The sequence below is a fragment of the Sinohyriopsis cumingii genome, chromosome 11 (assembly GCF_028554795.1).
Source record: "Sinohyriopsis cumingii isolate HCF-2022 chromosome 11, ASM2855479v2, whole genome shotgun sequence".
NCBI lineage: Eukaryota > Metazoa > Mollusca > Bivalvia > Unionida > Unionidae > Sinohyriopsis > Sinohyriopsis cumingii.
Genome location: NC_142971.1, coordinates 51,284,904 through 51,356,992, shown reverse-complemented (window position 1 = coordinate 51,356,992; position 72,089 = coordinate 51,284,904). Strand labels below are relative to the sequence as shown.

The 72,089-nt window shown below is 37.3% G+C and overlaps 2 protein-coding genes across 3 annotated transcripts in view; one reads left to right on the top strand and one right to left on the bottom strand.

The window, feature by feature from the left end:
- LOC149788442 (uncharacterized) overlaps positions 1-2,805 on the bottom strand; it is a 14,531-nt gene extending 11,726 nt beyond the window's left edge. The window contains exon 1 of one of the 2 annotated variants that reach the window (XM_089975717.1): positions 2,641-2,805. Coding sequence is in view for 1 of the 2 variants with exons in the window: in XM_089975716.1 (XP_089831842.1) it covers positions 2,008-2,046 (39 nt within the window). In the remaining variant the exon portion in view is untranslated. Of the gene's footprint in view, positions 1-2,007; positions 2,131-2,640 lie in introns of those variants that run through there. The other variant, XM_089975716.1, reaches the window with a different exon arrangement.
- Positions 2,806-51,217: 48,412 nt separating this feature from the next.
- On the top strand, positions 51,218-69,951 carry LOC149788441 (translation machinery-associated protein 7 homolog). Its single transcript, XM_089974427.1, has 4 exons — positions 51,218-51,336; positions 59,466-59,521; positions 61,163-61,250; positions 69,360-69,951. The coding sequence occupies exons 1-4, from the start codon at positions 51,321-51,323 to the stop codon at positions 69,392-69,394; spliced, it is 195 nt and encodes a 64-aa protein (XP_089830553.1). The 5' UTR covers positions 51,218-51,320; the 3' UTR covers positions 69,395-69,951.
- The last annotated feature ends 2,138 nt before the right edge of the window (positions 69,952-72,089 follow it).

The following is a 72,089-nucleotide window of genomic DNA, read 5'->3' as shown; positions in this document are numbered from 1 at the left end:
GTTCGAAATAAAGACCCATATACTTGTTGAAAGACTATTATGTCGTAGAACTTGGAACATGTCTTCTTCACGACTTTAGGTCATGGTTCGAATAAATGATACACTTAACTGCAGTAATCTAAAAAATATACTTGTAAAGCGAAATCAAACGTATTTCATTTTGTGGATAATGCTATATCATTTTACATATAGGGTTTGTTAATCTTTTGAGTGCGAAAAACTTTAATTCAAAGCTGCCATTAAAAACATCGTACAATGAAGATATATTTTCAATGATTTCTTTACGGTGCTGTAAGTAATGAATGACGAAATCCATATATAGTATAAGAAAATTAGCACGGAGTGATCGAGAGGTCAGAAACGAAATCCGTATATGGTATAAGAAAATTAGCACGGAGTGCTCGAGAGGTCAGATTTCGAGCCGCAAGAGTTGGATATTTTGTGTTAATTGGCAGTAGGATGGAGCTATGATGAGTTTTTTTCTCCCGTTTTCATTGATAGAATCAAGTATCTGGATATTACGGACTTTTGTAAGCCTCCATTTCTGTCAGCAAGTATTGCGTATCGGAAGAAATACTCCACTGTATCCATACTTATACCGACGATGACTTGAACTTATGGTATGTAATACATAAAAAAGGACAGTGTCGATCGAATACCCATTGTAGAAATATACATTAAAATATTCAAATTCATACAGAAATAATGGTAACAATTTATTAAGGAAAAATGTAAATGATGTCCACAGGAAGAACAGATAGGTCAACGGGATCTCGTAGAGGTCAAGCAAGTGGATAGGTCAAAGGGATCCCGTAAATGTCGTACAACAATGGGTTTGAAATTGTCAGCCAAATGAATAACTGAATCATTAAAAAGAACAGTGATGAAAGTTGATAAAGTTAAAAAAGATCTATATTGATAAAATAACTAGAAGTAGATGATTCTCTTTGTGAAGATATCTTCTGTTGGGGAGGGGCGGAAATTATTAAGTTATTATCGAATTATGACTATAATTTATTCTACTCCACTCAATGCATTTAAAAGTGGATTAAACGCGGACAGATTAATGAGTCTACTTTGACCTATTGTATTGATGCGCGTTAACTATTTTATTGGAAGCGGAATGTTTCTGAAGATAAATTCAAACTTAACGTGCATTTTTACTTTCCCCTTTGTAAATTTTGAGAACAATTAGATCACCTTATAATAGCTATAAGCTCAATATAGGTATTAGGCAGTTTATTTTCGAGATAAATATCTATAACCTTGTCAGGTAGACACACAAATCATTGCACACTGTTGGTCCAATTTATCGTTTCATAGGGTACACATTTAGTTATTAAATGTTAACAATCGTATCTATGATGTGAGCCATTGAAAACAACACTGACCCAGACTTAACACATAATTTACGTGCCCGCATTGTAATAGTTATTAGGGATGTTATATATCTTTCTCAATAACAACGGAGGAAAAAAAAATCGATCAAAACTTGTAACACTGAGCCTCGCAATCACTTTACCTCCACCATACCCCACCCAGACCTTACCCAACCATTGCATATATCTTAACACTGTCCCCAACATCGGAGTTTTGTTTGGTTTTTTCTTCTCTTTCACGTCTATAAGTATACTTTGTTTAGTCGAATTGATTTGCCTATGATAGAAGAATTGCTTTTAAATGGTGAGGAATGGTCAGTCATACATAACTTTTGACACTAAAAGTTTAATACAAGGAAATATTTTTAAACACTTTTTACACATTATTGACTATATCAATGCGTTGAAATGGGAACTAACTGCAGTCCATCCGGACTGATCTGGGTATGTACCAGAATGGCGGCCCTTGAAGTACGAGTTCGAGCAACTAATTTGTTTGCTTTTTGTGGGTTTAATGCAATTTTTCACCACATGGCAGGATATACAAGGCGTCCGTTACATTTGGTTGAGGAAGAATTTGGGAAACCCCAAGGATAACCTCAGACCCATGGACTAGCTTCTCACTTACTCTCATTGAAGAACATGAGACTCGAACCCAGGCCGACATATATTAGATGTGATCTGTAAAGGAGAGCGCGTTAAACCACTCGGCCACCCGAGCCCCCTCTAGTAACTGAGCAACAGATGCGCCTAATAAACAATAATAATGAACGTAAACGAAAATACTATATAGTGTGATGGAAATAAATTAGAAAATTAGTATACAGTTCGTACAAATCCATCCATGGAAATCTGCAGTTAAGTGTATATTGAAATCTTTATTTCCATGAATGTGAGATGTCATATGTGCCTTATTTGTGTATAGGGTATTGTTTTAACTTCCAGATAATATAAGGCATATCACCATTTTGTACTTTAAATTTACATCAATGTTGCAAAGTACCTTTAAAATCAAGCAATACAGCAAATAACCAACATGTGCTCTCCATAGCACAAACCCAACCGACGCATATCATAGGTTTTCAAATTTCACGATATTTGCACTGATTGTATTCATCCATTCATCAGAAAAAAAGTCGGTGAACTAAGTGCATAAAAATCGAAGGTTTTTACTCTGCATCATTACAATCCTCAGGTATAAAATTCGCCTGATCTCTTTTTGAAACAAGTGTAGCAATGCTTATTTGAAATACATATTTACCTGCACAATATCGTTATGGTAGTCCTCATCTGTTCGCCACTGATCAACTCTGACGACTGTAAGTTATTGAACTTGATTATATATAGTCTGCTCATTGAATGGAGGATTGTCACTCTCTTTTGTGTCGGCATTGTTCCGTCCTGTTATAGCGGCTTCGTGTTTTGAATGTAACGGATCTCAAATTAAACACTTGACCGGTCACTTCATTTTACATCAAGTGCTCCATTTCATGTCAGTTGCATATGTTTTGGGAATTACGTTGAGATTTGGCTGACCATAGAGCTTGAACAATATTCGTTAAGGTTATACCATAGAGTTATCATTAAATTCACTTCCTCATACAAATGTCGTCTGCACGACGTTCAGTCGTTGCGGTGACAACTGTACAAAACAGACATTTTTCATTGCTTACGATCTAAATATAAAATATTTATCTTGTTTAGGTTTTGAATTATTCCGCACCAATTTAAATCTTGCTTGTAACTAACCAAAAAATCTCTAAAAATAGCCTAAATTCGATATATTTCCCTTTCTCTGTTTGACCAAGGAATTTTACTACAAATGCACTCATATGGAAATTTATGTATCTGAATTTGCATTTCTCTATGCAAAATACGAAAAGAATGATAATTTAAACTGTTTAATGTCATTTTAAACATTTTTTGATCCAGATATTCACTCTGAGAGCCTAGTTTTGCAATAAAAACTTATTGTAATCATACTCAATGAACTACATTGAAACGTATAAAATAGTGACAACTGCAACTAATATAAACCCCAAAGAGAACACTGCCACCACCACGAAATTTTGCCATCTTCTCGAATTTACTTTACACAATGAAAGCATTGCAAAATCTTAAATCTGACAACCTCTAATATTCAAGATATTACGGAAGCATGATTTTCTAATATAACGAGGAAACAAGCCTTCTGTATTTTTGGCTGACTTGCCTGACTTGTTACATTAGTATAAATGGAAACGAAATGTTAGACGAAGCGGCCAACCCTACACGGCAGTCACCCGTTTCCAAATGAAAGATTCAGATATTTTAAACTGTTACGAGTCAAAGCTCTTAAACTGAGTAACAGTAAAAAGTGAAAGACAATAAGCGTTGTTAAATTTTACAAATAATATAATAAGTGAAAATAAGATATACGAACTTATGGTATTGCGAATTAAATCCAAACAATAATGCCAGAATGAAAGAAGTTCTAGTTATTTAAGGTCCTGAATAAAATTCATTAGAAGTCCCAAATAAATCCAAGAAGTGAAGGCGACGACGTGTCTGTTATCTGATTATCCGACTTCTTTTTATTACAATCCAAACGCATACCGCTCTTATCCAACGAAAAGGGTAGTAGCGTTTATATTGGCACTATATAATGAAATATATACATATATTTTATCACGCAGAAGGGTAGAAAGTGTTTATAGACACACTACTATACACTTTCACACATTCTATTGTGTAAAGAGGTTTCAGGTTTTAGTTGTAAGCAACATTGATTTACGCAAACATACAAATAAAACACACACAAAACATATAATAAAAAGGTTTGGCAGCTGAGTAGTATGTCTTTTTTCAGAGATCTGTATGGCACAGTAATGGCACCGCAGACTGGGCATTGCTTCATCCAAGTTCTTGTAATGGAGAACTCTAATCGAAAACAGTATTCGTTGGCCTCTATCTCCCAGTCGTCCTCCTCATGGATCTAGTCTGATTGTCCCTGCTGGAGAACTTTTTCCTGGATCGTTACTGAGTTTGCATTTACGAGCATGTAAGTCCCATTCTCTCTTCTGACTTCTTTACTTGCCTCAACTTGGCCTAAGCCCGGTTGACCGCTCCGGTTGTCTAGTGGTTAGAGCCTCCGCCTCAGATGCGGGAGGTCGCGGATTAGAACCCCGACCGAATCATACCAAACACTTCTAAAAATGGTTCTAAAAGCTGCCTCGCTAGGCTCTTAGTATTAAGAGGTTAGTGTTAGGACTGGGCGGCCTGGTGGGTGGGTGGTACATGATGTTACATGACTACTCCATGATGCCTCAGTGCTAGACATCGCTATAAACTGCCACACCGTGGACAATGTAGCGATATGACTGAAATTTTTTAAAAACTACGTTAATAATCCCAATTATTCTCTCTCTCTCTCTCTCTCTCTCTCTCTCTCTCTCACAAACACACACACACACACAAATAAACACCCACCCACCCATCCACACCTACCTACGCCCTGGTGATATTTTCGACTTCTTAACTGATAACCTCTCTACGAAGGGTCTTCACTGTTTGTATGCTGAGGTGATGCATCTGGGAATCGATATCCAGCACTTCAGCCTGGGCCAGGAGATGTTCCACTATCAAATAGACTCGGGGAAATGCTTGAGTGCTCCACTTTGCAGAGCTGCTTTTCAATTATTTTTGAACACACCATTGAGATAAATGGTTATTCCGGTTGTTTATTTGTTCGATTTACGTCGCTTTCGCCATTCGGCCATGTGCGACGGGTTAATGACTGCACCGCGGGCTGATTAGTTACACGCTGCGGAAGGAAAAAGCACCACAAACCCAATACATTCATGAACACAAAGTGTGCTAATTGGTTTGTCCGTTTCCGGAGCACCGATACTCCACGGGACATACGATAGGCGGGAGTAGAAATACACATGCCCATCATTAAAGTCTGTATCTATTTTAATCCATTCTTAGCGCCACCCCAATTCCGTGCTTACACGCTTAGCGGGGCCCCTGTTAATTTGGACGAGTGGAAATATATCCACATTTCGCCATATAAGTGTAAATGTCCGAGCGAGGGAGAGGTGGAGAGGGACTCGGCAAGAGGCGACAAGCCCCAACCAGAGTACTGGATCCCTTTGCCTTACTCTAATCAAATAGTCCAGTTATTCTAATAGAAATTTAAAATACAAATGATGTGTAAGCGACATGTGCAATTAGCCAAATCAACAATAGTTAAAACATTTCCTAAATAAATTTATTTAAGTTTTAATTTCGTGTACATTTGTTTACCACCCCCCCCCCCAATCATGTGAGTAGTAGGTCTAAGTGACCACTTGCCCTTTATTCAGTCGTTTTAGGTAGATTGGAAAATGTTGAGCGGTGGGTAATGGATCACGTTTGTTTCGTAAGTATTATCGAATAAGGTTTTAAAGCCAAACAGAAAACCTAATATGCTAATATGGCAATATTAGCCTTTACAAGGGCTGTTTATTTGAGAGCCAACGTTTATTACTTGAAGAATTTGCCCAGGTGATTTGGTACATTCCAATAGTATTTAGGATAGCTACTTGGGTATTCTTCTTTCAATACTTCGATTACAGAAAAGTGGGATAGTGCACACTGGTTCAAGATTTCGTTTTCTATTTCGTGATAATTCTGTAATCTTCGGCAGATAGCCCAGGCGAATGGCATTGGGCATTCAAGATGTTTTCCCCCAGACATTTCAATATGTTGGATTCTTCCTTCTGGCGTTTGCTGATTTAGTTTTGGGTATTTCAAGCTCCCTCAAAACTTTATGGTCTTCTATGTACTGGATTGTGGAAGCTTTGCCATTGTAAAAAGCTGCTTTACCAAGTTGGTTTGCTTTGTAATAGCAGTGTTAGTATATCCCCACAAGATCCTTTCTATGTTCATCGTTTTGTTCATATTCTGATGTGTATGTAGCAGATGGTTTGGAGGAAACTGGTATGGTGGTATAAGTAGAACTCCTGGCGGGAATCTTGGGTACACAATTCTTTGTTATTTTCTTCATCATGATGGTTTCCAAGGTATTCACTGTTCATCTTTTCACATATAATAATATGTCGTGAGTTCAAATCTGGCCTTTTCTTTGAATAGTTCTGTCAAGTAAGTCGACGAACAACCGGTAGTCTCCGTGCACCGTTGCAAGAGAGTTTCGATGCGTATCGTTTCCAGAAATGTAAATAGAGGTGGTCACCCAAGTCTTATACCACTTTCTAAAGTGACCATTGTCGCTGTTTTGGTCTGGAGTGAAATCAGAACCCAACAAAACATACCATCCTGCATAATCATCGTGCCAAATATAAACAAAAGTTTGTTATGGGGCTATGGTATGGTGCGATTGACATATTTACACACACACCCCAGCTCTCTATTCATTGATCTATAATCTTAATTTCGATTGTAATGAGTCCCTGATGGATAAATTGGCCAAATTCGGACAAACATCTCCGTCGATTCCCAATGCCCCTTAGGAAATCAATTGGAAAGATTACCGTCGAGTTGCTGATAGTGATGCTAGAAACAAATGTACAAGAAGGCGGAACAAGGAATATTTCCACGGTAGAAGCCTCTAAGTAATTATAATACTGCGCAAAATAGTTAGAGTGTCCGCCTTGAATGCAGAATGTTCCCGGATCCATGCCTGGCCGAGTCATACTAAAGACTTATAAAAATGGTACTAGCACTGCCTCGCATGGAGCTCAGTATTAAGAGGGTATTGTTAGGACTGGTTAGCCATCTGTCAGGATAACGTGACTGGGGGACATCATGCTACATGTCTGCGGCATGATACCCCATTGCTAGACATCACTATAATCTGCCATCGTAGCGATGTGACTGAAAGATTGTTAAAGGCTACGTAAATGTCCAAATCACACACACACACGAAAGTGCCGATAAAACGCATTGCAACAAAATACTTTAAACAAGGCTGAATCGAGTATTCTCGCTTTTTTTCAGGCATGCAGTACCTGTGGCGATCTGTTATTGCTATGAACGGGGCCAGGTGGAAGTTGGCATCGGCATCTTCCTGTGTACGGCACTAAATCGTTTCAGTCAAGAAATAAGAGACGGGTAGAAATGTATACACGAAATCAAGAGAAATGGAACGCTCAACCCGAAACTTTATGATTAAATATATTTTTGATCACTTGTAAAATAAATTACATTTTATGTTTTCACTTACATAGTAAAAATAAACTGAGGTACCGGTAAGTTGTTTTTCAGTAAAGTGAAGATGAATTGCGCAAAATATTACTCTTCATATAGAAACCAATAATTGTTTCATTAATAAATTTACATTCATTAATAAATTTACAGAAAAATGAATACACTTGTCAAGCCGTTTTGTGGCGTTCTAAACGTTCTTGAATATATACTCAGAAATATTCATCTTTGCGAGAATTCTCTTTTAGTGAAAAACAAAACGAGTTAAATTTGTCTGTATTATTCCTAATTGCAAATAAGAGATGCATATTGAGAAAATATTACTTATTGTGAATGGAGAGAGAGAGAGAGAGAGAGAGAGAGAGAGATGCGTTACGATTTAACTGATAATGTATTTTTCATAATTATTTTAACTTGGATTGCCATTAATTATCGAATTTATTATATCTACGATTTCACCAGTAATCCTTTAATATAATATGAATAAAAAAGAAATGAGAAAAGCCGAATGAGCACTGGCCGCACATTTAAAAAAAATACTTTCCATCTCTTTTAATAATTGGATTGGATTTCTCTCCATAGTGTGAAACAACAACTAGAATTAATATTTTTAATCTAAGTGAACAATTTTATATTCTGAATGAGACCAGAGTAATAAATTAGTTTTAATACGTGTGCGCGTTGTTGACGTGAAAATTGTCAGGGTAATGAGAATGCTAGCGTTTTCTCAGTCATATCTAGTCCCTATTAATCCGTAACATTATTGTTAGCAAAGCCGAATTGTGAATACGTGTGGAGAGAGAGAGAGAGAGAGAGAGAGAGAGAGACTTTATCCTACTTAATAAATAGTGGAGATACAGATTGAGTAGTTGCACGCGTAGTTATTTTTATCTACAGTCTATAAATTAACTTTTAAGAAGATGATTTTTCTTTTGCTACGGAGCTGTCGATATATCCAAGTGACTCTCTTTTGTTATCCGTGTGCAAGGACACACGTTGATCCACTTCGGACATTGTGCACCTGGCGATACCTTCGTTTGGTTTCGAGTAAGGGAGGAAACTACCCCATTCCAAGAATAGGCAAATAGAGATAAAGACAGATAAATTAGATCGAAATTTACTTTGTTTGAGTACTAGTTCCAGAATATGGGGTGAATCATGAGTCCATATGGAAGAATAGAAAATTGTAACAAAGGACGATTACTCATTGGTTTTCTTTTCAATTTTACGATATGCTACTTCGTTCACTATTTCCTGTCAAAACCTCTTTCACTCAAAAAATGGAGAATAAAAGCACAAAGGCTGTTTTTAAAAGTACACCAGACAAAAACATGAATAAAAATCCATTATATAAAATGGGCATTATCTGTGAAATTATTAGTTATGTCAGAACCTTTGTTTACCAAGGTTGGTATTTTGCTTCAGATTCGTATATTGAGGAAGGGTTAGGAGACTTGTCCTTTTGTTCAGAACTTAGGGCAAAATCTGAGGCGTATTGTGAAAATGAACTCTACACAAACTATCAATGATCAGTTTTATTTAAGAAATGTATTATCTGAAATATTTTGGGTTTTATGGAGAGATAATTGATTTAATCTTTGGAATCAACTCTTTTATGCGAAATCGGAGTCGATTTAGTATATTTATAACATCATAGCGTGTCCTTTTGTTCAGATCGTTGGACATGACGTTATCTTTGTAAGGGTAAAAACTGTAATCTTTTGTTTTCGTAAATGCAGAATCAATAGGGCTCACCATGTTTTGTGTTGAGGTTTAGAACTAAGTCTTACTCGGTTAGAAATAAAACTGATCAAGGTATAAATAATAATAATTCGAAAAATTTCACATCAGCATGGCGTTGGACAACATACTGGTACTGACCCTACACAATTTGTTGTGTTTATTTTAAACTCGTTATTCCTTGATTTTCCTGTCATTGTAAAAGTTCAAACTCTTTTTCTTTGCACGTTTTGTTATTCCTTTACAATCATTCTTATCGCCTTCACCAACTTTGAATAACACAAATGTGATCTTTCCTCATAAACTCCCTAATGTCCAGGAACTTTCTTATGCATTTGTGGAATACAAACTGGCCATTTTATAATATGGATAGTGAAATAATACTTGATTTCAACCGTTATGTCACTGGAAAAGCGTACTTCCTTGATATTGATACAAAATGAGCATGTATCAAGACAGACACATAATGAACGTGTATCAACACAGTTGTACAGTGAGTATATATCAACAAAGATACACAAACAACCATACGTAGTTTCATTCCATCAGCGTGCTTATTTTTTAAAACTCATTTTTGTTCTAGTGGAATTCGTAATCAACCTCTTGCGATAGTGTAACACTGTAAATCCACTGACACAGGTTTTTGTTAATTTTATTGAATTCAGACTGCCTATAACTGTGTTATCCTCAGTAATTGTTCCCCTGGAATATGACAAATATTTCTGATTGTTCAATGTCTTTTCATTTGTACATATTTTAACTATTGTCATTTTCCTCATATGTCCATCTGTTTTTCGTTCAATTTGATGAAGTTTATCTGTAAAACATTTACTATCAAGTCTATATTGATTTATGTTAAGGAGTTGAGCCAGGACTTTTGATAGAACAATGCAAGCATGTCTTTGTGGTTTAGCTTGAAACCCAACAGTATGTAATGCTTTAAGTTATTGTTTTGAATTACATAGTTATCTTATTTAAAAGGTATATTACAGTTTATGTGCTGTTGGTTTTGTAACTTTATTATTAACTTTATTCTTATTTATCAACGTCTCAACAACTCTAAGCGATACATCCTTATCGGGAATTGTTTTCTCTGCGGCAAATTTTTTAAAATTTTTTAAAATTATTTTTTTAAAATTGAAATGGTCCTGCACGTGTACTGCTGTCTTCAAGGTGCAACATATAACTGGCATAATCTGTGATTTATTGTTTTTATTTACAAAGTTTCTACTCATTTATTTGTTCATTAGTTACACATCTAAAAAAAACAGTCCCAGTATGCATTAGCTTAGAGCTTTTTGGAAAAGAATGTTCGAATACATAATGAAAATCCTTGACCTTGGCCTTTCGTATGCAGCTATACAACACTCAGCGACGTAGATGTCACCATGAGACCTCGCCTGTCCTTTGTTCCAAGTAGAAATGATAATTTGATTTCGCATACGTGTATGGCATCATTCCCAATCCACCTCTGACTCAATTCTTATTCATCAGGAACATTTCACACTAGGTCAGCAGTTCTATTCAACACCGGAAATATTAAAACTGGCAGCAGTAGCTAATCCTGGTGTTCCATAGTTTGTAATTTGTAACAGAGACGTCTAATTTCCTCAAAGTTGTCACAGCATCCGAAAGATAGCCTCCACGACATAACAGTTATGCCGATCTCTACGATTTTGAACGCTCATATGTTTGTGACATCTTGAACATAGTGATATTAATTAGTTTATGCTTAAATCGTCAAGTGATGAGTAAAACGGTTCTATTCGTTGTTTAGCTACCTCTTCAAGTATTCAAGCCATCATATTCATATCGGAAAATGTCTATCATTGAATATATAGGTGTCATTTCTTTAAACCGCTTTATAGTTTCAACAAATGTATCATCACTATCATTTTAGCATCTGTTTTATAAATAGTTCCATAAATCAAATTCTGCATCAAATCCTGTCTGTTCTTATATCTGTTCTGTGCTAAATATGACATTTGCTTTTATCTTTGCAATATATAATCTCTCTCTCTCTCTCTTACACCAGACAGAACGAAAAGTGCTATACCTGGATTCTATATATTAGTGTTTACTATTTGTTTTGTATATGTAAGCTGTTGAAAACTTGGTAAACTTATTCAGTTTACGCTGTTCCATCCATCTGACCGTCCTTCCGTCCGTCCATCTATCTATCTATCTATCTATTACATAACCATTTAACCTTCCATGGCTGATCTAGTGTTCTATACAGATGTTCGTTCTCTGATTCGTATCGCACGTATGAAATGTCCGTATGGCACACACAGCCTAGAAACTACTTGTACGGCTTAAAATATTCAGTACGAATCAGCTTATCGGGAATTATTTATTGCTATGTACGTGAAATTATTTTAAAATGTGACACGACATATTTCTAATGTTAAGAAATCCAGTCATATCGGGTGAAAACGGCTTTCGCCTCAAAAGAATAAGGGGAGGGTGAGTACCGTAATTAGCGACGTGCAATTTACGGGATTTTAGAGTTAGGTCAGGTTGACAATAACATTTTAGGAAAGAATAATTGACAATGAGTTCTCCGATGAAGCCAATGTGCAATGTGATACTAAACACGTGTGTGTGTGTGTGTGTGTGTGTGTGTGTGAGAGAGAGAGAGAGAGAGAGAGAGAGAGAGCATGTACTTTGCCGCTTCAGAGTTTCAAAAATATAGTCAGTGGAGGAACTTTCAATTTGTCTATTAATATTGCATAGGAACTGGATTTGCTCGGTAAATGTGACGATTAAACCAACGAAGAATTGCAACACAGATGTAGACGTATCACAGAGAGCAGAATCAGTTCTAAATGTGATGCACATTTAGAGGAATTATATCTTGTTAGAATGTTGATGGGACGTCTTAATTACTAGGGCACGCTCAGGGAAGTGTAGGTTTCCTTAGATTTCAAATTGTGTGACTCTTCAAGTAGAAACTAAAAAGAAGAAAACAGAATGATATAGCTTACAATTTTCTTGTCAAAAGTTCCAAATGAGTAGTGCCCGCTTGTTTGAAAAAGACCTAATCTTCATTTTCTTAAAACTATATCCTTAAATCACACCTTTAGGTTGAATGCATCAATAATTTCTTGCATTAAAATGGAAACATAAAACTATAGCTTTAAATGCGGCAGCTTTCTGTATAAAATTGAATGTATATAATTAATTACTCTTTGTCTGCGAAATGTTCCCAGAAATTTACTAGGAAGTAGAGTGTGTGAATTTAGTAAGTAACGTGTACGAAAAGAGTCACTTAATGGTACGAAAACTATATTTCGTTTGAGAAGTAAGGAAAAAATCCACTTGCCCATGACTGCAGTTTAAATCCACTCATTGTTCAATACATCATTTTTACAAATTGAGAGCTAACGAGTAAATAACCATATCTGCAATGCGAATAGACCAATGACGCAACTGCACGGTAAAAGCCAAGCTCCGGTTACGTACATGGTGATTTTTCAGATGGGCATACAATATCTTTTATAAACGCTAAATGCCTAATTCATTTTCCAAAGTATACATTAAAAAAGTGAACACAATATGTGAATAAAAGAGGATATGTAATAAATAAAAAAAACTACTTAATTCTTTGTTCCGAGTTGGGCGAAAGAACTCGTTTCATTCAGCGTAGAAACATACGTATGAGCCGTACGGCCTCGAGATTCCTATGTCGTATCAAACTCGTTCTTTCCACCCACTCGGAATAAAACAGAGAGAGAGAGGTGATATCCCTGGATTCTACAGGGGCTGCTTGATACTTCTGTCAGTCAGGATTGATATTTAATACAAATAATACTATCATAAAGTAGGATTAAAAAAAAAATAATATTCATACTCTATGTAGATTCAAGCACAAGTCCGCGGGTAAACGGTACCCATCGCCTTGTTTGCTCGCACCAGTGCATATTCCATCACGACAACGCACACATCATCAAAATATGATGCTACAAAGTCGGTGGAATATGCATCCGCGCGTAGCAGACACACTCATGGCGACCCGATAATTAATTGTCATCTATCTACACAATCAGTCTGGATTCCTGTGAAAGAAATCAAGGTATAACGGGTTAATTATAGAGATTTAGAAATATACAGGTAACGTTATGGAAAGGGCTATCCCAGGATTCTACTGGAGAATGCTTGATAACATTAGGCAGGCTATAATACAAAATAATAACATCATACAGGTTGAAGAATTTCTTTCATAGGATTTCTGAATGACTATATACCATTTTGCTTCGTGTTTTTATGCTGTTACTTTTAGATACACGACTATGGCACTATTTGATGCGTGCTTTGATGTAGCAGTCAAGTCTAATTCATCTTTCAACTTGGGTATTACATCCATTTTTAGTATGATTAAAGTTTACATATGATGAAGTCTGTACGAAATTAAATCCAGACCTTTCGAATTGTGATTCAACTCTATCATCCTTTACCAAAATTGCTGAGTTAATAACGTTGTAAAATATTAGGTTTTACATCTTTACTGAGAGAAGACAGTTGTTTATCAGCGTTGTTTTTGGTCGAATATAATGTGTGTCTGTTTGTCCTGTCTGGTGTGCATTGTGCATGCGCAATAATTTATTGGTAATTCTCTTGATCTGTAGGAAATTACTTTAGATCTTTGCGTTGTTTACGGAATCTACCATTATATATTTGAAACAGACAGCAGGTCTGAGGTAGTGAATATTGACTTGTAGTAAATTAGTGTAGATTAAAGACTCTAAAATACTACCTACTTGTCTCTCATAGTCTTACATATCCGTTGAAAATAGGTTTTATAGAATGTGGTATGAAGACATGCACGTATTTGACAAAATGTAGACAATGTTAAAAGAAGAACAAAAGCGTAGGTGGCGTAGCCTCTTCACAAATATATTACAATTACTGAGTAAAATGTCAGAATATGTCAGTGCTTAATATAGTAAAACTGTTAATATAAAAATTTGTTAGTGTTATTATAGACTGATATTAGAATGTACATGTGGAAGGCCACAACAATTCTGTTTACGAAAATATGGTAGAATGTTTTGGGACTACAGAAACTTGCGTTTATGAGCATCAATAATAATAATAATAATAATAATAATTTAATAATAATAATAATAATAATAATAATAATAAATTTGAGCTCTTTGCCTTAAAGTTAGGTTATTATTAAATCGGAATAATTATTCATATTATCTTCAAATTGATTTGATTCTTTGAGAAGAAAAAAATCACAATGGAATTGTGAATAAATATTACAAAATATCAGTGTCAGCTTCACCTTAGCGGCGTTATTGCCTTGAAACTAATTTTGAATTCTACCTGTCTTAGCATCAATAAAGCAAGTGCAGCGCATTTTACCAATGTTCATCATTTGGAGAGCGGAAAACTATACTACGGGAACAAAGCATTTGCTATGCAGACATATGAAATCCGACAATACATACACATAACAAAATAAGTGTTCCTAGTTCGCCGTAAGAACGAGTTTCGTATGGCGTAGGGTGACGTCGAGGCCGCCAGGGCGACTCTTCTACATATGCACGATCAAACCAGTCATTGCACTCGGTTCGAACAAAACAAATTTGCGGTTTTTAATTTACTGCATACCTTCTCTTTCATGCTTTCCAAATGTATTAATTACCGTTTGTACTGTCTTATAAGTAGAGTCAAACTGCAGACAACAAAGACCCTTCTCTGGCGTAGCATAATGCGACTGCAAATCAGGGTATATGTTGTTTGTTCTAATGAGTACTCCTAACAAACTGCAAAGACCTAGATCTGCCGGCGCACTATGCGACGGTAGATCGGGCTCTGCGCTATTTGCAGTTGGATTCCTCTTATAAGTGAGTACAGACGGTAGAATCCAGCATACATCCTAGCTAACCTGATGACATAAGTATGCCTAATACTGATGTAAAGACAGCTACTCTGGATATAATAGCGCCCCCCCCCCCCATTTTAACAACACTCCTTCTTCACCAATATAACCTTACTCGCCATTTGAATTTCACCTAGTTATGTGAACTCTCCATTTTAAGTCCATGGTCGCCAGAGTGGGTTTTACTTCATCAGGTTAGTAAGTATGTGTGTTGGATTGTCATTAAATGTGTAAGATCCAAATAGTGGCCAATAATGTTAAATTCTCATTATTCCAATACCATCCCATGTCATCTTCACGTTACGGTCTTACATGTCCAATGTATTCCTTAAAATGACAGTCCATGGTAAATATTCACAGTGCTTAAAAAAATTACTTTGTTAAACCGGTGGAAGTTTTTTTTTGTAATTAAAAAAAACTCATTAAATTCCCCTTTGACATACTATCCAAAGTCAAGATAGCAAGAGAGTGGAATTTTCCATTCCGCAAAGGGGTCTCGAGTGGCCGAGTGGTCTAACGCGCTCTCCGTTACGGATCACTGCCATCTCACCTCTGTCTGCGTGGGTTCGAGTCTCGGATTCGGCTAATGTGGGTATGTGAGAAAGCTTGTCAGTAGCTTCTCGTGGGTCGGTGGTTCTTTCCGGGATTTTCCCGGGTTCTTCCTCCACCATTAATACTGGCCGACATGTGTAGCCTATCGTGTGCTGAAAAATGGCGTTAAACCCTAAAACAACAACAACAACCATTCTGCAAATACAGACCAACGCCCTATCCTCAGCTCTCCCTTTCCCCCACACTGTTAAATTCTATTTATCCACACACCGACCCAAACCTATGGACCTTTTAACATTAATACCGCTTGTCTCTATACCGACAAAATCCAATTAAATCCAATTTATCCGCATACCGACCCTTACAATACTTATGGAGATGGAGATTAAACAGCCGTATGGAACGCCAGATCAACTTTGTAAGATTAATGTACTAAGTGCATTTATTGACAGGTACAGGTTGTGAACGATTTTCCTAAACTTGCTTTGACGCGAATTCCAAAAATGTATTGACTCCATCTTGAAAGAGATATCAATCAATAAATGTACGTGGGTGATGGTGGATGCGAGACCCATCACAATTTGTCACAAATTATTGACACGATTGCAAAATTCTGCAGAAAATAAACTGAGTTTGGATGCGATCTCATCAAAATGTACCGAAGCGAGTTACATCACGTATGGCCAGAAGTTTCCATTGCAATGAAAGAAAGATTTTGGACATTTATAATTAAATATATAAATTATATTTTCGACTTATTCTGTTACCGATTCATGGGCAAATTATCCAAATTTAGAGGATGCAATCACATCGACCATACCTCCTTCAAAACCGAAAAGGACATATTTTCTACTAAATATTGGGTACATATATAGTTTGCAAATGACTTCGACCGTTCTAATTTTAGCAACAAAATTACGGGATCCGATTTATGATTACCAATAAACATAGACTACTTTCACAAGAACTCGCTTGCAATAATACATGTTCCTTTGGATATAGTTTCTATAGTTTCTGTTCTAATCACAAAGTATTTAATCTTTTTTGATTTTACCCGAAATTGTATCTACTTTGGAGGCACAGTGCCATCTAGTTCTCTGAATCAGTATCGCTTTGCAAACGAGGAGTGTGTGTAAGCAAATCTTGAGTCCCAGCACTGGCTACAAGAAAATTGAAGACTACTTAAGCATTATTTGGCATTTCTCTCAGGTTTTCTTTTCAAAGTTAAACTGTACTGCGACATGAAAAGAGAAGACAGTTCAATGAGTATATGTGGTTAGTTCGCTATGACACATCAAAAGGACAAATCAAAATATAATTGGCCAATTAGTTTTTCCTGTCAGTAAGTGGTTCTTCGCTTGTAGCGGTGAATTGTGTCCAGAAGGACACTCGATTTAGTAAGCAATTTTGATATTTCCTGTTAATTGTCCTAGACTATATTCACCTAAATTCTGAATTGTGCACTTTTGAAAGATATATATATATATATATATATATATATATATATATATATATATATATATATATATATGAGTGCGTACTTTGTTCCTATAGAAACATGCCTTATTTACTTTTACCTCAAGATGTTTCAAAGATTGCAAGGACAAGAAATTCGCACTATGTAATCTGTTTTATTTCAGGATGTACAACTCGTCAGCTTGCATGAAGGTGTATTATCAAACGCACGTGCTACATACACGTTACAGTATCTTGGTCTATTATTTTAAATTGTAAATCGGCAATGTAGCTAAATTGCTAAATACATTTTGGAGCGGGTGGGTTGGCGGGAGTGAGGTTCGGGTACGGTGTGGTAGGCATGTGTTGGTGGCATTATGCGTCTGCAGATCTGGGTCTCTGCAGTTTGGTAGGAGAAATCAATAGAACAAAGAAGATGCACCTTGCGACTGCAGACCAGGATATTTAGTTGTTTGCAGTTTATGTCGACTTATCAGCTATTGTAAGAGGTAAAAAGAAAAAAATACCAATAGGGATCAATTTACCAAGCGATTGTCTTTTTCTTTGAAAAAAATAGAAACATTTGCAGTGAAAAATTAAGTGCTAACAGCTTATTGAAAAGCCTGCGTTTGTATAAATGTTTGATACAAATGTTCCATCGGAGCGTAGGAATTTTCTGATGCCAAAAGTGGAATTTTAATACCCAAGACCGATACATTTTAAAGGATTTTTTTAAAAACACATTCCTAAAGGAAACACGACGGTTGTGGTCAAAATGTATTGTGAATGCCGACACAAATTCAAATCAGCGAAAAGCCGATTGAAAATTTCCTGACCATCAAATGCAGCATAAAAGTTAAGTTCACGCTGAAGAATTCATTGTAAACTTTAAATGACAAAGAATGGTGGTCAAGACCATAGATGTAATCGCAATACATAGAGTCGGAATGGTTTTCTTAATGTAGGTGACCAGGTCAAAATAAAAAGTTCACTGTTATCCATAGGACTGAACCATGCGGGACAAAAATAGTGGTAAAGTCCTCCGTTAAAATGTTACCTAAATTTGTGCTTTTTTCTTCTTTTATAATAAAATATTGTGAAGTTGGGAAAAGATACCATACCTATTTTCTCGACCTGAAAACGGATTATAGAATCTGTTCACGAAGCTTGGTCAATCAGTGCATAACGTCCTGTTTGCAGGATGCTAACCTTGACCGCTGCTTTTTGATTATGGTGAATGAATGAGCATGTAATAATGGAAATACGGGAATATTTGCCAGTTTGTGTGCAATATTATTTCAGTAGTAGGTCCGATGGTGAGCACACGATCCTAACCACGTAAGAACGTGAGAAAGTTCTTTCTTAACAATTTCCACTCACACTTCCATTTCCGGTCCATGGCCTTAAAACCTGTCTTCAAGAGGAAGAAATGTTAAGTACCCATCTCTTGACATTCACAACTGAACTACTTCAGATGTAAATAGAGTTTCTGAGCCTCAGTGGTCACCGTACCCAGTTCACGACTAAGCATGGAGATCATTAAACGCTGAGTTTCAATTTGAGAGTGAGGTTTCACTCGCAGCCCGTGAAAAGTAACGTTACAAACGTAAAGACACACAATATCAAACTTAAGCTCAAGCTCGGCGTTGGTATGAATTCCAGTCCATATGTTCACTGTCACAACTCTTTCTCTCAATTTGCTTCTTAAAGAATGTACACATCAATACGCATCTGTGCATCATCCATATTGCGAACATCATTGTCCGTCTTACAGCTACGTTGTCCTTCAATCTCTCTCCATGAGCCATTCGAATATTGCTGGCGCATTGTCCAGGCTGAAAGACAATATGGTAAACTCAAAGAGGCACTTTTTGAATAGAGAAAACAGTTTTCTGCTATCTGGATATCAACACAAATCTCTCATTATTCCGAGCAAAGATCTAGTGTTGAAAACCATTCAGCGTCTTCCAGTTGAGCAAGAGATGCCTCCGTTTTTGAACGTGGATATGCATCGTTCATGGTGACATCGTTCAATTTGCGGTTGTTCACACAGAAACTTGAGGTCCCGTCCTTCTTTGTGACAATACCATGTGCTAGAAAAAGGTATCACATTATCCCAGATGATTTTATCTTCGACTTGACTAATCACTTCCTCGTTTGCATGTATTGGGGTTGTAATCTCCTGTGTTTATTACATGTTTCTCAATACTCGTGGGCCAAAGATCACGACTTGAAAATGCAAATACCCCGGAATACTTCCAAAGCAATTGTTTCATTTTCTTTGCTTACTCTGGTGATAACTCAAATGCTTCTTATTGAAAAAGATCAACGAGACAGGCTGTTAGCTTGTCTTCCAAACATATTGTTTTCTGCTGTTGGACAAGAGACACACTAGAGTGAGTTAAATTCGCTTAGCTCTCTTACTAGATGCATTATTTGCGCATCCTTTGACTAATTCATCATCTGCGTGTCACCATTTACTAATGTACAGGCCACCAAGACCCAACGACCCGTTCGAGGTAAGCTTAAAAGCGAATTCTACAACCAGGACGACGGGACAGAGACTTCGATATTTATTTTGAACTCCGTCAGCGGTGTGACAACCGACTTCAAAGCAAAATCGGGCTATGGGGAAATGGGAACCAGAGAGTGACAAGTAGGTGTTAAATTATTGAAGGTAGTTTTAAAAGAGACCAGACCGTATCCAGTCAAAACTGAGAGATCCAAATCTAGAGCTGAGTCTAAACAAGCAGCCGCTTATGTTCGAACTAAATCCATTTTTCAATCAGTACATGTGGGAACCTCACAAGTAGCGTATCATAGAGAAGTTGAGAGCCATTAGACTATTCTCCGAGCGGCATAAGTTGCACACTCGTTAAAGGCGGGAAGGTAATTCAAGCTTGAATTCTAGGTTTGGATTTGTGAACAAAGGCTTCTTGAGGAAGCTTTCCGGGTGGGTGTTAGAGTTTGACACCAAAGGATGGGATACGAGCAAAGAGACGTGGAGAGCACGTGGTAGGCTTTCATAGTCACGTCAGCAGTTTGTGTGGAGGTGCAGTGCCGGAAGGAGCACATGATAGAGAGCACCGAAAGTGTCAGAGGAACGGATCCGGAAGTGCCAGGGAAGCACGTTGTCAAGGGTAACCGAAGTTCGAAAGAGAAATAGGAGGCGGAGAGGGATTGACAGGTGAGTAACAGAGACAACACTGAAAGAGAACACTCTCACTTAAGATCTATAAGTTCATGCGATGGAATAATAATTGGCAACTGTTAATAAGTCATTGTATGTTTTCGAAAAAAAAATTGCGATTCAGAAATTTGTCGATGAAATTATTGAATACATTTGCTATATTTTATAAACTGTTTATACTTTTCACTTTGAGTAATTTATACGCCTAGACCATCAGCATTGCTGACTGGGGGCTCGGAGCTATTTAAATTTCAATTGTCCACCATTCTCCGGTACTAAAAATAATACCGTAGGAGACAAATGACACAGCCCCTCAAACTGGAGAGGTGCCTGAGATTCCGAATATGACAATCTCACTTCTGGGCAGCACGTTTGCAGCAATTTGCCAATGCTATCGTACAACATTCCAACTTTTCTTCGTACGAGACAGGCAGGTTATTAATTCTAATTTTAAATATGTTATTACTAATATCAAAAGAAGCACCGCTGTTCTTCGTAAACCTATGCCACCGGTGACATCCGTCTTTACTATCATTACTTTGCTGTAGCAGGTATTGATGCCCATAAAATGGCTAAAATTTGTCTGCCTTAAAAGTGTCAACATGGTACCTGCTGCAGAGGCAAAATCTTGTCTAACTTTGACTAGCAGAAACAGGTTTTTGATGCGAATCTGACACTAGAATTTCTCAGACACCTGTGTGACGTCGCTAATGCTACATACGTTCTTGCCTAGGAAGCTACAGATTGGACTCCAGCCGAGTTACGTCGGTTGTTTATTAGTGACGCCGGTTGTTTATTATTCCTCGACTTCAGTTTGGATGATTGTTACGGCTGCAACCCTAGTGCATGTGCAATCACAGCGCTGCGTTTTTTTTTATTACTGTCCTCTTTGTCATGCTTAATTCTGGACAACTTTATTACTGCGTCCCTTTGCCCATATTTGAATCATTTGTCAGTGATTTAAAGTAATAATTCTTATAATAATCCCTACTAATGTTATTAGATGCGACCTTTTCGCTCTTGGATGACTTTTTCAACTCACTTAATTCACCACTGAGCTCTCCAATCATCTGTTTCAGTGAAACTAACTTATCCTCAATTGCCATTTATTCTGATACTTATTTCTCTTCTTTAGCGTTGGCTCCTAACTGGCAATAATAGCTACATCAATGTTTTTCTGTGCTATCTAAGGCTGCGTGCTTGTCGGCTCCTCTTTAATGTGGAGTTGCTTATCCGAATCTAACAGTACGTAAATAAAAGTTTCTTCGTCTGGAACTTCATTTACTTCGAATGGTGCTATAGGATAGACAATACACAGAAACCTGTTTTTCTCAGTAAAAGGAAGAGGACTAATGATTAAACCCTCCTCTACTGTGTAAGCGGGGACCAGAGGAGGGCGTTGTCATTAGTTTTCCCATATGTCACAGATATAAATAAGTACCCGTCATGCAAATGTGTGATCTTCATGCGAATTAAGTTTTTGAGTTTCTTCGATTTCTTCGGCGGCTGTCTAGATTTTTGCGCCAGTTCCTGACATAAATGGATAAGAGATTATGGCTGTGTACACTTATACCTCGTAGAAACTTCTAATATGGTTTGAAAGTATTATAAAACAGGCTAATATAAAGTACGTCCGGGGGATCCAACGAATGGACTGTCAATCTAATTAAAATCACATCTCCACTGTCATGCGTACCACGGGTGTAGTCCACGTCTATTTTTAGAGCATTTTTCTTATCTCATTTTGGTAGTGATGTATGCGTGTGTGTTTGGATTTGTAACGTAGTTTTAACAATTTTCCAGTCATATCGCTACGACGTCTGCAGTGTGATAGTTTAAAGTGATGTCTAGCTTGGGACATCATGTCGCAGACATGTAGCATGATGTCCCACCCAGTAACATTATCCTGACGCCAGGCCGACCAGACCTAACACTAACATCTTAATGCTGAGCGCATAGCGGAGCAGCTGTTAGTACCATTTTATAAATCTTTGGTATGACTCGGCCGGGGTTTGGAGTCGCGACCTCCCGCATTTGGTAGTGAAGAAATAGTTAGATTTAGGCATTCTTGGTTTTGATTTAATGGAAAATGTTTATTCTTCAGAATAGGATCATTTTTTTGCGATAGTTTGTATATTGGTGGCAGTACACATTGCATAATGAAGCATTGCTGCTGGTCCAGAAGTGAAATCATTTACCACTACAGTTGTTATGTTTACGGTCCAGCCTCTCAAAATAATGTGGTTTAATCTATGATTTGAACACAATGGAAAGTTCAGTACGGACAAACAAATATGGGAATTATATAGGAAAAGTAATTGTAATCTAAGTCCGGGCAGTGTCATGGCCCTAAAAGGTTAAATTAAAATCTCAGTTTTATTATATAAGGTAGACACGTGAAAATTTGTACTCTTTCTGTATATTGACCTTAAAAATACAATTATGTATATTGACCTTAAACATATAACTATAAATAATTGGGTTTTTAAAATTCATTTTCTTAACAATTTAAAATTTTAAAATTTAAATTTTTTAAATTCTGTAAATATGTCCATATTTATTGTCTCTATAGGTTTGATGCTCATCATGATCATCATGTACATATTACTACACCATATGCAAGTTCGAATTGTGGATATTGTTTGAATTCTGTCAGAAAAATATCTTTCCAAGTCAGGACGAGGCCTTTATTCAAAACACATGAATACATCTTTCTTGTTGATATTGTGCCATTAGGCCATTTACAGTGTTTATCATGGGACCAATCGGTTAATTTATGTGTTTATGGTGTGTTGACTATGTGAGTAACATATATCCGCTTCTTTGTCTTTCAGTAATTGTCTACAAATATAGTTATATAGTACTTAATGAATGGATGGAGATGAAATCTCCGTAGTAGAACCTACTTGCTGAGTTGTCTACTAAGCCATTTTAAACTGTCAGAGAATGAAAAATGTCTAAAGAAATATAGGTCAAGTGATAACATGCACTTTTCCCAGGTCTGTTTATCTTGTACGTAGAAAAACAAAAAACGAAGTCTAACATAATATACAAAGGAAACGTTTTTGTCGTCTGAGTCCAAATAGAAAAAAAATTGCATCTACTTATACATAATTTTGTTGCCGGTAAAGTTTTTTCTTAAATTTTGAAAGCAAAGCCTCAGTTCATACGACGCAATATTTGGTCATGATAATGCTTCCTTTTCACAGCTCCAAAAACACAGTCCAAAAAGGAATCCCTACCCGTAAAAAAAAAATAACAAAGCAAAACAGAATGCAATAAAGAGGACTCTCTAGCATCCTCTAACGAACGCAATAGCTTGGTCATTTGATCATGTGCCAAAAATGTACGTAGCCCCTACAGCAATGGTAGGGGTATCTAATGGAAACCTATGTACTAACCCAGTCCGAAATTTTCATTGCAGTTGATCTCAAGTTCTAATTTTTATTTTATTACATTGCTCCTTTTTTACTGATGCACACAGAATGAGTCAAATACGGGCCCTCACTAGATGCTGTAGGCATATTATATCGTTAACAGAGTAGGTTCAGAGAAACATTTTATTAAAATGATCTCATTTCAGACTGAAATTTGTTTCGTTTGGCACAAGGTAGAAAGAAAGAAAAAATTAAGCTGCTACTGGAAGCGTGTTTAAAATAAATGCAGATTTCTTCTCATCAGGTTCCTACAACATGCCAAACATTCAAACATTTCTCTTGAGCACAAAAAAAAAATGCATTTTGAAAAAGTACCTAATAGTATGGGATGAAGCCACGGAGAAATATAATTTTGGTCCATGGAATACAAAGTAGAACACAACAATGAACTGCGACAAAACAAAAAATAAATCTAAGTTATTCGCGGAAAAGATGTACATTATCGTAGCCTTCGGATATAAGCAATTGCTATGCCATCAACATGGTTTGTTATTATATGGATTTTTCGGTACTTTTGTTCGTATGAAGCAAAGAACTTGAAAAAAGGAAAAGAAAATGAAATAAACAAACAAAAACAACCCCACCCTTCAAAAACCCAGCAACTCCCCAAAATAACAAATAAAATACCCCCAAATTCAAAATATGTACGATAAGTGTAACTGCAGACCACATAATGGCACCAAACTTTGATGAAGCTAGTTGACATGAATAAAATAAGATACAGTAGTCAGTAGTATAAGAAAATGGGTTTCTGGCTCACCCGTCCCACTGCGTGGTCTAGTTGAGTGAGAACCCGCATATAACTCTACTACTGTGTTATGAGGGTTCTGGCTCACCTATGCTCGAAGGAGGTTCTAGCCCACTACTCATCTGTGTTCGAAGAGGTGTTCTGGTTCAGTATATTAGAGATGTGCTTTGTAGTATGGTGAAGATGTCTCGTCCGTGTTATCCCTGGAGTGCAGACACGCTGGGTCTAGTGAGAAGAGCTCTGATCCAGAGTGGGAATTAAGTGAGGAGGAGTCTCAGGAATGGTTAAAGCGTGCGAAGGAGTTGATAGGGTACGCGAATAAGGATCTGAGTTTTATGCGTGAGATCATTTATTATGGAGAGATTGAAGAAAGAGAAGAGGAGGAGTGGGCGAAGCATAATCACAGTAATCAGCGCGCAGTGCAGCTCTCAATCAGCAGTATCACATCTGAAATATATTGAAGCGTTTTCATTTGTCGGAGCCCCAGCGAAATAAGTTTTATTATTGGTTGAATTAGTTGACTCGAGTGTAATTGGTGGATCGTGCGAAATTCATAAAATTTGAGTATGTGTTTAAGCGTATCTTTGAGAAGATGGGTCTTGATGAGCATGCTGAAAATGTGTGTGTGTCTGTGTGTGATTAGGATTTTTAACCTAGCTTTTAACAATTTTTCAGTCATATCGCTACGATGTCTGCAGTTTGGCTGAGAAGATGGGTCTTGACGAAGCAGCAGGGAAGTTGAACAGACCAGTGCGTCCAGCCAAAATAAAGCTTCCTACGAGAACTTTCTCCGTAGAAGCCTCGGAATTCAAAAATAAAGCCTTCTACGGGAGCTAATTTTCATGCATTTCAGACCGGATGCATCGGTTGGTCGCGCCGGTGTGTTAGTAAATATAGCGTTCGAGACAGGAAAAATAAAAGTCGGGAAATAATTTTTTGTTTTTTGTTGCAACGTGGGGCTGCTTTTTCATGAATAAATTTGATCGAGACCAATTCGATACCGACTGCGTGGATCGTGAAGATTTATCGTGATGAAACCATGCGGCGTTGCCTGAGCGCGGCTGAACAAATTTTTAAATTTATTTATATCCATGTCGCCGTTGCACCAGGTCTGATGGATATTTCTCAGCGTGTGCGTGTCTACGCCATTGAACACCGATAAAATGTTGCAATTATCTCTAATTACCTTTGGAATCTGCGTATATCTCTGTGTCACGTAAATAACATCGGTGTTTTTGTGTCTGCCACGCGAGAATATTCTAGCCGGGTTGGTCTGCTTGTCCAGCATAACGTCATCGAATACAACAAGATTATTAACATCGCCGTCCAAATTTTCCTCGGATGGAGCTTCATTGATGTCTGTGATGAATTCGATTGTGCCTTCGTCGGTATTGTCGCTAAATTCCTTTAACACCTGGTAACAACGTTGATCGTCAACGGATGGTGCAACCAAGTACAATTTGTCCCATTTTAGCCATCGCATGATCAAATTCAATAACAATTGCGTTTTACCAGATCCTGACGGGCCGATGATTATCATTCTAATCGAATTCGATAATGCCGCGTGATGTTTCACTTGCTCGCGTCGTTTCGTGGCTGAAAAATCAATTACATTCATGTTACTAAAATACACGGATCTATATTGTGTTAAGTGTCGCACACACACAGCTAAGATAAATCCAACCGAAATCGTTACACGCAACAGTAGGAACGCAATTGCAGGAGAATGCGAAGTTTGCAAGACACGCAAGTTCAGATTTGTAAAAAAAAATAGAAGAACCGGAGGAGATATCGCAGCCTCCTTGACAAATCTACCTGGGACCCCCTGGGCAAAATATCCCGGAGAAAAGCATCTGCCAGGGTATAATTATTGTGGACCCGGAACGAGGCTCGATATCAGACTCGACGATAATGACCAACCAAAGCAAGGTGAAGATCCGGTAAACGCAATCGATAACGCTTGTTACTATCACGACCTCGCGTATCGCAGCGGAGATTTACAACAAAGGCATCTCGCTGATATCAAGCTAATTCACGCATTAGACGCGATTCCTAATAAAAATTTCAAAGAAAAATTGGCAACTTGGCTGGTAAAAGGCGCGATGAAAGGTAAATTAGTATTCGGTGCTGGTAAATAAATATGGAGCAAATATATTATTCTCCGCGAGGATTTTGGCGAGGAAAATCAGCAATTGCCAAACTCGCCAAAGCCGCTAAAGTAAAACAATCCGTCGCTGAATCGTGGCTATCGAAACAGGCAATTTGGCAAATATATCTTCCTCCGCCTAAGAAAATACCATACACAAGTTTCACCGTCAGTGTCCCTAATGAGGTCCATCAAGCGGATCTTATGTTTCTTCCTCACGATACCGTCGACGGCGTCACATATAAATACGTTTTGACCATCGTTGATATCGCTAGCAGGTATAAAGAAGCAGAGCCATTATCGAATAAAACAGCAACGGAGATCGCTAAGGCATTTAATGAAATTTATTCACGATCCCCGTTGACATGGCCAAATCTTCTTCAGGTTGATCCAGGTCGAGAATTTCTTGGCGCGGTTACTTCATTGATGAAAAAGAATAATGTTAAAATCCGACGCGGTATTGTAGGTGTTCATCACAATCAAGCTATCGTCGAAAGATTCAACAAAACGCTCGCAGAACGATTATTCGGATACCAATACGCGCGTGAATTTATTCAGGATAATCGGTCTCACGATTGGGTATCAAGATTGCCTCATGTGATTAACGCGTTAAATAACGAAGTAACCCGAACAATAGCAATGAAACCCGCAATTGCAATCACAAAATCGAATATACCACTAAAGCGAGATTCCACAATTCAGCCTGTACTAGGTAGCGTCACAGTCAGATATTTATATAAGGAAGGCGAGGCTGAAGGAGGCAGAAAAAGAGCAACCGATCCAACCTGGAGCTTTACAACACACAAAATATCCGCCGTAACAAGATCGTCAGGAAGACCAGCGATTTATATCCTAGATTCGTTAGCGCCTCAACGCGGATTTACCAAAGAAGAATTACAAATAGTACCAGAAGATACTCAACTACCGCCAGCGTCACTTATGTAGTTTACTCGAATTCGTCCTAGTTGAGATAATTTTCTTACTCTCGACACGGCTAAATATACCAAATTTGACCAAGAAATTCTGTCATCGACGATCCAAACTTGGCCATCTACGGTCAATCCTTGCGACGAGTGTATCGTTGTTGCGTAACCTAATTTCCACGGTGATTTTTCTGCATTTATCGCGTCATTAACAAGACTAATATCAACAAAGATAATATCGTTCAGAACCAAAATCTTTTCCTTTCCACATGGCAAAGTAATATTAATATTTTGTCGTCGAGTATTAGCGGGCCTATAGCATAATGGTACCTGCAGCGTTGGAAATTTCTCGCAATGCAGCTTGAATAACATTTCCTGAATAATATCACGAACAACTTTCCTACTAGCAACGATCAGATGATCGGGACGCCACAAATTTAGAAAATCGCTCATCGGAGTCTCGTCGATTATTTTCCTCATAACGTCACATTGAATCTTATTCGGCTGTAATCGAATTAATTTTTTGAATTCGGTCAACAAAATATCTGTCGATCTATAATCAGCGTCGATTTCCTCGTAATAATCAACGAAGTTTCTGAGCCACTCGTGAGGTGATTCGCCATCAATAGGATTAGGTTGGCCATGATCGCCGCACATTATTACGGCGGTATTTTTCCCTCCCAGCCAAGATAATATCGATTTTAAAATATCTAAATTCACCGTGCAAATCTCATCGAATATAATAATCTTGTTGACATATTTGTCTCCCATACGCACCGAGTCCCATGATCCACCGCTGTATTTGAAACAGCTATGGTATGTGCAAGAATTAACGCCACGCTGCTTTATTTCTCGCGCTAATCTATGTGTCGGAGTCAACACGATCATATCGGAGTTCGCAAATAAATTTATTACTCGCGTTGTTTTACCGCTACCACCAGGACCATTTAGGTAAACGAATTTGCTGCGTGAAATTGGGTCAAATGCAGATGCGGCTGCCGATATTTCCAAAATCGAAGATTTTTCAAATTTATCTCGATGAAATTCATCGCGATCTTCAACATCGGCGTCTTCGCAATAATCTAGAATATCCTCGTTTTTTATCCTCCAAGTTCCCCAGGAGCTACCATCGGTGATTAAATTTTCCAGCCTACACTGGTATGTTTTATCGATATAAAATGAATCCGTTGCGACTCTTACCGCGATATCAGAAAATTTGTTTATCATCGAGAGTAAATTTATACTAACATGAGCGAGCATCGATGATCGTAAATGAGTATATTGCGCTGATTCTCCGTCAAGGTAGCTAATCACGGTACCTAACTTTGCTCCATCAATCATAATATTCTCCCTATTGCAAAATATTCCTCGTGATACCGTATCGGCGATTATAAAATCCATCTCCGCATCGTTGATAAATAATCTAGCGTGCCGGTGTTTGTGGTCAACGGATCCACCTTGAGTAAATTTACCAATTATTTTTCTTCCTATATCTTTCGCGTTATCACAGTCCGTCGGTAGCCACACATCGGTCTGTTTTCTGTAGGATATAATCGCCTCGCTCACTGTCAACGATACTAACATCGACGAATCTAGCATATATCTCAATAACACCGTAGGGACCCAGCGACGCTGAGATAAATGCCTACCGAACCAAATATAACAAATTTTATGTAGATTTTCAGCAAACTCGAACGACGTTACACAAGCGAATCCGGTCATGACAAAATCAGGCAACGGTCCGTTAATTGCTACTCTTGTCATCTCGCTGGTAGGATGGCCGAATTTAGCAAAATAATCTGCACAATCGCCATATCCAAGAAAACTTCCAGGATAACACGCGCTCATGTCAACGGAAATCATATCTTCGAAATCGTACTTGGTATTCCACAAACCACCATGGCCGTATTCGATACAGCTAAGTTGAATATCAGTAAGAAACTCGTTCCTCGTAGGCTTCCATGAGTTCTTCTCTCTAGCGGCATGAGCGGCAACAGACGGAACTGTAAAGCAATTTGTCAGTAACTGATCGGGATTCGACGAATATTTCACCGCGAGTTTTCTCATCGACTCGTGTAATATCTCATCCCGGTAAATATCACCGCATGGCAAAATAAATTGATCATATCTTTCTTCACTCGAGAATAACCATATCGATATTGGATCAGACGCGCTTAATTTTTTGATAAATCTAAACATGACATCGGAATTATTATTCTCCGCAGAAAATTCCGTGGGATAAAATTTGACAATACGATCCCGTGGAAATATCATTACCGATTGCGACCACGCATGTGAATTATGATCGACAATCTCGATTGGTGCTCCTCGGGATCTATACGGCGATGAATATAACATTTCTCCCGATAACGTTTTCACCGTGATCGGAAATTTAAGTTTTTTACTGAACGCAGCTACATCGTCCACCGATGCACCATCAGCGACGGTCTTCGCCCACGCATTAATTTTATTCAACCTCAACTGGGTCAGACCAGATCCACGTCAAGCGTTTTTCATGTGCTCGATAACACGCTCGGCCACGCAATTTATCATCGGTGATTCTTTCATCGCAGGTAGGTTTTTTTTACATCCGGATTGTTATTCAGCCGATAAATTCCATAAACAACAGCGCTGGCTGGATAGGATCTAGCATAATAAGGACCATCGATTCCCAGTAATAATCCGGGTTTGGAATTTTTATCAAGAACAACGTTTTTCTTACCGCCACGCACTGGATCTCGTTTATCGCGAATAATCCAAGTATCGTCAGGCATTTGTGCGATAAATTTTATTCCAAAGATAAATCGCTCTTCTTTGTGCTCGGTTTTTATGTGCTCGATTATTTTCTTGGCTCGTTCCAGATTCATCGTAGCATCAACAGAATTCGTTTTCCAAGTCGACCAAGTGTGAATAGCTCCATCATCGAAGAACTCTTTCTTGGCTCGATCAACCTCAGGAATAATATATTCTGCCTCATCAAGATCAAATATATCCATGATTATATTTTAGACATATGTTTAAATTATAATGCATTGCAAATGGATACTAATCGGTTCAACAAATAATTGTGACAAATCCTGCAGAGGCGATTATTGCGGCGCTCATATACATGCGATTCAGCGTGGCAGCAAAGGACCACAGCGATGTTTAGTTTGCCAAGTTGGCACGCGAGGGAAAACTCGGTTGTGTTTGGCTTGTGGAGGAAAGAATTATCGAGAATTGCGGCGATATTATGAAAAAAGATCTTCCTCCGTGATAACATGCGAAGAAGATTATATTAATCGATTCAAAGCAAATACGATTTAAACAGATAGATATTACTATATGAGTCTGAAATCAACGATTCCTGAAACAACAATGACATGCGAGTTTAAATCTCATCCTACGATCACTGGATACGAGGCGTCATCGGATGGCGTTGTCAGGCATATTAGAACAAAGAAACGTGTTGGTAACGTTGGTAAATTTGGTTACCTCAGATTTACTGTCAACAAAAGCAAAATAAATTATTTTAATCACAAGTTTGTGTTCGAAGTTTTCAACGGACCTATCAGAGTCGGCCTTGTTATCGACCATATTGACGGAAATAAACTTAACAATAAACTGTTAAATCTTCGCGCAGTGACACAAAGTGAAAATTGCACATCCGGCAATACCGGCGGACAGCGACTAGCTAAGGCGGTTAAATCGATAAATCGAGAAACAAATGAAGAAATTGTATTCACATCGATGAATGCTGCTGCAAGGTACTTCGGTATTAATTCAGCCTCGGTACGATGTGTAACAGAAAAAATAATAAACGCGACATTTTCCTACCGATTTGATGTGTGGATCAACTTTTCTTATATTCCAATAATATCCGAAGAAAATTAATTAAATATTACAAATATAATATAAATGAACGAGGAGAATATAAACAATATCATCGAAGCTATCGAGGATCTGAAAAAAAAACATAAATTTATCCTCAGATTTGGACGCAGGTAAAATCCGGTCCGAATTTGAAACAATTGTTCAGGGGAAGCTCGAGTACAGGTACACGCTACCGTCCGAATACAAGTTCATAAAGAAAATCCAGATTGCGATGTACCAATCGCTTGCGACTGTCAGCGATGATCAAATCGAGGATTTCGTTAAATTATCGACGCTGGTAGAAAAAGTTAGGTCGAGTTTATCAGACGAGTATGAGTCAAGAAAAATTACCAGCTCGCGTGTCAGGCAGCTAAAAAAGCTGGTCGATGAAAGTAAAATTAGCGTCAAAGATTCTTAAGATTCTCAAAATTAGCGTCAAAGATTCTGAAGATTTTATCACAAAAAAAACAAAAATTTCTGATTTTTATTATTTTTTTTAATATTTTACTGAAATTGCACAATTTTCTTATTTCTGACTACCATTTACCCCAGCAGATTTGCTAAATTATATAAATTACTCAATTTGACGGGTATTTACCCCAGCAGATTCACGAAATTATATAAATTACTCGATTTGACGGGTATTTACCCCATCAAAAACATAAAATTACACAAATTTCTTAATTTCTCTGATTTTTATTAATTTTTTTTATTATTTACCGAAATAATTTATTTATTGAAATTGTGCAATTTTCTTAATTTTGACGGGTATTTACCCCATCAAAAACATAAAATTATATAAATTGCTCAATTTGACGGGTATTTACCCCAGCAGATTTACGAAATTATATAAATTACTCAATTTGACGGGTATTTACCCCATCAAAATTAAGAAATTTACTAATTTTGAAAAATTTCCTGGTTTTTATTTATTTTTTTTGGCCATTTTTCTTTGGCGGAAAGATTACGATCTCACCAACAAATTGATACTCAGTGTTTCTCCGCGTATATCAAGCAAATTTCCATTCTGGTCCGTCAGTTTGAAATTTATCTTCGATAATAATCGATTGTGACATCGCAGATAAAACGGATTTACTGGCTCTTTTATTATCAAAAAACCCGGAGATGCGCTAGGTGAAAACGAATATAAGATAAATCCCTGTTGTGCCTGCTCTGACACAGACGAATCCACGTTGTAGCTACCTTCGACGACATCCGCGTGAAGATAAATCGCGATAACTTCCGTTATGTTAACGATACCTGGCGAGATATGCCGCCCTTGCCCGGCAGGATCATTATTGTGTTTGAGAATCGATTCTGATTGTATTTTTTTAGTCCACGCGGCATGTAATTTCGGAAATAAATCATCGATGGTATCAACGACAGATTTTCTCATTTTATCAACGTCATAATCGGGAAATTTGAAATTTGGTAGCGTTTCCTCGGTTAATCCGAATACTGTCATGAATTTTTGTTTTTCTCCTGAATTTCTGATCAACGTGAAGCTGCTAATAGGAAGAACATAATCGGCAATTGATATATCGTCGATTATCGCCCGAATGAACATACCGTGATAATATTCAACATCATTCGCGAGTTGATTTAAAATCTTCACGCGTTCGATAATTTCGCTACATGAACCTGATTTATTTAAGATGCATTCATGAAAGGATTCCCGCAATAAATTTAATTGTAATTTATGTTCTTGAATAAATTCGTCGAGGGTTCTTCTTATCAAGATACCGTCTACGGGGGTTATTGTCCTGTTAATATTGGTAGCGTCGAAGATTTTCACACGGGGGGAATTTTAGGAAGAGGCAACCACGAGAGAATTCTTTCGTCCCTAAAAGTAAAAGCGAACATCACCAGGTTAAATTTGTGGTTATTCATGAGATTAATGGCGCTGTGGATTATAGGTTTATGTCTGATATCTCCGTACCATCCCTCATCAGTAGTAAAATCAGATTTTTTTGGCTCCGGTAGCTCTGGAGGAGCTTCTTCGTGCCAACCTGGAATAATAAAATCTGGTTTTTCTGGTTTTGCCAGAGGTGCGATTTCGGGTCAACCTAGAACTGTCCTAATCGATGACTGGTAAATATCGACGATATATGGCGATTTTACTTCGATTATCGACGACAACGTTGGTTCGTGTGCTAATATTTTTATTCCTGGCTTATCATCGCCGGTTATATTTGATATTCTACTGGTAAGTTCCTTATCGATTTGCTCAATTTCGTAACTGCCTGTTGGTATGCCAACGACGATCCAATCAGGAGTTCCATCGGGACGGTTTTTATTGGCAAAAACAAGCGAATTATTCGATGATAATCTACCAAATGATTTCGATCTAACATTGGGCCAGCTGTTATAGACGCGTAATTGTGACAGCGCAATTTCTTTAACGCTAATTGGTATTGGAAAATCGATACTAAATTCTGGCCTGGTTGAGCTTGCCGATATCAGCGTTGTTATCGGCGGTGTCGTGTTTGTCACGATTTGAGTTAGTTCCGACATTATTGATATTCATTTGTTCAATCTCAGAGTAGATATTTACCATCACAGAAAATTCTAGATCGGATATAACGCCGTCGTTGAGACTCTCAGAAAGCAACGACGATAATTTCGAATACGCCTCGTTGACCTTGGATAGTTTACTCGTGTATAGAGACAATTTTTCGTTTGTGCATGAGGATATTTTTTTTGCGATAATATTGAGAACACCGGCGATTGTCGTTGTCGATGAGATTATTATCGTTGCTGCGATCGGCGCGATTGTTGTTACTGCGGATAAGATTATTCCCGCACCGGCGACTATTGCACTTACCGCGTACACAGCAACATCGATGGCAACTAATCTACGCTGGTATTTCTTTATTTTTATCTGATATTCGTCGAGGAGTTTTTTTTAACGAATCCTGCCATGAACGCGCCTGATTGTATCGGTAATCCGATGCGGTCATTTATTAAATTATTTAATAACCAATTGTTCCTCCGATTAAAATTCGAAAATTACAAAATAGGGATGTGGTTCTGTCACGTGTCTGCCTGGTGGTGATAGCGTGAATGTATATTGGAAGAAATCATATACGGGAAATATTAAAAATCCGGGATGATATTCATAGAAGCCACGTCTGACAACCACATTGAAATTTACCGGGGAAATAACATATATTCGATATATACCAAAAATTGGCGCGGTAAAGCTAAATGTGTTATTCTCGGGTGTCCATGTACCTTTTTGTGTTTGTACCACAAATGGTACATTGCAGGGAAGATTTTTTGTTTCTACCTCCGCTGGTATCGAAATACGCGCTAATATTCCAAGATTCATTGACGATATTTTTGTGTTAATATCGCTAATTTTTGTAGTTGCGTCGAGAAGTTTCGTGTTCAAGTCTCGAATTTCTCCGTCGTACAATGATATATCTATCTTTTGAAGCGCCAATTCACGTACTACGTTAATATCATCGTTGATTTTAGTAATATCCTCGTTGATTTTTTTCGTTTTCTCGCTGAGATCATCGTGTGATGTTTTATCGCTTTTCTGACTCATTACGATATTAATTTCGGTAATATCGGCAAGAATATTAGTAATATCCTCGTTGATTTTTTTCGTTTTCTCGCTAAGATCGTCGTGTAATGTTTTATCGCTTTTCTGACTCATTACGGTATTTATTTCGGTAATATCGGCAAGAATATTAGTAATATCCTCGTTGATTTTTCTCACTTTATCGCTGAGATCGTCGTGCGATGCTTGATCGACTTTTTTCTTTGCTAGTTCGTTTGCGGTGGTGGAGATATTATCGACGGATGTTTTTATATCCTCGTCAATTATTTTACTAAGTTTACCTAAGGTATCGTCGAGTTTTTTAAGATCGTTATTTAGCCTGTTAAGTCTCTTTGTCAATCTGTCCTGAAGATCATCGTGTAATGTTTTATCGGCCTTCAGAAGCAACGTTGCTAATAGCTCGTTGTCTTTTTTTTCCACATCCGCGATATTGGCCTTCAGTGGTAAAATTGCTAAAAGATCGGTAATATCAGCTATAGATTTCAACACCAATTCTGATTGGCGAGTAAATTGACTGATATGATCATTATATTCGTCTCGCTTGATTATATCAGTTATTTTGACGTTGCTTGTTTGTAATCTACCTTCGCGGCTCTGAAAAATAGCAACTTCGCCAGGATCTACCTCTGACAGCGATAGAAGATTATTAATATCATCCCTGGTTGCGAATTTTGATAGATCGACGTCGGCTACTTCCTTCTTCCTGTACAGGAACCTTCCGTAAATATCAACCATGATATTTATCTACGGCGTATTTAAATACGATCCTATGATACGGACCGGATGATTTTGAAATTGCGTCGAGGACATTAATTGATTCAGGACCACATATCGGTGGATCCATTAACGTCTGCGTCGGAAGTGTCGAATACCAAATTGGAATATTTAACTTTGACACGTAATCGATAAATTCTTTTGGTGGAGCTAGTCCGTACGAGTCAAAATAAACAACTTCGCGAGGATTAATCGCGTAGGCAACCCAGTGTGTGCCAGGGCCAGTATTTGAATCGAGATTTATTATTCCTGTCTCGGTGGAATTTGGTTTTTCTGGTAGTTGATCCCGCATAAATACGCCTCTGAAAAATTTTATTTTTTTATTTTTTGCTTCGCTGAGTAAATCTAAATTCGAATAGGGCGTCCCAATTTTAGGCCGGATCGGTACCGAGGAGGGCGTCCTAGATAGAGGCCGGATCCGTACATGGGAGGTTGTCCCAGATAGAGGCCGCTTCCCTTTTTTTTACCGTATCGCCCTCCCATTATACCTTTTGCTAGTTTATCGCCTACGGCCCCTGCCCCGCCTAATCCTATCGCTTTTGCAATTGCCGGAAGAGCACCAAGTACCAATTTAGGAATGGCAGCTAGGAAAGGGAGAAATCCACCTACTTTGACCATGTCTCTGATGGCTCCTATACTAAGATTCACATGAACGCCAGAATTCGCTGATTTAGCTTTGGCGAAGCGATCACGTTGATTTTTAGTTAGCGATAATTTATTAGGTCCACCCTGAATTTGATCGTTTTTTAGGGTTAATTTCAAACCGCATCGCTTTGATATCGCTGATTGGAGCTTTTTCATCTGACCCTGGGTCAGAGTTACGCTGACGTGTTCGTATGGCATATTAATAATCGTTTAATCTAAATTTAGAAATCTAGGTTTTGTTACATTTTCTCGACAGGAGCGTCGATGACTCTCATTCTGCCACTGATGCCTTCCAAGATCATTGTTCTATCGCTGAGAATCACCGCGATTGCCCTGGCTGGTCCAGCTGTGTTAATTCTGGCCTTGAAATGGATATCAACGACGGATTGTTTTACCAAATCGAGATGTTCCAGGGAAAAATAGTAGATAGGATAAAGTTTATTAAAATCCAGCTGCGATATTTGCAATCCAGTATCGATATTTTGATCGCGACCCATGAAACTTAGCAAGCGATGATACGCGCGGGCCGTTGAGTAATTTTCAAAATCAATTGATATTTCCTCTGATGGTTCTTGTTGGCCATTTACTCTCAGTGATACGTTTGTTGCCCCGAAATTATCGAATATCATGTGACTGTGAGTTTGATCGTATCTATTTGCGGCATGAAGAGCCACGAAGATGTGTTTGGGCGCCGAGACGCCCTGCTGTGACGCAATTCGCCAGGTAAATATTCCGTTAATATTAACGTCGATAGAGTCAGTCGTGGTTGTTAGCCAGGACATGACAGACTTACCACCTTGATTCATAAATGACAACAATTTTTCTTCCTCAAGCATCGATGGAACTATCGCTGTCATCCACAAAGTAAATTTGGTTAGTAATATTTTGCCTTGATCACCTACTTCTCTCCAGATGGCTCTGTCATTACCTGCGTCGTCTCGAACGAAAGAGATCGTATGTTTCGCTCCTTAAATAACTTTCCTGAAATGTCTGCAAAATCCAAAAATGTGAGATAGCGGAATTGCACAGGAAAATTTTCGATCGTCCCCCCTTAACATAGCTTTCCGCGTGGCAAATCCAAGGTTGTAATTATCATTGGAGTTAATTATCATGTTTTCGACGGCAGCAGCAACAGGAGGATCAGCGCGATTATTCGGTTGTCTGATGACATATTGGAAATGATCAGCGTGATTAGAGTTATCCTTGGCAAACATCATGCTAGGACCGGCTGATCTGGTAAAATCATCCGAGTATCTAGCTAGACCTATTATCGTCGTTGCTAAATCAACGTTGCCCGTGATTGATTCGATTTCTCTTCCGTCGATAATGTAAGTGGCGCTCTTGAATAACGCCATGATACCGTTGTTAACAAATCCGACTTTAAAATCTGCGCCATAGTCGGTATTATCCGTCTTCTTAATTTCCCCAACAAATTCGATATATGCCTCAGACGGAAGAAAATATCTTGTTGTATCGTGAACTTGAATTTCCAAGCGACTAATCGCATTTGGTGTCACTGCGTCGTACGAGAAATACTGGAAATCACGCACGGATGTATCTCTACCTACAGGCTCGTCCATGTCGAACACTTCGTTTGACACTTGTGCGAACATTTATTAATAAGAATTTCATCTAAAACGAAGACCGCTGCCTATGAAACTTGTATTTGCTACTTCCCTTGCTACTTCCTTTGCTAGATTTGTATTAGCAACTTCCTGTGCTAGGTCATTTATTTTTTTATTTGCTGCGTCGTTTATAGCTTTACTAACCTCGGGGGGCATTTCGCTGGTGCTAGGTAATTTGACAGGCTGCTTTTTTTTACGCATTAAGTTTGATATTTTACCTTTGACAAAATCGAAGCCTTTAGTTGCCAAATTACCAATACCAGAGATGACAGTCTCGCCAATCTTTCCTATTGATTTTGACGCGATTTGCTTAGCTGCGGGTCCTATTTTAGGGACTACTCGCGTGACGAGGCTTTTAACGATGTCGCCGAGTCCATTGCCGTGAATATACTTGTATACAGGCAATCGAGAGTTAACTATGCGGACCTGTCTAGGTCTGCGCTGATGTTTGTGAACAATCATGTTATTTCAATTGTGTTGTTTTAATCGATGAGTTCGTCAACGAGCTCCTTGTAAATGTAAGAATCAATAACACCGCCGCGGAATAATCGCCGACAAATATCTGAGGCCTCGTTGATTATTTCACGAGAATTGTTTCCGGCTCGTTTTCCTCCGATTAATATTTCGAGGCGAGATACATCGTTGACAACGCTGTCAGGGCAAACGGTATATCCGCTTCCTGTTTTTGGTTCTGGCGATGAATCACCAAGCAACGATGTTAATATGTCTTCCTCTTCTTCTTTTTTCTCATATTTTTTTACTTTATCCAGAAAATTTATGTAACCAGAATCATTAAAATCGACGTATCTTTTCTTTGAAGTAAAATACACAGCGGGAATCCATTCATCTTTGGTATATTTTTCGAGAAATCTGGGAGATAAATATTTTCCTCTTTCGTCGAAACCAAATTTGGCTGCCTCAATTAAATTTCTCTCGTCTTCCAATTCCTTGAGTCCTTTTTCAGTAAAATGATCTTCGGGCGCAGTTCCTACAATTCTGGCTTCCGACTCTGCGGAAAAAGATGCAGGAGGTTTATCGATGAATTTTATTTTGGGTCTTTCCTCTATTTTCAAAGATGGCGTCACCGGAGATTTAGGTTTTCCTTTTTCCCGAGGTTGTCTCATATTATACAAAAACCTATCCCGTGCAGATTTCTCAAATCGAATATAAATCGGGTCAGACTTCTTCGCCTGGGATGAATTAACTCTAGCTCGGTATATATTATTATACCAAATGTCTCGCGATTTAATTTTTTTAAATCCATCTTCCGTTAAAAAACTCGCCCTACTGTTAAAAGAATCTTCCGCAAACGCACCAAGTGCATCAATATTATCACCAAACAATTTAAATTGTTTTTCCATAGTATTCCAACCATCATCAGTAAATTTTTCTTTTATTATATCTCGAGGCTCTCTCTCACTCTTCTCCTCTTCTTCTTCTTCTTCTTCTTGCCGTGGTTGTCCTTGTGGCGCTATGTCCTGCTGCAATTGTTCTCCTCGCGCTTGTGCTTGTGCTTGTACTTGTGCTTGGCGAATTTGGTCAAGTCTATCTGGCACTAATCGAGTATGTTCCTCAATATCTTTCACCATGGGAACAATTCCAAGTTTCCTGAGTTCCTGATCTTTTTTATCGCCATATGCGATTCGCTCAGCTGTTTCGGTGACTGGCTTTAGCCATTTCGACGATATCTCGGTAATTCCATATTGCGTATCTTCGTGTGCTCGAACTTTTTTCTTAAATAATTCCTTTGCCGGGATAAGTTTCTTTACTGCCGCTAATTGTTCTCGCGTTAATCTAGCAGAATGAGGCTCTCCAACTGTACTAGTTTTCGAACTCATATTATTTTCAAGTATATTATTTTAATGCGACGTAAAATTGGCCAAAGCAGCCCCACGTTGCAACAAAAAACAAAAAATTATTTCCCGACTTTTATTTTTCCTGTCTCGAACGCTATATTTACTAACACACCGGCGCGACCAACCGATGCATCCGGTCTGAAATGCATGAAAATTAGCTCCCGTAGAAGGCTTTATTTTTGAATTCCGAGGCTTCTACGGAGAAAGTTCTCGTAGGAAGCTTTATTTTGGCTGGACGCACTGGTCTGTTCAACTTCCCTGCTGCTCTTGACGAGCATGCTGAAAAATGTAAGACCGTCTCTGGAAGAGCTTGATGGAGGAGTATGATACGATTATTTTAGAGGCGCTAACGTATTCAAGGAAGCTGAGTAAATCCACTAGCTGAATTGTTTAAGATAGCCAAACAACTTGACGAGTGATTTTTTTCGCTTTGGTAGAGAGGAGTTTTTCAATCCCGAAGACGTCCTGCCTTGTTTTTTTTTTCTTGTAATTGACGTCCGTAAAAAGACCCTTGGATTGGTTTTACTGATGAATCTTTGAGGTGTAGGTGACTGGAATGGTTTTTTGAACGGAACAGAAGACGAAAATGTCTTCCGTCTATTTGGAAGTGTATCCTGTTTTGAAGGTGGATTTTTGTCTGCTGACTCTGACGCGATCCGCTACTTTGAATTCGGACCTAAAAAGAAAGCCTCTGCGACCTGTTGCTTTTGGTTTTTGGATGTAGCTTCTGCTGGAGTCATTCGAATGCTTCGATGCCAGGTATGATTGCAGTGGTCAACGACGTCTGGGAGGAAACATAAGTATCGGTTAGTATTATCGCTGTTGAATCTTTTCCACATGTGATTTTTGAGAGTTCTGTTAAAACGTTCAACGACAGAGGCCTTGAAATGATTATGAATACTGACCAAAGTGATTTTTTAAAAGCGAGTCTGAGACGATTTTCTTATAAAATTCACTTCCATGATCTGTCCAGAGTTTATGAGGCTTTCGTGTACCAGTGATTTTATCCAGTGCTTCTACAATAGAAGTTCCTTTTTTTGTTTTTGAGAGGAATGACCCAAGCATATTTACTAAAGACGTCTATGACTGTCATGATATAATGGAAACGATCGTTGTACGCGCTATAATATCTCATATCGACGAGATCTGCTGACCATATCTCGTCTATGTATCCGGCGATGACTCTACGACGTGGAAATTGCATGGGTGAAGGTTTATGCAGTTCCTCTGCGAGATCTTCTGCTGACTTTACACCTACTGCCAACTTATGTTTAGTGCCATTGATGCCTCTGACGAGAGCTCGGTCTACACGTTCTCTGAAATATTTAGGCTTGAGTTCTTTTAAGTTTAAGTTCCTCACCATGACTCGTCGGGTTGATCTCTATAAAAGATATCGTGGTGCATCGTGATGGAAACAACATCTTTTATGGTTCCTGAACTGGCAGCGGCTGATGGTGTTCATCCAGTTGTTGTTCTAAGGGATTCCATGGCCTTGCATATTTATGTCCTGTCAACGTCCATCCACCACGAAAATTAGGAGGCTCTCCGATGAGAGCATGGACATGCATAACTCCTCCGAGAATTTTTCGATGTCAATATCCTTTACAGTCTCCCACGCACTGATTTGTTTCCACGCGAGGGTCATATCAGCTCGAATAAAGCTCGCAGTGTCTGCATTGTTGCATTTTGTATATAAAGTCATGACACTAAGCTTTACCCGTAACGATGTATGCTTTTATAGGACCGCACACGGCAAATCTCGACTTGATCATGTGCCGATGATTTTTGGTGACCACCTCGATTGGGTCGACAATCTCCGTTTTTGCTTTACACTTGTACAGTCTGTTGCTTCTTCTGGTCTGCATGACCAGCTCCCGCAGTTGGTGCGACGTTCTTTCTCCCTGTCTTGGACTTCTTAGAGGCTACTTCTCCAGTTGTCGTTATTGCAGTTCTCCTCCAAAATTGGTGGAAGCGAAGTTATCCTAGCTTGAGCCCGAAGGCTCCACCCTGAAGCAATACTAAGGCCTAATTATTTAACTGCGTTCAAGGTCTGGGAGGGAATTATCACTTTCATCCTTAGCTTCATTATCGCTGTGCTCTGCTATTTCTCTCTTTTCTTAGCTGAAGACTGGAATAATTAACAAAACTGTCTGATTGGCTGTCTTGGATTTTCGTTGTTTGAGACCAGTCAATAACGCCTACACGGCAGGTTTTTCAATTTACCGTTGTGTGGTAAGAAAACAAGTGTGGACACTCGACACTTAGTGCGTTCAAAGCGTGTTACTGGATTGATCGTCACGTTGGAATGGAGCCACACACCGGAGGACACTCCGGCTACGTGCAAGCACGCACATAAGGGGTTCGATTAATGCGACGAGTAGGACAAAGAGCCATCCACTCATGTACCGCATGCAATTCTATATGCATGCTCGTACGCAAAGGAGGAAAAGGCTGGCAGAAGTCGCCAAATGTCACGGGAACATTTTTGAAATGCCAAAGTAATACCAATAGTCGAATTCTGCCCGTTTATCTAAGTCCGACTGTTCCCTAATACCAATTGTCTGTAAGCCACATATTGTAATTATTGTCACCGTAATCCTAAATTCTCCTACCCTATATGGTATTAGGACTGTGAGTGCAAAGTGTACATAATTTATTGGAAAATACGATTAAAAATACAAGATCTAGGTGTCCCATACAAAATGTGCGGTCATTGTCGGATACATTTGAGATAGTTTTTTTCGAACGGTGGACTGGTCGTATTTGTTTCGTATACCAGTGATATCAAAATGAGTTTTCAGGCCTAAATGAAGGCCATAATGTACGAGTTAATTTGATCGGTAACCATGAAAAGTGCTGTCAGACCTCTAATGGCAGGACCTGGAATTGGCTAAGATGTTCTGGTGGCATGAACTTCTTCTTTGTTCGCCTATTACTGGTGCTTGAGGCAATGATGCTTATCATCACCTCATCTTCCCATTTTGTCCGGTATTGGATGGGCAGGGCCTGGATGCTGAACGCTTTAATTATCTCGTTGACAATAGCTGTAATTAGAGGAAGTGGACAATGGCAATATTTCTCCCCTAGTGAGCTAATATCCCCGGCATTGTGGATGAAATTAGTTTCCTCCCTCTTTGTCAACTGGCTCTGTCTTCTCTGCTTTTTGGAAGTCTCCAGAACAGACTTTAGGTCCTCTGGGTGTTGCTGAGCTGTCAATCTATTTTCCATTAGGACGCCCATCCCTCACTCCTCACCTGATAGCAAAGGTATTCCACCATCTGTGCCTTTTGTTTGCCAGTGACAGTCAGCTGCTGTTGATTCATAGCCGCTGATTTTCTAATTGTGTAGGGGGCGTTTCCTTTTCTCTGCTTCCAGGTTCAGTGGTCTTAGAAGCAGCAGTTCTTGTTGTTGTAGTTGTAGTTGTTGCTGCTGTTGTTGTTGCTGTTGATGATGCTGTATATGTCGCTGCTCTCTGTGGTTAATCCCATGTTTCTTCCGGAACCATTTTGGTCTCCTCTTTTTTCTTCTCTATCTCTTACTTTGTTCCTCTATCCCTTGATGAGTAGTAGGTTAGAGGGGGGCAAAACGCCCCATTTAACAACTGTTGGTAATTTATGGCATGATTTACATGATTGCGTTCGCATTTGGACAATTTATTTACAGTTTGCTTTACGTCTAACATAATGGAATGATGTTTGGTTACAACGAAGAAACTGTTTACGAGAAAAATGAAAAATGGTAAAACTTTATAAAGGGGCATTTTGCCCCTATGGTGGGGCAACAAGCCCCCTCCAGGGCATTTTGCCCCACAATGCATTCGACATCTGTCAAAGTCTGTAAAACTACAGGGATACTATTGAACTGTTAAATCAAGTATTATTCCTATATATACACATTTTATATATGGCAAATATGCTAAAACTACATACTGCTGCATAATTCAAATTAGCACAGCAATGCGTATAAGCAGGTAGCTACAACAATGCTCAAATCTAAATAGTCCCTAATTTCCATAATTAATGAAGAAAAAGACAAAGCCCAAAAGTCGTGAATGCTCCTGGAAAATTCTTTATTATTCACACTTAGCACAGAAAATTTGCATATTGAGGGTGGTGCAACATGATTCATGGCACCACCTTGAACTTTTCTTGCACTGCGACCAGGAATCTTCTATTAAGGGATCATCACTTCCTCCATACTCAAATTTGCAGTTTCCACAAATGTTGTCTTTATTATATGTTGTGTTTGCTGACAAGGCAAGATCACGTTTAGCAACTGACTTTGGACACGAAGCCTTTTTTCCCTTTTCATGGTCCTCTATACAAGTTGTCTTCATAGCCTTAGATGGTTTTCTACCTATCTTTTTGTCCTCTCTACATGTCTGCTTCTTTTTCGTCTGCATTTCTTTCTGTTTTGAAACTTTGGTTTCATTCCGTTTACTCCCACTTGCCTATACAGTCCTATAACATTTGCCTTTTGTATTTGTTATCATCTTTCTTTGCTTTTCAATAAGCATATATTTATATAGTGATGATGTTAAGTTTATGGCTGATTCTGCCTTTCGCTTTCTTGTGCGCTGACCGTTTATTCTAAGCTTGGCGAATGTTTAAGCAATATGTTCATAAATGCCGAATCGTCTGCACTTTTACATTCGTTATCAGATACCGCCAAGGTAACACATTCCGTTCTTCCAGCAAGAATAGCTTCGTCAAACATTTTCCGATTGCCTGTCTCCTCGACGGTGATGGCAGAGTGATGTGTTTGTTGATTATCATGTGACTGAGTATAAATTGTTTGGCCTGTCTCTGGATTACCCGACCCATCCACAGTGGCTGTAGAACTACCAGTTAACAGAAATTCAACCGTTTTGTTTGGTTCAGTCAATGTTTTGGCATTGTCAGAAAAGATCATAACCTTACTAATCCTTCGTGGATTTCACAAAAGAAGTGAAATGGTCCAGCCATTCCAAGAAAATATGACTCACTGTCCACCCACTTGGGCTACACAAACCTAGTGATCCGGCTGGTGCGCCATTCATCAGTGATGGAACCATTCGTTTACGTGGGTAGATAAATGCTGGCGATGCAAAGGTACCGGCCGCATTCATGGCACATATTACAGTAATAGTTTGAGCACGTTCACCGCTTGTAACGTTACCAAGCGATCTAACACCTTTTGATGCAATGATGTTTACTGGCTTGTGGACAGTACTAAGGCCCGTTTCATCCATGTTCCATATTCTGAGACCATCAGCAAGTGTTGCGTCAAGAGATTCCTTATATACGTGGTAAAAATTAACTAACTGTGACCGGTTAAAGCCCATGGCTCTGATGACACTGGTTGCCTCTGGAGTTCTGATGGCTAGATTTGGATGTCTTTTCATAAAGCCTTTCAGCCAATCAATACCTACTGCATTGCCTTGAAATGGATGGTTTTTTAATATTCAGATGAACCGCTAAGTCGTATGCCAAACGGACTTCGTCAATTGTGGTAAGTCAAAATAATGCCTTTTCCATGGACTGGATGTGCTCAACTAGAAGTGACTCATAAACAGGCTTGAAAACAGTAGTCTTACTTTTCAGTTTTGACACTCCAGATTGAGAAACCTTCAAATCTCTATGTCTACTCAAAGTTTTAGTTGGAATTCCATAATGCCTGGCAGCAGCTTTCAGTGAAATTCCAGAATTAATTGTTTCAAGAGCCGCTTTTAGAGCTAGTGTCCCATAATTTCCTCTATCAGCTTTCCTTCTGTAAGTTCGCACCATCTGAAAAAAGTATAGAATAATTTTAGGCATATGAACGGTTAGTTAAAAAGTGTACAACATTTAAACAGTTATGGGGCAACACGCCCCCTGTAGGGGGCGTTTTGCCCCTATCGTACAGTATTGACAATTTAATAATAGGCGGAATTAACAATTGCTGAGAATCATGAAATATTATACATAATGCATCTCTATACTATGTTGTTTAAAAACATACATACCCTGTTTTCTTTAGGTAGTTTCAGTCAAAAATACTGCAAAAAAATGGATTGAACATTTTTACAGGAAGATGACAAAAAGTAATATTCTTGCATAAAAAAGATGCGTGCGGCTGCATCCAACAATGGCCGCCATTCACAAGGCCTGTGTAACCTGGGCAATCTTGCTGAATAAAGACCAGGCCATTTTCTAGTTCAGGGTTGTCAGGATAGCTTGGGGCGTTTTACCCCACGGAGGCATTTTGCCCCCCTCTACCCTACTCACTGATAATACTGGGGCTGTTGGTATTGATCTTTGAAGTGGGATTTGAGGTCTAATAGAATGAAATTCGGGTGGGGGGCAAGATGTCGGCTGGATCTACGTATGTTATGTTTTACTTCCTCTGTTGAATCGTCATTCTTCCCCCCTCTTCCGTTCAAATCATCTCTCTTGTATTTTGTTTGTCCCAAATCAGGAGAAGGGTTTTTTCTTCTTCATGAGCTCTAAAGCTCCAACCCAAAGTGACCGTGAGGCTTACGCCCTTCAGTGCGCTTATTGCATGAGCGGGAATCATCTCCGTCGCTAATTCCATTTTTGCATTTACTCTGCTGCTTGCTCTATTCTTTGCCAACTTTGACAAGACTGACTGATCATATATTATGGTCGTGTATGGCCATTATGCCTAGCACGACTCGTTAATGCCAGAATAGCTGGCGTCTTAGTTAATCGTATGAGTATGTGAGCCACTACCCGCCACTTTAATATGTGTACCTCACACTTCCTAATTGTAATGTCTGAACTCTGCAAAGGAGGGAAATGGGGCAGGAGAGCCGCTTCGACTCCACAAGGAGTCATTTCCTGATCCTTGGTTTTATTATTTATTGTTTGGATCCCCTGTCCAAAAAGGAAATTGTGTCGTCTTGTCGCCAATTTGGTATATGTGTATATTTGTACTATTATGGTTAGTAATTAGTGTAAATTTAGGAAGGAAACATTGTTGACGACGTAAGCTCGAACTTCCTTACATTTTTTGATGAAGAAGCTAATCTTTTACACACATTATTGGATTCCAAGGAGCTGTGTAGGAACTGCGGGTCAGGAGGTCATGAAATTTCCAGGTACTTATTGCTTCTGTTTCTCTAAGATAATAATAAGCAGCGGTTTCACAATGGACTTTTGCTTTGAAAAGAAGTCAAGTAAGTCGTTGAAGTAAGTAAGAAGTCAAGCAAATCTGTTTCAAGAGAGTTTTGATGTGTTACATTAACAGGGGTGTCGAATGGTCCCTCAAGTCTTTACAGCACATGTCCAATATTGTATGTTTTAGGATGAGTATCCAGCTTCTTTCAGATAATCATTCAACTTTTCTTCCTTAATCATCATTATATATTTGTCCTTTTGTGTTTGACTATGATAATCTTTTTGACATCCATGACAGTATTCTTTGGTTCGGAGTGTGATTCATTCAGCCAAGTACTGAGAAAACATGAAACTAAGTGCTGTTGTTGTTCTGGCTATCTTGATACTACTATTTGTTACTCTTCTTCTGCAGTTTGAGGTGGTGGCAGTGATTGTTGCAGTTCTTGTTATGGATGAAAAATATCACCCACTTGTATGCATGTTGCTTCCTATTGCATGTTTTCAATAGTCCAGGATTACTTCTCTCAGACTGTCGGTTTCAAGGGTAGTATCGAATTCTGCATACAAGATCACGTTGACTGTTCTTTAGGGAAAGTACGAACTGATGTTCCACATGGAGGTGACATGATTTTAAAGGGTAGAAATAACCCTTGTTACGAGTCTATGCTCTTAAAATAAGTAACAGAAAAGAGTGAAAGACAACTAGCTTTGTAAAATTTAATAAATAATTGATTTCCTTAGAATACTAAGTGAAAATGAGAAAAAAGAACTTACGGTATTGCGAATTAAATCCCAAAATAATCCAAGAATTACAGACACAAGTCGTAGTAATTGAAAGTCCTGAGTAAAATTCAGTACAAGTCCGGAAGAAATCCAAAAACTGAATTCGATGACGTGTATGTTATGGCTTATACAGTGTTGATGTGTCAACGGTCTTTAGTTGAATCACAGTAGTATAATTCCAGGTTTGTCTTCAGTATAAATTCCAGTGAATTTCTTTAGCCAAGAATTTTATCAGAACACTTTTGTATTTCCAGAGAAAATAATCACTTGAAAAAAAATTTGAAAGTGCTAGATGTTAAAGCACGAATGATTAAGTTCTCACAGTCACAAGATTATATAGTTCTCTACTTGATCTCAGTTCAGAATTAGCATTTTCTGAAGAAAAATAAAATCTAATGGAAAATAACCTTCTAGAATGATCCTGATGTTTACAAACAATAAATGGATTATGCATAATTTACTTGGAGACTCCAAAACTTTGACCCAATTAATCATATTTACTTCTTATATTAATAAAGATCCAAAATATGAAGCCCATACACAGAGAGAATAATTTCGTTATGTATTAGTTGTTTACATAAATTGAAATTTAAAAAAATGAAATAAGTTTTAAAAAACCTAACGAACAAACAATTAAATTAAACATACATAACACCCTCTTCACTTATGCCGTCATGTTGAATTTTAAATGGACAACATGTAAATTTTAAACTTGCTGATAGGTTTCACATGATGAGTCTATCTGACTGGAAGGGTGAGACTGTAATGTTGACTCTGTCTGGCGGCAAATGCAACACTGCAACATTATGGGTCTGTCTGGATAAGGGGGTTCGAAACACTATCAACATATTGTGGCTGGTGGTATGGATAAAGGGGTTCGTAACACTATCAACATATTGGTTTTTCAGTAAAAACGAAAGATCTCGATGTAGTCGATCAGACATACTGCTCACTGTCCTTTTCTGGATTCAACTCAATTCAATAAAAATCGATGTCTCTGCATTCAATATATACAATGCCTTGTTTTAATATATCTAATGAAAATTAAACAAATATAAAGAAGGAACTCTTGTATGCGTGTGATCAGAGAGATTAACTCCAACATTTACAGAAGTATTGAGATTATGAAAGACGGTGAACTATATCATATATGTTGCCTGAAAACAGAAACGACCATGCAAAAATTGCGACCATGTTACTAAAAAATCTCCCGTTTGATTCGAAAATCCAGCAAAGCGACAATGTTTGGGACCCCTTTCGACAGATTAGAAATTATTAATTAATGTATGAAGTGAATACGTTTTGCGCAATTTTATATCCTTGATTCTTTTTGTTTTAAAAATCCGTAGAGGATATGAACAAATTGGAGGGTGTGCGAATGCTATAGTCGCACATGATGGATTCGTCATACTACTTACGAGAGAGAGAGAGAGAGAGAGAGATAATTGAAGTCTAGTCTTATTTTACAGCTTTACAGCGTCGTGAACCTTGCAAATATGCTAATGATTCATGTTTGGTATTCGTACTTGGAAAGGAAGGCACAAGCCCAAGTCCTTGTTCTTCATATGTTTATGAATATGCGAGCTGGATTAATGAAAAAATGTCTGACAGTTTCTTTTGCGAACATTCCTCTCTCTCTCTCTCTCTCTCTCGCACAAGATCCTATCTAACGTGTAAGATTCACAGCTTCGATGTCGTATATGCCAATATATATATATATATATATATATATATATATATATATATATATATATATATATATATATATATATAAAGAAAATTAAACAAGGCAGTCGTAATGCAAGAATGAAATTCTGTGACTGCAGAGTTGTTTAAAAAATAATCTAAAAATTAAAGTACACTTCCTGGTATATTTTGGTATGATGCTGCAATACCAGCGATGAATTCTTCTACAGCTAGAATATTCTGGTTGTGTTTTAAATCTACCGAATACATGCTTGTGTTCTTTAATTGCGCGCGCGCGCGCGTGTGTGTGTGTGGTATTGTCTCCATCCTGTTTTGTCTCTTCTTCTTTCACTCCACTGGTAAACGTGTCTGGATGATAATTTTGCTTGAGAGAGAGAGAGAGAGAGAGAGAGAGAGAGAGAGAGTTTTAAATTTAATTGGCTTCTAATTGTGTTTATTCATTCGCGTTGATCGATAATGCAGTCTACAGGAGCAATGTCTCAGAATGAGTACCAACTATTTTGGTCAGTAAAGATTCAGAGACACTTACGCGCTATTATTTTTCCTCTCAAATTCAGTTCATAGAGAGGACAGTAGAAACATTAGATGCATTTGAGCACCAACATTCTGCTGAAGAAACTAATAAACACCTGATTATTTGATTACATTTATTGTAAATTAAGTTAAATCAAGTACACAATAACAATAATACGAATTGAAATACTTGCACAATACAGAAATCTATTAATATTGATTATCTAAAATGGCAATGAACAAATATAAATACTGTATTTAAAGAAATATCGTTATCGATGTCAGCTCAGTTAAATATAATTGAGTTCTCACGTGTAAAAATGCCGATAAATTAACCTTGTCACACGTTTATACAAATATTTCACTCCAATAATAACCCGTGGTCTATGCTGTTAGCGTTTGGTGTCCAGACTGTATTTTAAGTTTTCTTTCATTCACGCTTCTTTGTCTCTGTACAGGCGCATTTTTACATTTACTCTTAGTGGTAATTATGTCTTCGATCCGTCGGCTGAAGTTTCTTATTTTAGATTCACTTCTGACAAATTTCAGAATCTGAAGTAATGTGTCAGCATTACCCCACCCCCAACACAATTACTTATTCAGTGGTAGTGAGAGGCCTCTCTCAAGGTCATTGTACAGGAAGAAACGGTCTCTACTCGGGCGAATATATTCGAGTCTCAGCTGAATGCTAGAATCCTTAATTTTTTTAAATTTATATAATTTTTATGTAAAAGAATTCAATTGCGGATAAATTATATCACCATATCTATCTTAGTGTAATTTAAGTTATATATCGACGCCATCCTTTACTGTAAAGGTTTCAGTTGCAAACAAAACCCCAATTTCACTCATAAATGCATACAATTTAAATCGTCTTTGCGCTTTTATTGCATTATCTAAGCAAAGCAAAAATCGGTTTGAAAAGAGATAACATCTTCGTTTTATATATGTATTACACAATTGTTCCGATAATTGCTTTTGTTCTGATAATTATCTTTATTCTGGTTAATGTAGTGACTGTTTTACAGCCACCACCACCCCCCCCCCCCCCCGAAAAAAGGAAAGTAAACGATGTTACGTAGTGCAGTTAATAAACACTCCGGTATTTATTAGGTTCTGCCTTCTGATATTATCATTATCTGTGCGTTTGTCCTCATTTATACAACTAAACCGGAAATTGAGCATGCGCGCTAGGTCAAACCAGTCGACGGCGGATTTTGAAAAGAAGAACGCACAGTTCATATTTTCTCCAAAATGTCTGGAAGAGAAGGTGAATAATATTCACGTTTGCTCTTTGATTATCATCATTTGGCGCAGAAAGGGTTTTTTAAAGTAAAAAAAACCAAATGGGTCATTTTTTCAGTTAAATTACTTTTTTGTGACCGTGTGATTGCGTATGAAGATCACGGCCAATCCTATTTTTGCGGTACATTATCACGGGAACTCGTATTGTTGCTTACACTTTACCTGTCACACATGTACTATATAATAACTGCAAGGGAGGATACTATGTCTTACTAACCAAATAAAGTCCTTGTATGGCGTCTTCCGATGTCGGTTGACATCGGAACGATTTAAAGTTTCAGGAATATCTCCTAGCCCAACAATGTAAGACATGGCACATGTTGCCTTGTTGGTTTTGTTTAAGTGCTATGCCTTACTAACCAAATAACGGCCGTGTATAGCGTGTCCCGATGTCGTAGTAAAAGTTTCAGGAATATCTCATATTTGGCAACATATATTAACATTCTTCCACTAATTTATATGTAATTAATATACTACTGTGCTGTCATTTTCATGTTCCGTTGACATACATTTAAATTTGTTGCAAAGCGACGGTAGTCGAGGTATGTCGAAGTATGTTTAAGTAAGTTCATTTGGCAGATGTTTCTTGAAGGAAATGAAACGTACTTTACAGTTCCAATAGGCATAATATATTTTTATTTGTTTTGTTAAAGAATAATATTTTAACTTAACCCAATTTTGGCATTCCTGACTCTCATTGCTTTCCAGTCAACTAAAATGTAGGCCAACGAAACTTTAAAACAGGTCCTTTCTTTTGTGAGAATTTGAGTTTATTAGAGAAATGACATCAGAGTAAGTAAAGTCTGACTAAAACATTAGTAAGACATACCACTTAAACAAAAACAACATGTGCTATGTCTTACATTGTAGGACTACCCACATGGATACTCTTCACAAATTGATACATATTTGATATACTTAATGTGTATTTTTTTTTATCCTGGTGGAATCAAAACCTCACACTAGCAAGTGGATGCATTTTCATGTTGACACACATTTGAATTTGTTGAAATGTGACGCTAGTCGAGGTATGCTGAAGCATAGTCCTTATCACCCCATTTTTGATATTTGACATTTATTTTGGGGTATAGGGTCAGAGTCCATTCCCTATCAAAAAGTTGGAATTTGCTGACACCGTTTGATGTCGGCATGGAGTAGGTGCTTACTAGCCAGCCCAGCAAACTTGAACGACCTATCATCAAAATATATCTGCATGAAATTGTTAGGAATATGATTTGTTTTCATGGCAATGACTGCGCCTGCTTTATATGCAAGTGAAGTCCTGCTGAATGGAATAATGTCCTCATTGGTTAAGAGAAAATGAAGTTCTGCATTTATTTATAACTTATTTTCAGTGGGCCAGTCAGAAGTCAGTATTCCATTCAGCGTGTTGTTCTTGCATATTAAGCGGGCCGATCATGCCATGTCGAGCAGTAGTGTGGAAAATGGTCTGCTAGTAGCGGAAATATGGGATCAATTTCTCCGAGATGGACATTAAAAGTTGCATTTCATGGAATTAAGTGGGTCCACATGTTACTTCAGACTGAAACTTATGCCCAACATAACAGGGTTATCAGGACCCCATTATGGATCACTGCCATCTCACCTCTGTCTGCATGGGTTCGAGTCTAGGATTCTGCAATGTGGGTATGTGAGAAAGTTTGCCAGTAGCTTCTCATGGGTCAATGGTTCTTCTCTGGGTTTTCCCAGCTTCTTCCTCTACAATTAATACTGGCCACCATGTGTAGTCTATCGTGTGCTGAAAAATGGCATTAAACTCCACACCAACAACATCAGGGTTATCGACTTAACAGAGTTTGAGACAAGCAGGGAAATATTAGTATAACAAAGAAGGATTTTTTCGGAACCAGACCAAAATGCTTGTCACCCCTGGGTTCTTGAGATTAGTGAGGTTGAGATAAGTGGGTTTCACTGTAAATTCAGATTCTTATACAAGTAAATAAACCTGTTTACAACTTTCATTTGTCTACATTTCATTTAGCTGGAAAGCGATGGATGCCCAGAGTGGGTTAACCTGAATTATTATTCTTTAACAAAACAAATAAAAATGTATTATGTCTATAGTGCCTATTAGAACAGTAAGCAATGTTTCGTTTCGTTAAGAAAAATGTGCCAAAATGAACCTACTTGAACAAACTTTAGCATACCTCGACTACCGTTGCATTTCAATAAATTCAAATGTATGTCACTGAAACATGAAAATACATCAATTTTCTAGTGTCCGATTTTGATTCCACCACGATAAAGACAGCACATTAAGTACATTCATTACACACAGATTTGTTGAAGAGTATTGATGTGGGCTGCCAAGTATGTGAGCTATACAGCCAACAGGAAAATTGCTGTGCAAGGCCGTTATTTGGGCAGTAAGACATAGCATTAAAACATAAATAACATGTTATACATCTTATGTTGTATACCTAGAGCAGCTGGGTGAGATTCATACTTGGCACTTTTTTTTTGGGTGATTTATCAGCATATGTCTGAAAGTCTCAAGATACAGATCCTTAAACAAATCAGGCGTGCTTTAATATCAGTATCGAGGAATTTCACTCTAGAAACACAAGTAAAATAGCATTTATGTGTCTCGTACAGAATATTCTTTTGACTTGCCCACCGTGTTAGTTCATCTAAGAACTAAGGACATTGCATTCTTTGGAAACAGATCATAGAAAATATGGCATGCTTTGAATAACATGTGGAGTATCCAAATATGGTATAGCATGTTTTATTTGGAAAGCAGTTCCTCACGTTACCTTTAATGGTGGTCAAAGTACAGTTAGTTTAAACATACCAATGTATTTTCCCTTATATAGGCTTGATAACTTTATCGTTAGCAAAACTTTTTGAAGTGAGTGGTGGCACAGTACAGCTTGGCATAATCATAGCTGCCAACCGTCACGAATTTGGCGTGAATTTCACGACTTTTTCAGCGATTTACGGATTCATGTCGCAAGCCAGAAATTCATGAATTCTCCAATTTTCAATTATTTTAAATCTTTAATAAAATAACCGATTTCCTGTTAAGCGCTAGTTGTGATATTGCAGTTGCCGATATGGTCCGGTACTGCTGGCTGCGATATTAGTAGATCTACAGCCGATTAGTACAGTTGGCCCAGTGGCAAGCATTTTAGCCTATTTTAATCTATATGTATAAGGTAGTTTTACAAATGCTTTTGAGAAAAACTGGGTTCTAACCGGAATTTTGCTCCACGCATGTGTCACTAACACTGATATGATTTACCGTTCAGCATCACATGTAAGATCTTGAAAATGTCTTCACCACCAAGGATAAAGAAATGTATTGCTCAAAATGTGAAGTTTAATTTGGAATACATAAAAAATTGGCCGAGCATTCTGCCATTAAACATTGATATTCATCATGCTTTTTGCACTCAGTGTGTCATCACAGAGATGATGTGCGGAAGCACATTGGTTGCAAAAAACACATAGAAGTTGGGAAAATTAAAATTCACAGGTTTCAGCTCTGGAATATTTTAAGCCATCGGCGGAAGACCTGCAAGCTACCAACGCTTAAGCATTATTTGTGAGTTTTCTTGTTGAACACAATCTACCTTTATCAGCTGAAGACCATGCTAAACATTTGTTCTGACCAATGTTCCCAGACTCGAAAATTGCTTCCATATTTTTCTGTGGAAGAAACAAAAGTGCTGCAGCTCATGTGCATTCCTCACAGCAACAGTGACAGTTAAAGATTATTTTCTTTAGTGAGGAAAAATAAGACAGACTTTAGGGCCTCCTTTACTGCAGAAAATTTGTCAGAAATTTTAGTCAACAAGATCAACCATCAGGCAAGAAGTCTGAACTGTTTAAAAAACAAATTTACGATCAAGTTTCATGTCTTGATAAATAAATATTTCTGCATATATGTAGTGTTTTAGTTTTATATTGCGATCTTGATATAGTGTAGTATTGACGGATGGAGTTATTGTCATGGTATTTTTCACTAATTCATGTCCAAATTCACGACTTTTTATCCCTATTTTCACCAATTGTGAGCCTGAAAGGTTGGCAGCTATGCATAATTCGTGTTGGAGCACCCACTTTTTATTCAGTGAGATTATTGGGTCACTTGCTTATAATTAATAAACCTTTTCTGAACAAGCATTTAAATGCAGATGATAAGCATAATCCCTCTTGTATTGATCTCCTGTATTGAATAGTTTAAAATGCTATCTTGTTTGGTAATAATCCATGTCAGAACAGAACACTAGTGCTACAGTGTAAGACATTGACCCTGATAATTGTGTTTTGACAGTTGAGCTCCTACTTCCTAAATAATGGTGCTGTGTAGCATGTTATTATGTAAACTAACATAGAATTAAGTCACATTTTCGGGAATATCTCACACTTGACAGCCCATATTGACACTTTTCTACAAATAAAAGTCACAGTGTTTTATTTGGACTTTAGTTACTCATATTTTTTCTAATAAATTTAGATTCTTACACAAGCAAATGGATGTGTTACAAGTTCTATTGGCCTACATTTCAATCATCTGGAATGTGATGGAGGCTGGGAATGCCGAAATTGGTTAAAAGGATGATAACTATCTTGAACAAAATGAAGCTATGTAAACACTTTCTATGACATTAATTAATTTTTATTTGTTTCATTCAAGAAACATACTTCAGCTTAATCAGATTTCCCAACTTCTAGCTGCCAACAAAATTAAATATCATGTTAAAGGCATGGACAATTGTTGTGGTTTTAACATCACAAATAATGACAATTATAATGATTATCAACTGCCTTTATTTTTCATTTGTTTATTAAAAGGCTAAATATTTAACAATGAATGAGTATTACTATTAGCAGTTGGTTGACATTGATGACACAACAGTTCAGTCATAGTGTTTTAATTTATTGCAAGAAAAGGAAAGTATTGTTATTGGGATGGCTAGGGAAGCAGTCTAGGACTGCTTTCTTACCTTGTTTCTAGTCCTGGATGTATGCATATGCTAAACACATTTTCATATGCAATGTTATTTTGGCCTTATGAGGTCAAAGGACCACAGCAGAAACTAAATATAGTGAATTTTAACCAATAGGAGAACATGGATGACATTGTAATTACAGTCACATGTCAAAACAGATAATCAGCTGCACTTAAACAATTACATTTTGTATTTTCTAAAACTTCACCAGAAAATGATAGATGAGACCATTTCCCCCAGAGTTTTTGAAACAGCCTTCATTAATGTACACAAGAATACATGCACATGTCTTCATACCACGGTTTTCATCTGTTTTTAGCAACAGGTGTCTTCATACCATTGTGTTTATCTTTTCAAATGATAGTAGTCAGTGATGTTTTGTACAAGTAACTTAAAAACTACGTGACTTTATCATAATGGGTTAATTCATTATATGAATCTCTTGACTGTTACTGTATTGGTGAAGTTTTGGAGAGTAAAAAAAACTCTAACGAATTGCTTGTTCTAGTGGCAGTTGATTAACTATTTATACCTACATTTAATTAACAATAATTTAGGTTCTCCTATCATTTAGAATAAAAAATACATTCATAATGACCAAGAAGGGTACATAACCCAAAGTAAGATGGCCATATTTGGATGTCAGAGATCTCAGAAACGCTTAATTACGCGTACAGTGTATTTGGACACCAATTTTTTATCTGGGACGCAGAAAATCACTGAGGCGGGAGTCCTCTGTACGCATGTAATAGGCGTGTGGCAAAATTTATAGACTTGCCAGTCCTGCTTCAGCCACCTGCTTTGTGGGAAAATGTGTTGATCAGCTAGCTGTGCTGATATTTAGACTGACAGAATTCAGTGACCACCATTATAAGAGTACATCAAAAAAGAACATGATGCAATAGCTGGGTGGCAAGTTCAAAGGCTTTGACTGGCGGCCGGGGTCGGAAAATGTACTGATATTTACAGTGATTGAATTCAGAGTCAGAAAGACCCAGAGATGTACATGTGGTCATTTATAAAAGTACATCAAATAAACAACTTTAGCTTCTGTTATTGTGTTCATTTCTGAATGTATCAGAATAAGTAGTGCACGTGACCTCAGAATCAATAAATTTTGATAAGTATTTTGGGGTTAAACGGCAAACTTACGCAGATTGTAACGAGATTCAGAAGAGTGTTAAAGCTGCTAGAATTGATAGTTCGGATAGGACAGTAGCTGAGTGTAAGAAAGTGTGATTCCTAGCTTAGTGTTTGGAATAAGTCCTTACTTGGATTGAAATAATTCAGTATCACTCTGATGGATCAACAAGAGCTATTTAAGAGGTACATTGACTGACCATAGTTTCTTTAAAAATGCCCCTCGCCTTAGCCAGGTTAGTTCTAGTGTTGTAGCAAAATGTATTCAACAATACATCAGTAGCTAGACCTAGTTTTGATATCAATTACGTTGACAAACAAATACTTGCCCATTCACAAGCATATGTTTTGATAGCTGATTGACCATTAACCCTTTTCCGAGTAAGGTAGCAACTATCAGTTTCCTGCATGATAACCTTTAATGATAAAACATACAAACATGTATTTTAAGATCAGAATCGGTAATCTGGATATATATATTAACTGCCTCTTGTACACTATTTCGTGATAAAATTAGTTTGAAACTGTAAGTGAACCAGTAGGCCTAATAACGGGAAATAATGGCGGACTTTGCCAAGTCTGGGATGTACCAGTTTATTAGATTGTCTTTTTTTGTAAATCATTGGGCAGATATTTTCAGAAAAATATACAAATCATTGAAAGCAAAGCCATGGTATTATTTTATTAAAGATTTAACTTTAAAATGCAAATTATGTAGGTCAGAAATGTATGGGACAATTTTGTGTTGTGGGATTCGCGAGATGCGCTTTAAGGTCTATGCTATTTCCGACTTGACACGTATTTGTGAAAATACTGGGAAAAAAACAGTAAATCAGATACTATTTAACCACTGCCTAATATTACTACAAGGACATAGACAAATAAATAAACCATAAATTTGCAATCCTGTCAATGGCCTGTTGTCATGAAGCTATATTATATTAAAGTGAGTGATTACATTATGAAAACCTCTCCATCTAAAAATAGATGGACTCACATCTGTGTTGATTCTTTAGGAAAGAAGGGACTGCAACTTTTGATGGTGGGACTCCTATTTTTACTGAAATGGGAGTCCTGGACTCCTAGTTTTAAAATCCTAGCGAGACCTCTGGATGTGTATCAGAGTATTTCCTGTTGAAGATACTTGCACATTCAATTGCATGCAAAGGCTGCAGTATGCTGCACCATGGGGTACAACACTAGCTACTTGACTGGGTTGAGTGAGCATCTTAAAAATGATAAAATACTATCACTCAGTGCATATTAAAAAATAACAGGATCAAGTCATTGTTGCTTTCCTAATAGAAGGCAGAGATGAAAGTTTTAGGCAGCTTGAATTAGTAGCATTACATCTGAAGACGTCAACAGTCAACCCTGATACTTGTGATGGGAAGGAGCAATGTTTTACTGTCAGGAAGAAAATAACAAGTGGTTACCATGGGTATTTGATAAAATATCACCCATGTACAACTCTTTTTAAAAGATGGGTTGTTCCATAAACTTAACTGTATTAGTTGCATAACCCAAATGATAATCTTTTGGCTGGTCATTTGCTATGGACACAAGAAACAGAAGAAATTCATTGCTTTTGTGTGGTTGTGACTTGGGGGGAAAATCTAAAGGACTTCAGACTTTCCTAACAACATAAATGTTACTGACCTTATCACAGGCAGTAGATAACAATGTGCATATAAAAGATGCGATCTAGTTTAAAGTCTTTTTGTTACATTCAGGCAGTTCTGTGTTGTGAAGTCTTAAGCCTTCCAGCTAAAGGTAAAATTTTCAAGAATATATAACATACTTGGTAGCCCGTATTGACCTTGTTGTACAGCTTAAAGTGTAATTTTATTTTGTGGGACAATACTTACTCTATCTTTTCATGGCGCAATCGAGTAGTAGTGCTTTCAAAATCCATTTATGTGGAATTGTCCCCATAGTTGTGCATCATTTTGTTGATTTTGTTTTCTCATTGCAGGTGGCAAAAAGAAGCCTCTTAAAGCTGCAAAGAAGGAGCAGCAAGAGATGGACGAGGTATATAAGATAAAAATAATCACACCCATGCACACAAGATGTTTTGATGTGATATTTTAGTTTTCTTTGGGACAGAGTGAAGCTACCCAATTTACATAGGACTAAAAAGAAACAGCATACAGCTGCCAGGACAAGTTTTTAATTCTTGAAGATATTTGAAATGTTTTCCACATCTCCATGCAAATACTATAATATTTTTCCATTTCAAGTGAACTGCTTGGATGATATTGTTCCAGCGTGATGGATTTGGAATCAAAACACCTTAAATGGTTGAAATATTAAAATTGATCCAATTTTATACACAGTTACTCTGGTATCTGAAACCAACCAAACTAAAGCAGAAGCTGATTCAGTCAACTAAAAGTTGAAGTGCGCTAGTCTTTAACTGCAAGCAACATGCCCTGGTCACGTGGGTTAAGATGATCTGGGATTAACATCAGCCAGACTGTGCTCCAAGTTGCATGTCTAGAACATGTTACTGATTTGGAGAACAAGCTCATTCCATACCAGATTGACCAAAATCCAAAATTCTTCCCATTTAACCAGGACTGACTTCCATTAATTACGCATGCTAGTGATTAGATGAAAGAGGACTTCATAATTTGCAAACATTTCCAAGAGTCATTTGCTTCTGATGGTACTACATAGAGTATGCTGATTTTCAGCACTGTGCTTGCATGGAATAAGGGCAAAAACACGCAGAGATTTATGGATCAAAGCATTGAGAAACATAAATGAGATCTGGCACAAACACAGTTATAATGTCTATATTGATCACATAAATTGTTCATTATGCTTGGTGATAGCCCACTTGGTCAAGCCACCCATTAGAACCACTTCTGTTATGAGGGCAAAAATTTAGCATTTTGTGATTTATGTAAAGTTTGAGCCTTGGGAACAACTGAACAGTGAACTTGATTCAGATGAGACTAATTTGTTGCAATCTTGTGTAGGTATAATTTTTTTAATAAAATCATATTTTGTGTTAGTGATGGATGGCCAGGTAGTAGAGCTACCTTAAATTGGTGGGGCAGGGTAAAACTGTCTAATGAACAAGGGCCAAATTTAGGGGTGTATATCTCTTCAAATGTCTGAGATATTGAAATTCTGAGTTCAGATTCAGATTCTCTAGGTCACAAATATGCAGTATAATAAATTTCTCTATAATAAAAGAGGGTTACCAGCATTTGAAAACCATCCATTGTAAACAAATTTATAAGTGAAAAAGCTGTGCTGTCCCTCCCTATTACAGTTAGCCATAACTTTGTAAGTAGTTGGAATTTTTACTGAAATTTTGCATGCATCCCTCACTCACATAAGTGTACACCTAGAACAATTTAATGGAGATAGGAGATGGTCACCTGGAGATCTCGGGGTTATTTCCATGTGCTTTAATAATGATATTTTGTAAATTTCAACAAGCACTTTTTTTATTGCACAAAATGTGGCAGAAGAATAAAGACCAAAAGCATGCAGTGGTCCTTTTCTATTAATAATTCATAATCCTGCTGCTGTGTAAAAGTCACATATATTTATGATAACTATTTAATAATTTCAGAGCTCTGTGGCTTCTCCATCATAAGAGGTACATGTCTAAGTATGCAGGCACAGTCTGATTACCAGTGCTCTTATGTTTTTCAGGAGGATCTTGCTTTCAAGCAGAAGCAGAAAGAGGAAAAGAAAGCTTTGGAGGAGGCCAAAGCCAAAGCTGCACAAAAAGGACCCTTGGGTAAATACCAACAGTTAGTTGAATTTTGTGGGTATACATACAGTAGTCCCCCTCTTATAAGGCCACCCCTATTGCTGCAGGGAAGTGGCCTTATAATGAGGGTGGCCTTTCTACAGGGGGATGACAAATGCGAATAGTAAATACATATGAAGAAAGTCACAAGTACATTTAATTCTAAAACATTTAATATTTTCATTAAAAAATCACGTGATATAAATGTAAAACAAACTGTTTCATCATTTTCAAAAGACTGTTATGAATAACCATTGATATAGTTTTAAAACTGTCTTCATAATTATGTTACAAATCACATCATCTGTCACTTTGTTGGTAACAGTCTAAAATACAAACCAGTCTTGTCACAATTAAAAATATCCTTGCTGTCATATCCCCTGCATATCTCGTTTAGTCTTTTGTTCCAATCTTCGACAACTTCATTATTAACATCAGCTGATTCTCCCCTAAGGACAGAACACTTAATATTGTGTCGCACTTGAAATCTGTGCAACCAACCGTTACTTGCGGTAAAGTCGTCATATCCCAATTCAACTGACAAAATTGTTGCTTTTTTTTTTGTCATTCAAATCAGGATACAAACATCTCATGGCTGAAACAATCTTCCTTTCTCCATTCATTCATACTTCCCACTTCTGCAGAATTGTTTCCTTATCTTTCACGATATTATTTATCTGAGTCTTTCCGACATTAGTTTTCTGCAAGAATCATCGAAACCCCCCTTCTTGGTCAGTTGAATTGATTTCACTTTCTCTTCTGAACTGAGAATTTTTCTTTTCCTCGATGACATGTTGATCTTTTTGCAGTAAGTTATTCATGTTGCCAACTACAGTACTGATAAAACAACTTTTTATACATCTAAACAAATTGCAGCGTGTTTATAAAGGAAGTGATCTTGTCATGTGATTCGTTAGTTGCAGTCTGGTACCCTATTGTTTATATACATTTCTTTACACTAAGTGAGAGAAGCCAAAACGGCTTCGATATGTACCATTAACATCACGCAGATTTGACCTCGCGTCTGTTTTGATTTGTAATTTTGACAATTATTGTCAGTAGTAATAGTCACTAATTATCAAAGTGAACAAGCTCAACATCTTACTAAGGGAAGCCATAAAGGCTATCAATCCATTTTCCCACTGACTTGTGTATTGTACATCGATACTGCCACTTCTCAGCTGTTACTACTGTTCAATAATTGTAATCTTAACAATTATCAGAGTGACTAAACCGGACATCTTATGACACACAGCAGTAAGGCTAATTGGATTTCATGTACCTACCCTTTTGTATGGATTAAAATTTGAGTCTTTCTCTGCTTTATGCAATAAATGTGGCTTCTTGTTAGGCGTAAATGATATAATATTAACCTTAGTGGTACATGTACTTTAGTCAACACTTCTTTCAGTAACGAAAACCTGACATCGGGAAACAGAAGTCGGATTACTTAACACGTTATGAATAAAATACTGGTTCTAGATACATATTAAAATAAAATGCGGCCGCTTGTGATGGGTAAATTTTATATTATTGCATTAATATGCTGGCCGCTGGTCACATTATCCGGGTGGCCTTTTGTGAGGGGTACTTTTGAACACAAACTTGTCGGTGCCAACAGATTCTGGCCGTAAGGAATGGGTGGCTGCTGGTCGGGGGGGTCGTTCAAGAGGGGACTACTGTATGTGTCATTTTCCTTAGTACTTAAATTCATTGTTTGCAGAACGAGTTCATTTCCGTTGTTGGACCGTTCCGGTGGCCTAGTGGTTAGAGCGTCTGCCTCGGATGCAAGAGGTTGTGGCTTCGAGCCCCAGCAGAGTCATACCAAAGACTTACAAAAATGGTAATAACAGCTGCCTCGCTTGGCGCTCAGCATTAAGAGGTTAGTGTTAGGACTGGTCAGCCTGGTGTCAGTATAATGTGACTGGGTGGGACATCATGATACATGTCTGCGGCATGATGCCCCAGTGCTAGACATCACTATAAACTGCATCACAGCAGACATCATAGTGATATGACTGAAAAATTGTTAAATCTGTGTTAAAAATCCAAATCACATTACTAACATTTCCATTGTTCAATGAAGCATTCAATTTGTGGGTTTTAGCAACCATTAAATCCACATAGCTGGTGCCCTTTGAAAATACTAAAAATAAGGTAGTTTTCCACATAATCCTTTTGACAAATTCCAGAGCAGATTTTGGGTAATTTTCATTATCAGCATACTGGGGTGGATGTCTTGGAAGGTGTATGGATTTAATTTTTGCAGATGGCTATTGATTTCTTAATAAATATGAAGTATTCAGTAAATATTGTCACCATCGGACATGGTCCACTGTCATTTTTAATTCAAAAAATAAATTTTGTCGTAAAAATGTGTAAAATCCTTCTGTAAAAGTGCAGAAGTTCCAATCTTGCAGCAGTTGGGAAACATTGCAAAATATCAGGGCATACTTTTTCTTGGGATAATGTCAGTGTGCTCAGTAGAGAGAATAATACCCTCAGGAGAAAAATAAGGGAAGCTATTGAGATCTTGGAGGGGAAGCTGGTTTTGAACCATGATTTCAGATTTGAACTTCAACCTTGTACAGAAAGATTTTGTCATGTGATCAACATTTAGTCATATGACTCCAGGCCAGAAGTCATTCCTCAGATGAAGACTTGTGAAAAGGGCAAAAGATCAGGAGTCAAAAAAGCTGTTTTGCTACAGAAAGGTATCTAACTTCAACTAAGTGCATTGTAAGTTGAGTTGTTCACACCTATTACCAAATGCTGTGGAACTGATTGTTGAACAGTCTTAAAATTCCATCGTTTGTTTTATTTCATTGTTAATATTTTTCAACAATTGAGCTTTTCAAAATGGAGTGTATACATATTTGCTACATGTACAAAATGTTAGTTTTGTATAGTTTTCATTTGGAATGGACAATTTTTTCCAGACTAAGCCACCATTTTGAAGCATCCTTCCATGAGTGAAAGTTGGAGAAATGGAAATGAACGCATTCAGGATAAAATCAATAAAATTCACACATGAATACACAAGTAATGTTGGTACAGTGGATGATTAAAGAGGCTGTTTTAATTTAGCATGTACTCACCAAAAATTACCACATTAAGACATATATTCAGTGGTCTCTCTCATGAACGGCCCCCCCGACCAGCAGCCACCCACTCTTTGCAGATAGAATCTCTTGGCACCGATTAGTTTGTTTTCAAAAGTACCCCTCAAGAAAGGCCATCCATCTGACAAGGTCAGCAGCCAACATATTAGTGCACAAATGTAAAACTTACCCCACACAAGCGGCCACATTTTATACCGTATATACTCGCATATAACCAAATAATTTAGGAAAAAATAAAGGCCTGGAAGACGGGGGGTCAGCTTATCAGCGGTCCAATGTCTAAACTTGACAGTTTTTAGTTTTTGTTGTTGACTACTGTAATGGCTGTAAATCTTGGGACACGAAGCAGTAATTTTGTCCATGTCCTAAGACAAGGGCATGTAAAAAAAACTTAAAATTTTAGTGACCTGACAATTATTAAACTGTTACACGGTACTGTGATTAATTTTGTTATTATTTTGCATGTGCATATTTTCTGATTTCTCCAACATGAAGTTAATTAAAGGTAAATACAGACTTCATAATTCGCGGGACGGTTCAGTTTACCAGGGAGACCATGCTGAAAAATAATGAACAGTACTTGCACAGTGCATAGCGTCACTTAAATCCTTACTTAGTCCCAAACATATTAAATGCAGATTTTGCTTTATTCATTGTTTCGACCAAATTGCATTCTTCCAGCTTACATTTTAGCTAGTCCTTAATAGCTGTTTCATTTACGTTGAATCACACACTCATGAGTTACTCATTTTAAATGATATAAGTGATCATACAAATTGAGGTAATATTTTTAGAAAGGTACGCCTGTTTAATTGTACAAGGCACGTAACCATCATAATTTACATGTTCGCGAAGAGTGGTAATAATAAAGGCTAAAATTCTCATATAGTTCAACTAAGATCATCATTAATCAATTTTATTTTTGTGTTTTAGCTGAACAAACATCATAATTTTCCACACAATGGAAAGCTTGATGTTTTGGCGCCTCTATGTTGATAGTCGGCAAATTTCATAAGTTTTGCAACAGAAATTCAGGCCAGTTAATCATTAAAACCCTGAAAGTGGCTTGTGATAACGGGGAATTTTGACCGGTAACTATACAAGTACATTGATGTGTGGTTGCCTTCTTTTCCTTAATACTAGCACAATTACTGTAGTTTTGTAAAACGGGGCAAAGGCATACCAAAATAGCCAGCCTCATAGTACTGTACATGTGGCAACTATTGTATATCCGACTATATTCCCTTATTGTAAAGTCATATAGCATTTAGTCATGATTATTATGAAAAAGTGTTTTGAAGACACATTTGCTGAGTTGTAAAGTTTTTCCATTCCTTTTATAATTTTAATGATGGTAATTATCACTGGTATATACAATATAAAAATGCCAGGTGTTTGCTCGTTTAAGTTTCTTTCGTGGGAATGGCGCTATAGGATATGAAGTTACAGCATTCGTAGTGATCATTCTTGGGACTGAAATTAATTGTGGACGATTTTATTGTTGTGGTTTACTTTTTTGTTCTGGTTTTTTTTTTTTTTTTGTATTATTGTAGAGGTAAAAGAAAATCATTATTTTCGTGAATAATGTTTAAACTTAACATTCTATTTAGTGAAGAAGCAAATTCTTTATAGAAAAGGAATTATTTTGTCACAACAATAATGCACAGGTGATACAACAGAACATGTGGGACTTTTCTTGTTTAGAAGAAATGAAAATCAAAGACACAATGTAATAATCTGGAGTTCTCAGCAGAAATCTGAAGATATTAAATGTAATCGGGAGGTAGGAATGGAGTGACCCCAAAAATCTGGAGGTTTTTTTCCCTCCGGTGTGAAAGTTGGCAGGTATGGTGTGTGGTCGCTTACATCAACTCAGCTTTTATGGTATTAGCATCGAATGGTATTGTTTTTTTTTTGTTCATTGTGTTGTCATACTGGGATTACATTTTAATGAGTTAGGTATTTACAATTTCAAAGCAAAGTAAAAATGTAATTACTGGTGTACTGATATATAATTTCCTATGCAATAATGCATAAACAAACAATAATCGAATCAAAAGTGAGAGGTAGTGTTACAGCAACTCGCGAATGCTAACTTGGTGTTATCGTTTGATCAAAATATACATAAATCTAAATTAGGCTGAAACAAAAAGAAAACTGAAAGTTTAATAAATTACTTTTAAAACAAGATTTTACCATTTCTTTTTAATAATCATGCATGCTAACCTCGAGATAAGTATACATGTAATTTAAAAAAATACTACTTTGCCTAAATAAATGCATTTAGAACTTACCTTGTGCATCTTGAGATGTCTCAGAGTTGTAGGTCAGCTTGTACGTGGGTCATGCACATTTTAGTGTTGATACCTGTTCAGGTGGGGAGGGTCGGCTTATACACAAACGGGCTTATATGCGAGTATATATGGTAATTAATATGTCCAGAAACTACATTTAGTTACGTTAAGGGAAGCAATCTGATTATCTTTCCCGATGACTGTTTCTAGATGTCAGGTTTTTGTTACTGAAAGAAGTGCTGGCTAAAGTACATGTACTACAAAGGTTATTATTATATCATTAATAGTGATATTTGCAGGAAATGGGGTCAGCGCTGTTTTGATAAAGCTTTGGCCTTCACACTCTTTTTGTTGTTTAATTGTCAATTACGACCGGACGTAATTGTCAAGATCATAACATGGTCAGAGTGAAAGATAGAAATGGGGTCAGCAGTGTTTTGATAGAGCTTTGGCCTCAACACAGTTTAGTTTTTTTTATTTTGACGATTACAACTGGATGTAATTGTCAAGATCATAACATAGATAAAAATGGGTCAGCACAGTTTTGATAGAGCTTTGGGCTTCATACAGTGGATTTTTTGTTTTAAATGGACAATTATGACCAGCGTAATTGTCAAGATCATAACATGGTCAGATAGGCTAAAAATAGATTTTGTGAATTAACACACCACACACACACACAAGGGTACCAAAGACCGAAAAATCACGTGACAGTACATGTATCACTTCCTTTATAAAAAGGTTTTTCATTTACGAAAGTTTTGGTTGCAAAATTAAATTGCAGTACTGTACAATTAGCGACATAAGAATAAATCATTACAAAACTTTAACATGTCATCACATAATTAAAGAAATAATACTTTAGAAGGAAAAGTAAAAGTTATTCAACTTGACTGTGGGGAGAGTTCACTTGCAAAAAGGTTTTATGTTGGCAAGATTCAAATAAACAAGATTGTAAAAGATAAGGAAAATATTCTGTAGCAGTGGGATAATGGAGTAAATGGAAAGAGAATTATTGTAAATATGAAACAACATATGTACCAAGATTTAAATAATGTTTTTTAATGGTTGTTTTGTGCATGCCAACAATATTCAACGCACATTTCATGCCTAAGAATAAGAACTATTACTTTATGTTACCTTGAAATAACTGTTTTAAGACAAGAACATTTTAATAATTATTGCTACTTTTAAATTAAGATATTAACTGATTTAAGTTACATGTAGCTTTCCTACTATATACACATATTTAAACCTGACAAATATAGTCCCCCACTGGAAAGGCCACCCGTTTTATAAGGCCACTTTCCCGGTGCAGAAGGGGTGGCCATATAAGATGGCGACCACTGTGTATTGATTTTATGGTAAACAAGTTCATGATCAGGTTCAGTATGAAACAGGCAAAGGAACTAGTTTTGGTAAAATACACACTTGTAGTGGCACCAAACTTTGAATTGGGCTTGCTGCTGTAGGAAGGAAATCACTCCAGCTCTTGGATTTTGTAGCTGAAGTTTCAGATCCTACCATTGGATTAGTGTTAAACCAAACTAGGCCCAAATAAAAATGGTTGATTTGCTTTGCCATCATCTGTCAGTAGTATTAGAAATTTATTTACTTACTGTGTAAGGAATTGTTCAATACCCAACAAATCATGTTTCTGCCCAAGTTCCGGGGCTAACAAAATGCTAGGCCAAACCTTAAAGTTTTAAAACAAGTCTAAAGAAAATAAGTATATATTACACATAATCAAGAAAATTGGACATGTCATATAAAATGCATTTTCTAGGCTTTAAATGTCTTTGATAACCAGGCAGGCTACGATTAAATTTTGAAATTTGTTGGACAGAGTCATTGTTCATGGGGATAAATAGTCATATTCAAGGCTACTGATACCTATTGGTTAATATCGTGTAAGTCCTGTCCTAGCATTTCTATACAGGACTATTATCAGCTGGATTTGTATTCATGCGACTTGTGCTAAGTAGCATTAACATTTTATATAGCAATTTTTACTGGTACATAATAGGAATATCCTAACCAGGGGTCAGCTTACTGAGTTTCTGCCGATCAACTCTGACCCCCATGATGAGATTTATCAGATGCAGGATTATAGGATTACCACTAAGTCTGTATTTAAAAAAAAAATTGAAGAAATTCATTCACACACACCGGACAATATATATTCATGACCTGTGTTTATTTCTTCGTTAATTCCTGCTTATATTCAGAAAATGTACTCACTTATCAATTAAGGGGGGGTGTGTGTGTGTATTTTATCCCCCTCCCCCTACAGTTTCAGTGATTATATAGACCCTGCATTGCCAAATAAATACAACTTATTATTTACTCATTTTTTGTATGTAAAAACTTGTTTAAATTCATAATAGTGGATAAATTGCAATCAGCTGCAATTGTAATTAATGTCCATTTTGTCTGAGTAGTTTTTTTCACACCAAGTGCACACATGCAATAGGTGTTCCCATCAGGATTTTCTTATGTGAGCACACTATATCGTAACTGTAAATTAATGAGGGAGATAGTGTTTCAAAGAATGTTATGCCTACATTTTATCGATATTAGCTTTGTTTATAGGCAAAAGTGGGTTACTTGTTAAGCCAGATATTTATACAGTTTATTGTAGATGCTTGAAATACTGAATACTGCATCCTCTATAATTTCAGTTGGAGGTGGCATTAAGAAATCGGGGAAGAAATGATATCAGCTGTGACTGTTCACTCCAGTGACATCATCAGGAATATTGAAGTGCAATTTTAGTTCACATTATTGCATAAAACGTTCATACATCCTTAAAGTATTTTTAGTGAATAAACTTGTAAAAGATGGTACTTGGTCATTGGTTGATTGCAGGTTTCACAAAACATGTAGTACTTTGTAGTTGGTGATAAAGCAATTTTATAACATGTCACTATGTCACATACATGTTGATGCTTGTCGGGAGAAATGTTACGGAACTAGTAAGTTCAGCATGTACGATGTATGATTTTTCTTTGGGTGTATTTCTTATTTTTAGTTTTAAATAGTACTGATACAAACATTTGTCTAATCTACCATGATTGTTTAATGTTTGCATGAACTTGTATAACAAGTGAAATTTGTCATGTAATCAGTTATGATCAAGGCAATGTTCAGTTTTTTGTTCCAAAGGATGAAGTGTTGTGTTTCCAATTCATTTTGGCAATTAAGTAATTTAAATTTTACTTCCATGTAAAACCATATAATTTTGAACTTGACAAATAAATGCATTATCATTGATCTAGTTTACTTTTTTTGTCTTTTTTAAATATAATAAGAGTATATCAATATAGATATATTTAACAGTGTATTGCAATACAGTTTTCACATTTTGTGATTTGTCATAAGTTCGAGCTTCAGGCACAGCTTAACAAAAAACGTAATTCAGATGAGATTAATTTGGTATGATACCCTGTATGTACAGTTTTCAAATACGATCATATTTGGTGTTTGTGATGGCTGACCAGGTAGTAGTGCAGCCTTACAATGTGAATAAAAAAATCTGTAATGAACACAAGACCAACTTAAGAGGGGTATATCTCTACAGACGTCTGAGAAATTGAAAATCTGAGCTCTTATTTCAATTCCACAGGGCACAATGTATAGGATAGTAAAAAAAATGTTACTAGCATTTGAAAACCCTCTGTAAACTAATGAATTTGTGAGTGCAAAAACTGCTCCTCCTCCCCCACTTAAATTGGTCAAAACTTGAGAAGTAATTGGAATTTCATACTGAAATTTTGCATTCATCCATCATTTTTATATTAAAAAAATTATGGAAAAATATTTCAAGGAAATCTGAGATGGTCACCTATGATAATTTTTGGATTTATTTATTGATGGGGAAATATTTTGGCAAGAAAAATAGTCTTTGAAAAATCAGTCTCAGGCTATGTACAAACTATGGAGTTTGAATCTGCACAAAGCTTTATCTGCCAATATTGAATTGACTATTGCTCCATATCGTATACTGTTGCATAATTATAATTGTGTAGGACCTTGCTGTCTGACCTGAGAAATATCTATGTAAAAGTTTTTGAATGGTAATTTGGTGAACACAGTTTTAGACTCTCTTTAATGCGAGTCGTTTTGCTTGTTAAGTCATGTCTTGGTGCCTTTTGATTTTGTAAAATATAGGTTTCTTTAGATAAACCATTAGTTTTACTGTCACCTGTTTTTCTGTGGACCAGAATGAAGAAAAAACCCCAACTCAGCAGTACTTTATTGGAACACTTCTCATTCTGTTACTTACAGTAGGACACGTTTATGTTGATTGTTGAAACAAGTATGTTAACATGAACTGCATGAAGAAACCATGATGACCTGACAAAATCTTTGATTTTTTAAAAACAATTTGGCTTTTGTAACTAGTTTCAATCATGATTTTAGTGTTTTATACTTTTTTGGGGTAAAGTTTACATATATTTGACAGCCTTTTAACTTTTGTATGCTGTAATTTGTATCCTATTGACTTCATGTTTGTGTGTGTGTGTGATTTTGAATTTTTAATGTAGATTTAACAATTTTGCATTCATATCGCTATGATGTCTGCAGTATGGCAGTTTGTAGTGATGTCTAGCACTGGGGCATAATTCCGCAGACAGGTAGCATGATTTCCCACCCAGTCACATTATCCTGACACCAGGCTGACCAGTCCTAACACTAACCTCTTAATGCTGAGTGCCAAGTGAGGCAGCTGTTAGTACCATTTTTGTAAGTCTTTGGTATGACTCTGCCAGGGATTGAACTCACAACTTCCCACATCCAAGGCGGACCTGACTTCATGTTTGCTTTTTGTACGGCGGTGTCTTTGCTACTATATACAGTAATTGAGAGGTATTCTCAGTTTGTGAGTTTATTGGTTTACAGTGTCATTGGTATCCAAATTATTCACAGTTTTATTTGATTTGGTCCCAGAAAAAGTGTCGAGTCATTTATCAATCATAGCCAGGCAAACAAATTTGATTTGTCTGGAAATCCTACCACGTAGTAGTGATAACAGGTGTGTGCTATTTATGCAGATGTTGCTGTTGAATTGTCTAATAATGATTTGGTAACCTTTAAAACTAATGAAATCCAGGCATACAAGTTTGAAGCACTGTAAATAATGAACTAGATATCTATCGAAGAGAAAAAAAATATTTTGTAGATTATGCAACAAGTTTGCCTGTTTTGATTGTTGCTGTGCATTATTTCATTTTTCAAGTAGTCCATCAACAAACAACAAATACTTGATCAGTGTATTATTTTCATGCTGATAATCACTGCATTTTTATGTAACTTTATAATAAAAACAATATCTTTGAGATGAACTGGTTTAATAAACGTAAAATGCAAAGAAAATTGGACATTGATGTAAGTTTCGTATATGGCCATAT

Bases quoted from the DNA above. Each gene is read 5' to 3' on its own strand.
- LOC149788441 (XM_089974427.1), top strand. The intron at 59,522-61,162 runs GTATATAAGATA...TATGTTTTTCAG, and splicing joins AGCAGCAAGAGATGGACGAG to GAGGATCTTGCTTTCAAGCA. The intron at 61,251-69,359 runs GTAAATACCAAC...CTATAATTTCAG, and splicing joins TGCACAAAAAGGACCCTTGG to TTGGAGGTGGCATTAAGAAA.